Source organism: Mytilus californianus, unplaced genomic scaffold (assembly GCF_021869535.1).
Source record: "Mytilus californianus isolate M0D057914Y unplaced genomic scaffold, xbMytCali1.0.p SCAF_3, whole genome shotgun sequence".
NCBI lineage: Eukaryota > Metazoa > Mollusca > Bivalvia > Mytilida > Mytilidae > Mytilus > Mytilus californianus.
Window position 1 is genome coordinate 77468187 of NW_026262679.1, and position 72089 is coordinate 77540275.

Here is a 72089-nt window from a genome sequence, read left to right on the forward strand (position 1 = left end):
CAAAATGGATCTTTACTTTAAATTTGTGATCTTTAAATGCATACTGAGTAATTCTTTATACTTATTGGAATTTTTGCATCACATATTAAGAAATTTACAAGTGGCTGTGAATCTAGGCATGTCCCATGATAAACAAAACAACGTCAGCCAATCAGAAGACGCGTTACATCCAAAATTAAATTATTATTGTGAATCTAGGCATGTCCCATGCCGTCTTCAAAAGCGGTATACATGCAAGTCCAGCAAGAAATTTAGGGACAGCACGCCTATTTAAACGTGTCTAAGATCTCATTGATATGCACCATTGGTACTTTCAAATGAACAGAAAGGCCATTTTTTACTCAGAAAACTGTTATCCATACATGAAATCTGTGAACATCCTTCCCAGCAAACACACAACATTTTAAAAACATTTTTTAAATGTCATATGGACGTCTCTCACAAAATATTTCAATAAGATATCATTTAAACATAAAAAAAATGTTTATTTTATTGTTTTTGAAATGTTTTATTTCTAACATTTAAGTAAAATGTTTTTACAACATTAACAAAATATTATTTGCTAATATCTTTTATTCATGTTCTCAAACATTGTTCTAAAATATCCCGTAGATATTTTATAATATAAAAAAAATAATATTTTCTTCAATTGGTATTTTATATTATAACAACATTTAAAGTAAATATTTTCCAAATATCCAAAAAACATTCTGCAAAAAAATGTTTTACAGAAAATATAGTTTTGCTATTTGCATAAAATGTTTTACAACGTAAAATTAAAATGTTTTACATAAAACATCTGAAAAATATCAGCTAAATATTTCTATAAAATATTCTGACATACACATTACTTAATAGTCTTACTGATATTTTATTCAACATTTTACGGATATTAAAATAACATTTTATTTAAACTTTATTCAAAACCCCACAAACAACGTTTTGTGGAATTAGCTCGTTTTTTTTCAGGATAAGATATTTTACTACGTTTGATCAATATCATGACAAGCAAGATACTATGGTTGAAATCCTTACTGAATTGATATCTTGAAGATCCTTGAAGTAAGATTTTATTCCTTCTTATATTAAAATTCAAAAGAGTCAACATTAAATTAAGCAATAATGTATTAATAAAAAAATCACCTTTCTTTAATGTTTATTCATTTCGTTCGTGTATATTTTAGAAATTAAGAAATGAAAACTGTAACTATACTAAGTTCAATTTTCGTATCGTTTATATGCCTTACGGAAAACCGACCTTTTCCGGAATCGACTTTTGTTTTATCACCGGAAATGATTTTGAAATTTGAATTTCGAAACGAAGACAGGATATCAACAAAGAGAGCCAAGAAAATTGTTTGTTACGCGATATATACTCACTTGGTTACAATGGTAAGAATGATTAATCTGTTAAGATGAAACTTGTGCATTCATTGTGTGTGTTCAATCATAATCGGAACCAAATTACATCTGTTTCTGGAGGTGCGGATCAAGGTTTTGAAAAAAGGGGGCCCCTGCCCAAGGCAAGCAAACGTTTGGAGTGATACTTGTAAATAGTCTATACATTTATCTTATAAGTAGCTCCATAAGGGGGTCGGTGCCCCTAAATCCGCCACTGTTCAAGCATCTACGTACACCAATTATGAATTTGTTCATTGATATAAAAAAATTATAAGTATATGTGACTTGTGTGTTTGATTGCCAATACACCTTATCGCTATTTGTCCGCCATAACTGGCCATGGACATCACAAAAGTTCACGTAAAATGTTGACGTCATATTAGAAAATATTTGACACCACAATTGAAAGTAATACACCTTATTGCTTTTGTCCGCCATTACTGGACATCACACAACTGTCACAAGTTCCCTTAAAATTTTGACGCAATCATAAAAAATATCTGATGCCACAATGGAAAAGTGATTGTTGTTTGAAGTCAAAAGTTCAAGCAGGATAGATTCTCGGGTCAAGCTGGAATAGCGATAAGGTGTATTATTGTATGACGTATGCTGACGTAAAAAGTTCAAGCGGGACAGATTTCCAAATACTGAAATAGCTATAAGGTGTATGAGACAACTATCCACCAGAATTTAAATGACTTGGATAAAAGAAATTATAGGTCACTGTACGGCTTTCAAAACTGAGAAAACCAATGCCATATAGTCCACTTTGAAGCCTTGACAAACAAATGTTAAATTTTTCTCAACACAATTGAAACAAAACAACTAACTGCCTACATTAAATACACATTATGAAAAAGAAATTTGACAGACTTAATCCAACAACAACTATTGCAATAAGCATGACTCAATAACTTGTTTCCGAGGCACACAAACAAGTTACAATAACACTAATATAAGCACCATTTGAATATGGAGATTTTTTTTTCTGGTAAAATCAGTGTATGTATGTATTTGCAAAACAGTAAATTAAATTCCCTTAACAGCTTAATGAACATTACAAAGACTATGTAAGACTTCAGTACAAGCAAGATAATATAAACTGTTGCTTAAAATTATATTTATTGCTTCATACACACAATGTCCATACAATGTATCTTTTATTTTTTAACAGGAGCTAAAAGAAAAGTCACAAAGGACAAGTTCAATATGCAGGTTTACAATTTGGAAGTGGCGCAGGTTCTTTGGATTGTCTACAACCTTTCAGGAGAATTTTTTTTTATGTAAGATTTTCATACAGAATTACTGTTATTCCATATTTAAATCAAATATTTAGCATAAACAATGCATTACATTCAAGATTAAGGGCATACAATACAGAAAAGATATCTGGATATTAGAATAATTTATTTTTTTTGTGACAAAATAGAAACAAGTTGTTTATTTAAATCAATCTTTTAGTCCAACAGTGTGCTTTCATAAACAACATATTTGCTTTCCTTTGAAGTATTTCAAATACATATAAACAATTCATTTAATGACATCTGTGTGTTTCTTGGAAGTTAAGTTATATTATTATCATCATTGCGAAAACAATGCGCGTAACACTTTGATAAGTTATATATATTATGTGCCTATAGAATACTTCTAGGACTGTATCATATGCCCTTAGATACAAATGACAAGTTATAAACTATGTCACTCTACAGAGTTTAACACTTAAAAAGGACAATAAGATGTTTAATGACATTATGTAGCAGGGCTTTTAAAGGCCCCTACATGATACAATGCATTTAATGAAAACTAAAAAAAAACAAGAAAAACAACAGCCTGATTTATACAAAACAATAAAAGAAAAAAAATATGATAGACAACAATCAACGAGTATAATGAAATAAGAGTTTTGACTGGACACATATCTAGTCTTAAAGTTTTTTATGTGGTTTTCTTTTAATAACTTAATGAAGTTCAGCGTGGCATATTGCTCTCTCTTAACACAGTCAGCCATTTATCGTCCCCTTCCGACAGACTATCATCGTTATTTGTTTCAAAACTTTAAAGGGGAGGGGATGTATATCCTTCAGGCAACGTGAATCGTTCTATGATAAAGGAATGTGCAAGAAGTTTATATATGAATGTAAGATTATTTTTTTTTTCAGAAGCATGGCACAGCAAGAAAAAGATATAAGACACTACAAGACATTCCAAGTGATTTTGAATAAGACAATTGATTGACTTTTTCAATGTATTCTTAAATAAATCAAATAGTTGATGTAAAATGGTGCTTTGTTCTCATCTCTTCAGCCAATTATCAATGATTATTGACTTAAGATGTAACCCTATTAGAAGTGTAGCGTTTTAGTTTAGAAAGAGAAGTTGTATTGAAAAATCTGAATTTGGGACACAAGTTTTAGTCAATGTAACTTGAACTTAAATATGTGTATAATGTTTGTATAATGTCCAATGGCATATATGTCATGCATGTTCAGGTTGACATATGCATGATGTGTTTAAGATAGGTAAAAGTTGAGAGTGAAAAACTCAACATTATACCATTGTGGTTGGAATGTGGGCTTTTTGCACTGTCTGTCGTCTGTCCACCTATATTTGTCGGATTTTGTCCAACAAATATTTTCATCACTGTTTTTCCCAAAACTGCTGATAAAGATGAGTTCATATTTAATGAGCTGCTTGATAGTGATGAACTGTGATGTGTGAACATTTTTGTATCTGGCACCTGTTTCCTGTTTGCTTATACATTGTATTTCAAAATGTTGAATGTTCTCAAATTTTTCATTACTTTAATAAGTAATGCTGATGAACAGAATGACTTCATATTTGGTAAGTGGCTTGACCATGATGAGTTGTGTCTGCCATTTTGGATGTGTCAAAATTTGTAGATACTTCTTGTTTTTAAAGACTTTGAATTGTGAATTTCATATGCTTAGCAAAACAACTGATTTATTCTTGTTTGTATATAGAATTAATCACTGTGTATAAATTAATTTAACTAATGATTTGTTATTTAAAAAAGCAGGAAACTCAATCAAAAGTACAGAAATTTTTATATTGATATGATCTAGATATCAACCAAAAACATCATCTTGAAACATTTTGAAAACATTTTTTAGGCACAGTCTCACTTGCAAGAAAACATCCAAAAAACATTTTTATAACATTATTTGATGTTCATGATGTTTTTCAAACGTTCAGAAAATATTTCTAGAAAATATTTTTTAAAAGATTATCAAAATGTTTTATTCGCCATTGTTTTTCACATTATCATGATATTTCTTTACAACATTTTAATTATATTATGCAAATATTTTAGAAAATATATTAGAAAACGTTTTAGCGATATATATTCTACCATACATTTAATGTTTTTCTCACGTTTTTTTGTGATATTTTCATGACATTAGACACAACATTTTAAAAACATTTTAAAGATGTTTTTGTGTTTGCTGGGTTATAATGTTTTGGAATTTTATGAGAAAGACAATGCAAATATCCCATCAAAATTAGACTTGAAATAAGCTTTGCCAGTTTTTGGTCTATTTGACAAATGTAATGACGAGCGGGGGTAGGTTAAACAAAATGAAAAAGTTTGTATGACCCGGCTGCAACATTCTTCATAATTTTCATCAATAATTCTCAATTATTTGATGTGTAATTTACAAAACACTGACCCATATCACTTTAATTTGAAAAAGATTGGGACCAGCAACCTTTAAAACAATCTCAAGCTAATTTCTCTAGTGGCCAAAACATCATATCGAAATTTCATAAAGATTAGTCAACCCCAACTTGAGATGGAAATGAATCTGCAGACCTCTACAGGGCCCTCTATTCATCTGCATGTGAAAATATACAACAAGAAATACTATCCTGGGATCCTGACTTCGGACTGGTGCATTAGAAATGCACTGGCTCAACTGGTTTAAATGTATACTTGCCTTTTTTTGTGAACTGATAAAGCTTAGGCTTTTGCGTCCCCGCACTTCTGGCTACTAGATACGGTGAGAAATTCTTACAAGTAACCTCCCCCTTGTTACTGCCAAGTTTGGTTTCCATTGTGGGAAGTCTTCCTTTTAAACTTCTGCCATTAGGGAAATATAAACTGTGCATGGTGGTCAGGCATGTTTGGTAGTCCATGTTAGATTTGATTATCAAATCTTCTGTTGGCAAGCCAATACGTTGCCTGCTCCTAACCTGGGTGTACTGTTGTTTGGAGTGACTGGGTTCTTATCTCAACTACTGTAGGAGAAGTGCTTCCATCCCGGACTGATCCGTACAGTATCTGGGATCTGATATTTTGGTACAGGAGTTGATCCCTGTAAGTTACATGTTTATATTGGGTATACTAACCTTAATAAAATTATTATACAATATGACTATATAATTTAATTTTGGATGTAACGCGTCTTCTGATTGGCTGACGTTGTTTTGTTTATCAGCTCATAGACATAATTTTGTCATGTGACCGTGACGTCATCAACGTTTTTTCATGGTTTACTACGATTTTAAATGGAATTTAGAATTAAATTATAAGAAATCGGTCCAACGATTTACAGAAAAGAGCGACGATTTACAGAAAAGAACAGAAAAGGACCGAAAAGGACCAAAAAGAACAGAAAAGAACCGAAAAGGAACCAAAAAGAGCAAACATATATTTATTTCATATTTATATACACACGAAATTTTGATATTGTTAATAATTCCTCGTAATAAATGAACGCATAACTGTAACTTAGATTATACATTTTATAGGGATATGTGGACACAAAAAAAAAGAAGACAGTATTATAACTTGGTTTTCAGTAAAAAAAATTTTTTATATATGTACAAGTAATCATTTGCACACTGTACAATATAAATCACTCCTGTTATACACCATAAAACAAAATGTGCCTTTTGATGAACACATCACAGACTTTTATTCGCATAGTATCGAAATACAATAAGCATTTTAATGTTGTTGTTTTTAAATAAAACTAGCAATAAGTCTTTGAATTTAAAAAAAAATGAAGGAATTAACAACCTTTGACCAAGAGACTGTATTATTCATGTAAGTCCCAGATGCGACTAATTGTCATTAAATAAATAAACTGTAAACTTGATTTTTGACTATTAAATAAACTGTAAACTTGATTTTTGACTATTGAAAAGTATTATAGATTTGAAGAAAATGTTTGCGGAAATAGATCAGCCATATACGAACAACAAATATGTTAAGATAACTTAATTGGAAATCAACTCCTTAATATTAATTGTCCTTAAATATTGATTTTTCTCCCTTTCTGCGTTTTTCGTTTTATTTTAAAACTATAAAAGTGTGGACACAGATCAGTGTGGATAGTATATTTGGATGTTTGACAGTGTTTTCTGACAAAAATAGTTCTCTGTTTTTCCCATAGGATTCTATGTTAAACCATGGAAGTATAATATTGACATATAATACTTCCATGGTTAAACTGTGTTGTACAGTGATAGCAAACCTGTACCGAACACTAAAAATTAGCAGTGTCGTTTATTTAATATTTAGTTTTAATGTTCAAGACTCTCATGGAGGAGACACTTATTGCATGGATTACCAACGATTCTAATAAAATATGTTCCACAACTTTGATTTTGGATATTGCAGCAAAATTTATAATTAGGAGAGGAACACATTAGGTCATTTCTGCATGATGTGATTTTAATATACGAGATGGTATCTGACAACCTGCATGCATGTACTATGTGTATGGTTCTATTTATGTTCCTTTGTGGTGGTCATTTCTTACTTGGGTTTGACCACAAAAACTGTAAATTAGTTATGGATCTTCCCAGTATCATTAGTAAAAGATTTCGTTTAAATGTCGAAATTGTTTCTTAGAAGATATCTAATGGTTTTTTGATATCCAATGGTTCTAAGTAATGAAAATACTTGGCATGACGCTTAAGGCTAGATGAGCTAGAAAGTACACTTCTGTGTTATTTTAGTTCTTTCTTCGGAAATGTCTTCTCCAAGGCCTGGTCGAAGTTAAAAAATTAAAATTGGACCAGTATGATAAATTATCATTTATATTTTTAGTCAAGGATTTTAATCTTATTATTAAAATATTTGTTCATATGCATATTATATTTTTTAAATAGCAATAACTTGTGCATGGAGATTATTAACAAATAAAAAAACCTGTGCACAATTTAATGTAATTATATGTATATATATATGTAAATAGTTCGTCTGTATATTTATAAGTTAAATGAGAAAGGGTGCCAGAGAGATAGTAAGACGCATGAAGTAGAAAGAGAAATTAAACAAGAGATCTAAGGAGAATGAAAAAAGTGAGGAAATGCACATGGAGATAGAAAATTGATTAAGTCTATACAGATTGGAGAGGCAAAAAATCTACCAGATTGGGAAAGGGAAGACAAAGCGGATGAAAGATGCAGTCGATATTGTTAAATATTTAAATAGAAATAACATATAAATTAATGTATGAGCTTTTTCAAAATTCATTTGAATAGCCCCTATTTGTAATTTGTAGTATATAAGATAGGCATCCGACCCTACCTGTAATAGTAAGAGGGTAATTTTTCAATTGTAAGTTAGTCCTGTCGCAATATAAGGTTTCAAAACCTAATAAGAAAGCTTTTTTGGAAACTATCTTTTCATTTATAGACTTTAATGATTATTCAATTTGCTAGTCTCCTTCGATTGCAAAAAAAAAAATAGATTTCCTTTTCGGTTCTTTTCTATTCTTTTTGGTCCTTTTCGGTCCTTTCGGCTACGCGGGTTATTCAGTGTGCACCACATTTTTGATGTTATTTCTCCATAGACGAAGAAATATTACAGTAATTCGTTAAATAATAGAAAAATTCTGAACTATGCTAAAACAACATTCATACATTGATTTAGAAAACAGATTATGCCCCCAATGTAAATTTAAAGTTGAAGATGAATTACACTTCACCATTAAATGTGCCAAACGTAATGAATAATTTTTTTCCGATAGTTTACAATCTTTGAATAATCTTTCAGACATTGAAAAATTCCATGATCTCATATTTCGAAGTAATGATTACGATGTCAGTAAATGTTGCATACATGGTATTAGTGAGATGTACAAGTTCAGACGTTCACTAACTTAAGTTATTTTACGTTATATATTATACAAATTGAATAACTATTATGTAAAACTGTACCTCCTCAGTCAAAAAATTAAAGGGGGAAACATACAAAATTCTATATATATTTGTTTTGTATTGATATATACACTACCATTGTATGTACATATAATTGATTGTTATGATTAATGATTTGTTCTTTGTTTGTGTGTTGATGACAATCCAGATTTTGGAGTTGATATAAAAAAAATCTTTGACTTTGATTTTGTTGGATTGAAGAACTTAACATTGGGTTATCCAATATGGCATATTGAATTAGCTACTACAAATGTACCCTCCCCCTTTTCCCCCTTTTTGGAGAGTCTAATTACAGATTTAAACAAGAGGCTGTAATGAGAGAGCAAACAAGGTTTTCTGATTTTCTTAGCAATAAAAAAAAAGTCTGGGACAACAAAACTAAGTCCAATTTTTCGTCGTTTGAAGGGCTGTAACTCTGAAAAGACATAAGCGAAAACGCTGACTGTTGACTTGACCTGTTTCTCCTCTACAAGACATATATAGCCATACCCCGTGACACCCCTCATTATTTTTCTCTAGAAGCCAGGAAATAGGCCAACCCCCCGGTTTCTTTTCCACATTTTTCAAATTTCGAGCCCTAGTTTCAGATTTTTTAACATAGCACCACTCGAAACCTTGCGCAAACGATGTGCCTGTTTCTCTTCTACAAGATCTATATAGCCATACCACGTGACACCCCTCATTACTTTTCTATAGAAGCCATGGAATAGGCCAACACCCAGTTTTTTTCGAAATTTTTCAAATTTCGAGCTTTAGTTTCAGATTTTTTAACATAGCGCCACTCGAACCCTTGTGCAAACGATGCGCCTGTTTATCCTCTACAAGACCTATACCGGGTATGGCCATACCCCGTGACACCCTTCATTATTTTTCTCTAGAAGCCATGGAATAGGCCAACCCCCGGTTTTTTTCAAATTTTCCAAATTTCGAGCCCTAGTTTCAAATTCTTTAATATAGCACCAATCGAAACCTTGCGCAAACGATGTGCCTGTTTCTGCTCTACAAGATCTATATACATGTAGCCATACATCGTGACACCCCTCATAATTTTTCTGTAGAAGCCATGGAATAGGCCAACCCCCCGTTTTTTCCAAATTTTTCAAATTTCGAGCCCTTGTTTCAGATTTTTGAATAAAGCGCAACTCGGAACCTTGCGCAAACGATGCGCCTGTTTATCCTCTACAAGACCTATATAGCCATACCCCGTGACACCCCTCATTATTTTTCTGTAGAAGCCATGGACTAGGCCAACCCCCGGTTTTTTTTCGAATTTTTCAAATTTCGAGCCCTTGTTTAAGATTTTTGAACATAGCGCTACTCGAAACCTTGCGCAAATGATGCGCCTGTTTCACTTCTTCAAGACCTATATAGCCATACCCCGTGACACCCCTCATTATTTGTTCAAGAAGCCATGGAATATGCCAACCCCACGGTTTTTTTTTCCAAATATATCAATTTTCGAGCCCAAGTTTCAGATTTTTGAACATATCGCCACTCGAAACCTTGCGCAAACGATGCGCCTGTTTTTTTTCTCTACAAGACATATATAGCCATACTCCGTGACACCCCTCATTATTTTTCTCTAGAAGCCATGGAATATGCCAATCCCCCGGGTTTTTTCTCCACATTTTTCAAATTCGGAGCCCTAGTTTCAGATTTTTTTTAACATAGCGCCACTCGAAACCTTACGCAAACGATGCACATTTTCTCCTCTTCAAGGCCTATATAGCCATACCCCGTGACACCCCTCATTATTTTTCTCTAGAAATCATGGACTAGGCCAACCCCCCGGGTTTTATTTCCAAATTTTTCAAATTTCGAGCCCAAGTTTTAGATTTTTGAACATAGCACCACTCGAAACCTTGCGCAAACGATGCGCCTATTTCTCTTCTACAAGATCTATATAGCCATACCCCGTGACACCCCTCATTATTTTTCTCTAGAAGCCATTGAATAGGCCAACCCCCCGGTTTTTTCCAAATTTTCCAAATTTCGAGCCCTATAGTTTCAGATATTTGAACATATTGCACCACTCGAAACCTTGCGCAAACGATGCGCCTGTTTCTACTCTACAGGACATATATAGCCATATCCTATTTCATGATAGAGATGTAAATTGCAGTTTCTGGGTGGAAATTCTGTCTTTTAAATATTGTTTTTTTTAACGGCCTTTGCTGTCTTTTGAAATTTTTCGGTTTTTAGATATATCGCCTTATTGTGCGAACAATAACTAGCTCCAGCCTGGTGGTAGATACCTTGTTTTGTCCATAATAAAATTTAGTAAAACAAAACTATTAATTGACATTTCTGAAATACGGATAAAAATAAAATTATATTAATTTCATAGCTTTAGAAGAACTACCATACCGATCCTCTGTGCGTCTTGTGAAAAGCATCATAGCAATTATGAATCGTATTAAAAGCAAGAATATTTCAATAGATACGATGTTTTTGTCCAGAATAGATTTTGATAAAACAAAGTCTATATTGAAATATATTCATTGCTATCGACAACAAGATATTATATTCAAAGATACGGAATACACCTTATCGCTATTTGTCCGCCATTACTGGACATCACACAAGTTCCCGTAAAATGTTGACGTCATAATAGAAAATATCTGACGCCACAATGGAAAAGTGATTGTTGTATGACGTCAAAAGTTCGAGCGGGACAGATTCTCGGGTCAAGCGGTAATAGCAATAAGGTGTATTACTGCCACACCGACCGTCTCTTGTGAAACATTTCTCTCATAGCAATTATGATACATACAGTAGAATGATAGATAGATACTTTGTTTTTGTTTAGAATAAAATTTGAAAAAACAAAGTGACTACTGACATTTCATAAAAATTGGATCATGAAAATTCATGTCTAGCTTCCAGCACCACTATTCAAAGACACCCAGTTACTGCAATACCAGTTCAATTTTGCGTCTTGTGAAACATTTTCTTCAAAGAATATAAATTTGAAAAAAACATAGTTTTATTGCGTAATTGAAAAACAATCAAAACTAATATTATCATAGCAAAATATATGAGACTCTTGTTTAACGGCCAGTGACAAATATTTCAGACATATTCAGAACGATTTTAAATGTATGTATAATCTGACTCATTCTAGTTTGTATTTGACAATTTATTGATTGATTGGTGTTTCTTTTGCGTCCATTCTGGGACCAATACTTTTATATATTGGTCATAGGTCCAGTGGCAAATATTGCATGCATGTTTAGGACAAGTAATAGGTAAATTCGGTTACTGTCTGTGTACTCTTCTACAGTCAAACCTTACAAAAAGTTAGTAATTTTAAATAATAAATTGTAAATAATTTCACTGATCATGTTTTGTGGACTTGGACTAAAACCTATTTATATATTTAAAAATCCAAGAGTAGAGAAACTTCCTAAAAAATCATTAATAGCCATTACCTCCTAAAAATAAGTGATGGGTATATCGTGTAAAACATTACATGATCATATACCTGTTTATATAATAGTGCAATAACCGGAAATGTCAAGTCTTCCTGGTGTGGATTGCAGATTAAAACCCGAACAGTTTAATTCCGAGGCTCAATATACTGTTTTATTATATTAGTACCATTCTATTATATATTGAAACTTTTGTTTAAGAATTGTGTTTTTTAAGAGAAGAAAAAAAAAACAATAATTTAATTTAAACGTAAAATATAGTTATAAATTATTTGCCACTCAAATGAAAAAAAAAACACTATCTGTTTCAAAAGGAAAGTGAAAAAAAAATAATTTGCTTCTATTTAAATTAGGGAAAACAATGAAACACGTTATTGATTTAAAAATATTATGTGTCTTTATTTTATTAAAAAAAAATCTGTTTGAATTAAATTGTAAATCTTATTTCAACAAGGGTAAAAATCTCGGTAAAAAACAATGACCCAACACAATTTGGGTGGTTGAGGCGGGGTACGTCTAAACACTGCTCAGGACATCCCGAGTGCACTCAGGACATAAAAAGTGCACTCAAGACTCTTTAAAGTCATCGTACATGCACACAGGACGAATAAAATTGAGAATGGAAATGGGGAATATGTCAAAGAGACAACAACCCGACCAAAAAGCAGACAACAGCCGAAGGCCACCAATGGGTCTTCAATGCAGCGAGAAAATCCCGCACCCGGATCCGGAGGTGGTCATCAGCTGGCTCCTAAATAAAATTGTGTGCTAGTTCAGTGAAAATGAATGTATATATTTGTGCTAGTTCAGTGAAAATGAATGTATATATTTGTTGCACGCTGTTTATTTCAGTGGTAAATTTTGGTAGATTTTGAAAACGGACTTAGCTATTTGTTATTTTTATAAAATAAAGAGTGCACGTGTCACTGAATACACAACTACTCTGCCATAAATTATCCAATCAACAAAATTGAGTGGATTATCCATATTGCGGCGCAGGACGTTTGCGCTTTTTCATAGGACATTTGCGCTTTTTTTTATTGGACATTTGCGCTTCAATTCATAGGACAATTGCGCTTTTGAAATATGGACATTTGCGCTTTTTCTATAGGACATTTGCGCTTTTTACAATATTTTCTTTATGGTAAAAGTTAAATAGTCATTCCATAGCACATTCGTGTTTAAAAGTAATTTTATAGCACATTGATATAGTTATATATACCTAAAAGTAAACATTATGAAGACAACGAAGGCACACATAGTTATCACAGGTCCGTTTTCGCTTGATATCTGAAGTCCAATGAACGAACTTGTAATCTGTTTGACTGGTATTTCGCCCTCATTTCAAATACACATTCTAGTCTCTATTTCTCAATTCTTAATTGAGATGTTCATCAATATAACGATTTCTAATTTAATTAACCGACTGTTGTTCAATGATAAAAACCCATCGTGACATATACATTTTTTCCCTGTACTTGTCTCTATAACTTTATACTCTTATGTTTATAACTGTGTCAACGTGAACTAGCTAATAACAAATAAAGTTGAATTTATTTACGTAACTCATTTAAATTACAGGTAGACAAGTAAAGCTAAAAAGCGCAATTGTCCGGTTCTACAGGTGTATCAAAATTTAAAGCGCAAATGTCCATGGCGTTTGAAGCGCAAATGTCCTATCTTGTTATTAGAACAGTGTTTTCATTAAATTGAATTATCAGTCTATGGAAAGTGCGAAACGAGAAAACCGTTTCTTATGTGAAGTAGCGATATTTTCTTTTGTAAACGAGGTGCATTGTGAGGAATCTAAGACGAATGATGACATTTGTAGGAATAAAAGAAAATTCGTCGAAATGTAATTGTTTATTATTTTTAAAGCAAAGACGTATTTAACAGGACAAACTTATATACAACTTGCCATGTATTTTGAACGTTATATCTAAAAGTATGTTGTACTTAATACACGAGTAAATATGCATTTGCAATTTGCATGATCTATAACTTTGAGTTGTCCAAATACTTTGACAATGGTGTACCAAACACAATGAAATTGCCATTGAACTTATTCGATTGCTTTCTACGCCATTATCACTTGTAATAGGATAATAATGCTATATTTTCTTATATGAGTGCGACGTTTTTCTAATAGAATAGCGATATGCTTTTATTATGAAAAAAACCCAATGCGATATTTTTCTAATAGAAATGCGATATTTTTTTCATATGAAAAAAATACGATAATATGGCACAATACCGCCAAACAAAGTAGAAACATCGACAATTATTCATGATGCAGGCAAAATATCTCTAAAATTGCGTATAGATGATGTAAGTACATAATAAACCAATTATACGCTTATATAGAAGATTTTGAGTTTCCCAATCAATATTGCACAGTATTTATCATCATCCAACTTCCACAGAAAAAAATCTCTGGCCAGTGTCAGTCTAGAATAATAAAGTGTTGCCACACTGACAGATATATGTATTATCTGTCATGTATTTATGTGATTCTAATAGTTAAATGCAATTGTTGAAATTAAATGATAATAATTTATCATGAAGACTATGCACAACATTCAAAGTCAATGAAACACGAACGAAGTGCAGGGCCAAATATTCTCCCTGGAAATGAAAGGTGATAATGCTGTTATAACTGCATATCAAATATCTTTGACCTTTTGTTAATGGTTCTCCTTAAACTGACATCATCACAAACTTTAACTGTATGCGATGCAAAACCTTTGCATTCAATGAACCATCGTGCGGGGAGGGGGGCGAGGCCGTATATATTCCATAAAAATATGCCAATGCTAATACAAATACAAATATCTATTAACTTATTGTTAGCGGCTCCCTTTAAAAAAAAACTTTCCTCATCACATTTTTAAGAATAAATGGGTCATAACTCGAGAACGGTAAAAGTGACGCCACCAAAATTCGAACTGGATCTGTATTTTGTGGTAATAATTAAGCATTGTGTATAATTATGTTTAATAACATTTGGTCACGGCAAACTGAAGTTAGAGAATGGAAACCATTTTTTGGACGTACGTACATACAGACGGACAAAGGTAACACTTAATGTTCCGTCCGATGACGGCGGGGTATACTAATGCTGACACTGCCGACGCCACTGGAAACGGCACGCCTTCATTACTTCGAGTTGAGCGTTCCTGATGAAGGTTAATCCAGAAAAGCGCTTCGGACGCATGAAAAGTATAACTTGTTGTTTTCATTTTTTACGAAGAGGCGAGAAAAAACATATCTAAACTAACCTTTTTTCACCCTCTTATATCTGTAAAATCTATATTTTATGCTATGTTATTGCAATTTTATCGAATTAGCATGAAGATTCAAAGGTCAAGAACTGCATTCGATAGGTTTAGAGCAGTTCTCTGTAACCACCAACCATTTCAAAAAGGGGGTCGGCACGTATAGTCACCGATTTTCCTGAAACTTAGCCAAAACATGTAATCAGGTAAAAAAGTAAGAAAAATGCCCACTAAAATGTTGCTAGGCCACGATTGCCATGGCAACCAAGTAAATGAGTTTTCCTGTACATTTTGAAAAATTTAGCACGGAAAAAAACAACTACTTTGCAGTCAATCGGAATCAAAACCAGCTTTTATTTAATGATATTTGTTAATATTTTTCAGAAACATGATACTAAACAAATGAAACAGTAATGTCATATATAAAAAAATATTTTTGCTGAATATTGTTACAACCGCAGAAGCAGAGGTCATTTTTCATTGTATTTGAGTAGACAAATTATACACATATTGCATGAACAAAATATACATTTTTGCATTTACTTACATTTAAGCTGTGGTTATAAATAAAAAGTATCAATGTTTCAAGTCAATTAATTTTGACAAAATGTTTGGGATACTTGGTTCTAGGATGGTTGCTATGGAAACAAAAATGTGTAGTTTTTGCCTTTTTACCTCTGAAAATTGACCATGTTATTAAGGTTATCCACAAGTAATAATAACTATTGAGTGACTATGATATGCAAACTATTGGCAATTAAATTACCATTAATTTGACCCAAGGTCAAAGGTCTTTGGGGACCTTAACCTTTGATCTTGTGTATATTAATTGAATTTTTTAAGAAAAGATAATAGAAAGTAGCATACCATACACGGGGGAAATGTTCAGGACGTTGAAACCACTATTTTTTTAACATATAAACAAAAGAAGTCAAGGTCATGTAAAAAGTGCTTAGCAACAACCCTTATTTGTTAAAAAAAGTACCTAGTAACTATACATGATATATTCAGGACTATATTACACAGACCTTACCTAAAAGGTCAAGGGGGATGTCTTCACATAAGTTTAAAAAATCATTTATTTAAAGTGGAAAAGTGTCTAGCAACCATATATTTATTTTGGAAAAGTGCCTAGCAACCATTTATTTATATTAAAAAAAATGCATTATGTGTTCTGCAAAATTTATTTTGTTAGCTCCCCTGGGCCACAGGGCCAAGTGAGATTTTCTCATAACAGTGCGTTGGTTGTTGTTAACTTTTCAAAAAAATCTCCTCCTCTGAAACTTATAGGCAAGCAGAGTAGGCCCGGCAAGACCCCTTTTTAGTCCAAAAATATAGTGTTTTGTATAAAGTTGTTAAAAATGTAAACCTTAAGCTAAGTTAAATACTTTTGTTAGATAAATATGGGTTGCTTTTGACAATACAATGGAAACGCATCAGATACTAGCATCATTATGTAATGCAAGAATACTGAAATTTTAGCATTTGTGCTAATTTTAAGACGGTTTTTGTCTTAATTGGAAGTGGCCGCACTTGTGTTCAGTCTTAATATTTAAATATAATATTGTATTTAATGAAAATGCAAAACATATATTTATATCGAGACTGAACATGAATACGGCCACTTCCATTTCGACAAAAACCATCTGAAAAGTGATGTTTAATGGAATATTTGATAGATTTTTCATATTTAAACTTGTATTTGAGCGTTTGTAATGACCAAATCAGTTCAAATCTTGAACATTAACTGATTGAATTGAGTGAAGTACACACTTAAGTGTTTAAAAAATGAAATTTTTTTTTCATCAGATGAACTTTGAATTTTCTGCCGAAATTAGCTCTTATCGGACTTCTCCTTAAACCAGACTTGGACACAATCATCATTAGAGTATGTACTTTTAAAAATTTGTCCAATGATGGCTGACTTGGCTAAAATTAGAATATAGGGGTAAAATGCAAGTTTTGTCCATTTTCATGAAAACTGTTAAATAGAGAAAAATCTGACAGGAGCTTAAATATTCCAAATGATGGGATCTACCTATTGTCTATTTACATCAAAACTGTTCGACAACTTCTTACAAGAGTTTCTGCTCTTAAATGATGAATTTTAACATTCCCCTCGTCCTCCCCCCCCCCCCCCCCCCCCCCCCCCCCGTTTTTGTCTATTATCTTGAAAACAATAATAGATAGAGAGAAACATTTAACATAAAAAATGATCAGCAACACCAGATCTACAAAAAATGGACTTGGTTGAATCGTAAGCTTACTTTTTATTGGAGTTAATATTGCCCTTTAAAGACGATTTTTTTTTGCGTTTTTGTCTAATATTAAAAATATCATAATAGATAGAAGGAAACTTTGATTACAAAAATTATCAGCAAGACAAGATTACAAAAAAATCAACATAGTTGAATTCGTTTATCGACCCCTGATTAGAGTTGTTACCCTTTAATGACGATTTTGGGTTACAATCGTCATTTAGTATTAACATATAGATTAATAAAGAATTAGCTATGTATAGCTACAAGAGTAAATAAATAAGAAATATACAAGTAATTACATAATTTGGATAAGGAAACAAGAGCAGTGCTGTAATTTGAATCCGTCTCCCTTAGTAGTTTTTAAGGGCAAAACGCCTATATGGAGTCAAAGAAAATTTCAGCTATGTTGATTAATTAGTCTTGTTGTTAATTTTTGCTATTTAATTGTCCATTTATCCATTATATATAAAAAAAAAGAAGATGTGGTATGATTGCCAATGAGACAACTCTCCACAAGAGACCAAAATGACACAGAAATTAACAACTATAGGTCACAATACGGCCTTTAACAATGAGCAAAGCCCATACCGCACAGTCAGCTATAAAAGTTTATGCCCAGAAATGACAATGTAAAACAATTCAAACGAGAAAACTAACGGCCTAAATGTGTACAAAAAATGAACGAATAACAAATATGTAACACATAAACAAACGACAACCACTCAATTACAGGCTCCTGACTTGGGACAGGCATATACATACAGAATGTGGCGGGGTTAAAAATGTTAGCGGGATTCCAACCCTCCCCCTAACCTGGGACAGTGGTGTATCAGTACAATATAAGAACGAACTATAAAAATCAGTTGAAAGAGGCTTAACTCATCAGATGGATAAAAAACAAATACTACAAATACAAGTGGACGTGGCCGGGTAGTTGTACATCCAAACAACAAAAAGACACTAAGTAAAGATCTGAGAGTACTCGCAGTTACTGACAGCTAGTTCAAAGCCACTAACAACTAATAAAAAAAAAATCACGCATCTAAGACTAAATTATCAATCCATACACATCCAAAATCCAATGGATTTAGTGTAAAGACGTCATAAACAGTCAGAGAAACATGACCTTGTGCAATGCCAAGATACAGGTATCGACAGATATGTATATAACAATAATATTTAGTTTGCTTTTAATTTCCAGATAACAAAATCAATATTAATACCAATTAAAACAATATTTAATGATCTAATTACAGTGTTGATTTGGTAACCTTTAAGAATAAGTTTATTTAAAGGATCGATAAGTTTACCAGGATCGTTTCTAAATTTCCGGGCACGGTAAACCATATATCCATAAAAATGAGGACGTGCAATCCCGTTTGAAATAAGTTTTCTACAGGTACAACCAAACTTCAAAACCAAATCTTGTGGAAGAATTTAGTAAAGGTTTTAAGTAATTTGTGAAATGAAATCCCTGGCTTAATAATTTACCAGTAATACATAGCGATAGATTACGTTCATTTAGATTTCAATAGAAATAATTTTGATTTGCTATATTACTTTCTATCCATTTATTTAAGTTTCAAGATTAATACCAAAAAAGAAAAACATGAGGCCCAAGGAAGCTGCATTATGATTGAACTGGTATTTTTGCGTAAAATTGATAGACTAAAATAAGAATAATATTTGCAGCAAAAACGAAAAATCAAATTATTATTCTGACGTGTTCCTTTTTTATATTTCAGTGTATTTATGTCCCTTCAAATATCCTTTATCTCTTTATCATAGGGATGATATGTTTTCTAAACGAGTAAAATATGTGTCAGGTAGATGGTATAAGGATGAGAATGTAAGGGTAAAAAAATCCTTTTGGTCAACCTTAAGATCATTGAATGCACAACATGTTTCAATTTATTTTCATCCTTTATCTGTCACTGTTATTGGGCTGTTTTAATGACAAGGACAAAATAACAAAAATGACACTTTAATTGAGATTCCTATAGCAACCTATTTCCCAAACCTTTAGTTATAAATTATTCCTAGGCAGCAGTGATAGCTTACATTTATTACCTCAATATAACTGGTTGTGGATGCAAAAGTGTGAAATTCTGTCATGCAAAATGCCTATAATTTGCCTCATTAAATACAATGAAAACTCCTTTACTTCAATCAGTGCTGTCCCCTTCTTCCCTTTTTATCAGAATTTAATTTTCATCTTACATCTTACTCATTAAGTGTTATATTTTTATGAACAAATGTCAATATATTCATCAAAATTGAAATGTGTGCATGATAACTGCTTAAAAGGGGTCTTTTTTGTTTGTCAAAACATGCATTTTTGAGGGAAACTCCTTAGGGGAACCTGTTACCATAGCAACAGGGACATCAACAATTTTTTTGTCAACATATTTCTTGTTTGTTTATCGATAGCTACCAACAAACAAAATTTCAAGAAAATCTGAGACTATGCGTGCAGCAACGTGGTTGGTAGTTACAGAGAATTTTTATTAAAATGCGAAAAGAATGATATTGCAATGAACTGTCACAGAGGCTACCTTTTTTCCAATCTTTTGGATTATTTTTTTACCTTGTGTCCAGTCATTGCTATTATACCATCTTGATAGACAAAGATGGAAGGATTATATGCACATAAATCTGGTTTAACCCCACCACATTGTGCTCCTGTACAGTCAGGCAGGGATCTTGACCATGTGTTGTTAGTTGTCTCTGTTTGCTCACCCGTTCCCCATCTGGCAGATTGTCCCCAGCATGCTCAACATAAACATGAAACCTAATAAATAGGCTGTTATTTTTCTTGTTTCTTGTTTGAATTGTTTCACATTTTTCATGATGGAGCCTTTTTTAGCTGACTATACAGTGTGTATTTTTCACATTGTTGAAGGCTGTACAGTGGCTTATAATTGATTACATCCAATTCATTTGAAAGATGGTGGACAGTTGCCAGTGATTGAACAACAGTACATGTATATTGATATCCTCAAATTTGTAAATCATCCTCAAAATCATGATCAGCTTGAAAAGAATTAAAAGAGAAACTTAACAGCTTAATATGAATTCCAATTCAGACCATGGAAAGAAAAGAAAAATTCTCAATATCTAAAAGAAAAATTTAGAACCTGGTGTCATTCCGAAATAGACAGGATGTATATATATATACAGAAGCTGCTGTTAAAATTGTTTAGAATACATATATGATTATGTCCCATGTATCTATTTTAGAAGCATAAAAACAGACACAGTGATTGAACAACAGCTATATAATTATCCTAGCTGTTATACAGAAATTACTGCTGCTAAAATTGATGAAAAGTTACAACTCTATCTAGTCACTGAGAAGTGCTTCGATGTTTATATATAAGCAGCACATAAACAGTAACAAGAAAGGCTGTTAACCTGTCAAATTTTAGACAGCAGTAATTTCATTATTTAAAATTAACAAATTACTGAAGAAAACAGAAACTACATGAGACTAAACAGAAAACTGCACTTCCATTAGACCAGTACATCATGTCCTTACTATGAAATCACATTCTCTCACACCTTCTCTCCCTCTCTACATACCACTCTCAATCATATACCCTCACCCTCTCAATCATTCTCTTTTTCTCCCTCCTTTCCTCACCCTTTCATCCTCTCATGACAACCTTAGCCACCTATCACCTATTCCTCTTCTGCTTGGTGTTTAGTCCCTCCTGTACAGTCAGGCAGGGATCTTGACCATGTGTTGTTAGTTGTCTTTGTTTGTTCATCTTTATTTTCTCGGAGGAGATGGACCATTCCCCATCTGGCAGGTTGTCCCCAACATGCTCAACATAAACATGAAACTTAATAAATAGGCTGTTATTTTTCTTGTTTGAATTGTTTCACATTTTCATGATGGGGCCTTTTATAGCTGACTATACAGTGTATTTTTCACAATTTTGAAGACTGTACGGTGGCTTATAATTGCTTACATCCACTTCATTTGAAAGCTGATGGACAGTTGTCAGTGATTGAACAACAGTATATTAATATCCTCAAATTTGTAAATCATCCTCAAAATCATGATCAGCCTGAAAAGGATAAAAAGAAACCTAAAGGCTAAAAATGAATTCCAGTTCAGATTATTGAAAGAAAAGAAAATTTCTATATATACAGAAGCTGATGCTAAAATTGGTGAAAAGCTACAACTCTATCTAGTCACTGAGAAGTGCTACAATGTTTATATATAAGCAGCACATAAACGGTAACAAGAAAGGCTGTTAACCTGTCAAATTTTAGACAGCAGTAATTTCATGATTTAAAATTAACAGATTACTGAAGAAAACAGAAACTACATGAGACTAAACAGAAAACTGCACTTCCATTAGACCAGTACATCATGTCCTTACTATGAAATCACGTTCTCTCACACTTTCTCTCCCTCTCTACATACCACTCTCAATCATATACCCTCACCCTCTCAATCATTCTCTTTTTCTCCCTTCTTTTCTCACCCTTTCACCCTTTCATGACAACCTTAGCCACCTATCACCTATTTCCCTTCTGCTTGGTGTTAAGTCCCTATCAGAAAAGTTGGTTAGTAGATGAATACAATTTTTATAAGATGTACCAGAAATGGAAGATGATTTTAGAAATATGATCGAAATTTAAAAGTAACTGACATGAAATATATTAGATATATGATACTGAGCCACTTTTGAAAAATGTAGTTCTTTTATTTTCTACACATAATGGTCATCATAGCATTCGTACAAAAGATTAACAGCCAAGGTTACAGAAAGCCAAATTGTATAATGTAAATTTGAAAATAGAATGCTATTTTGATTGATAATCATTATGAATGCCAAAAGTGTATATTTAACTCTTAATTTTGAAGTGTTTTTGGTGTGTTGATGAAAAAATATGTTGCAAAAAATGAAAAAAATGTAATGAAAAATGCCAAATGATAACAAAATCCAAGTAGTTAATATTTATGGCAAAAAGCCAAATGAAAAAATGCCAAAGTTTAAAAATGCCAAATGGTATTTAAAAAAATACCTGTCTGCTTGTACTAGCCAGCCGGCCTGTGGGTTAGCTGGACTTTAAGGTGCTAGTTCACCAAGACAAATGCCTACAGTAAGACACCTTTCTTTTCCTTTTGGAGTACCAGTTTTTAAGTCTATGATTTGACTTGGGGGCTTAATTTTAACTGAAAAAAGATAAAAACAGTCTCTTGTACAATTTAAAAATTTTGTCATAGAAAGTAAATATTCCCTTTGCCCCCCCATTCCCAAATGGATAAAAAATTAAGTAAAATATCCTTCATTTCCCAACTAAATTATTCATAAAATGGTCTATCCACCACACTTGGTCAGACTGAGCCACCAGGCTAGGCTCAGTCTTAAAGATATTTTTGACCTACCCATTGAGCTTGGACAGATTGAGCCACCAGGCTAGGCTCATTGGGAAGACTGAGCCACCAGGCTAGGCTCAGTCTTAAAGATTTTTTTTACCTAGCCATCGAGCTTGGTCAGATTGAGCCACCAGGCTAGGCTCACTGAGGAATCGCACTCAGTTCGTACAAATAGTAGAAGATACTTGATATGTATGAAAGGGGACGTTGTTATACCTAAAAGAGAGGTATAACATCTGTGAACCCTAACCACAGAGACCGGCCTAACTTCGCCATACATATCATGAATAGTATCCAACTACTGCGTGTACTTACTCAAATTTCTTTTCAGTCCGTCAACATTATCAAGATTATCTTGTAGACAACTACAAAATATGCATATTATTTAACAGAGTTTAAACTTGTTGCCATTTTCTATTTTCTGTCTTTACAATAAAAGTAGATGGGCATAAACAAATAGAACACTTCTGCTTATATTCATTTACCACAGACAACCTTTGATATGGAAATCTTATTTCATGTGTCACAAAAACTATACTGATTATATAATATGAGGTCAAGGTCAGGTAAATCCTGTCACCTTAAAATGATCAATTGTAAAGGTCAAAGTGAGGTGAAAACTGTAAAACATGCATGTATTTCTTTCAAGCAATTAATATACCCAAATTATTCCTTAAATTAAAAAAGTAGTAGTCCTCACACCTTGATAATACATTTTGTTTATTTAGTCTTTAAATCAAGGTCAAGGACAACAGGACTACTTCAGATCATTAGGCATCTGAATACTGATAACTTATCCGTTGGATATTCTGAAAAAAAGCTTTATTCACTCTACCAACAGTTTAGAATTTACATATATGATTATGTCCCATGCATTTATTTTAGAAGCATAAAAACAGACACAGTGATTGAACAACAGCTATATAATTATCCTAGCTGTTATCAAATTTGTAAGTAATCATGCATGATCAGCCAGAAAATGATTAAAAGAGAAACATAACAGCTAAATATGCAATTCCAATTCAGATTCTGGAAAGAAAAGAACATTTCTCGATATTCATAGAAAAAACTTTAGAGTATCACAACCTGGTCATGCTGGTGTCATTCCGAGTAAGACAGAATACATATATTTAGCTGCTGATAACATTGATGAAAAGCTACAACTCTGTCTAGTCACTGAGAAGTGCTACAATGTTTATATATAAGCAACACATAAACAGTAACAAGAAAGGCTGTTAACCTGCGAAATTTAAGACAGCAGTAACTTATCACAAGTGGTTGCACTGTTAAATGACAAAAATAAAACATGTAAACTAAAAATTTTCGCAGAAAAGGTACATTTAGTAGTTTATTTGGCCCAAAAATAAAACTGGTCTCTAAGTAGCCGGATCGTCCTGAATTTGCATGAAATATTTGCTCTTGGAAATAAGGCAAACAACAATCAATTAATAAATGATTAATGTATAAGTTGTTAGCCAGTATTTTACTCATAATAGGTAATGGAAACATCTGGTTTCAGTCATTTTCATATATATGAACAAAAAATCCTTATCAAAGGCATATATTTTTGAAAATACAAAAAAGTATCATGGAAATGATATTACTGGATTAAGATGGATCTTGTATTGTGTTGAGAGTAAATACATTTGTACATTTCTATTGTAATCTAGCTAGCTCCTACCTGTATGTTTTGGATTGGTTTTTTTCAGCAGTATTAGCTCTTCTCAGACTAAAATTTCCAAACTGCTTCTCCATTCAAGTCCGACATCTGCTGTCATCTGTCATTTCCAAGTGTTTTACTTTGTCTCCTGTGCACTTAACATGAGTAACCATTTTATACTTTCTGCAAAGATAAAAAAAAATCTTGTTATAATCATGTGAAAATATAATAGATATAAAATTATAACCAAAATTATAATTAAAAGCCAAATTTTAATAATGATATTGCAATGAACTGTCACAGAGGCTACCTATTTTCCAATCTTTTGTATTATTTTTTCACCTTGTGTCCATTCATTGCAATTATACCATCTTGATAGACAAAGATGGAAGGATTATATGCACATAAATCTGGTTTAAGCACGACACATTGTGCTCCTGTACAGTCAGGCAGGGATCTTGACCATGTGTTGTTAGTTGTCTTTGTTTGCTCATCTTTATTTTCTCAGAGGAGATGGACCATTCTCCATCTGGCAGGTTGTCCCCAACATGCTCAACATAAACATGAAACTTAATAAATAGGCTGTTATTTTTCTTGTTTGAATTGTTTCACATTTTTCATGATGGGGCCTTTTATAGCTGACTATACAGTGTATTTTTCACAATTTTGAAGACTGTACAGTGGCTTATAATTGCTTACATCCACTTCATTTGAAAGCTGGTGGACAGTTGTCAGTGATTGAACAACAGTATATTAATATTCTCAAATTTGTAAATCATCCTCAAAATCATGATCAGCCTGAAAAGGATAAAAAGAAACCTAACAGCTAAAAATGAATTCCAGTTCAGATTATTGAAAGAAAAGAAAATTTCTATATATACAGAAACTGATGCTAAAATTGATGAAAAGCTACAACTCTATCTAGTCACTGAGAAGTGCTACAATGTTAATATATCAGCAGCACATAAACAGTAACAAGAAAGGCTGTTAACCTGTGAAATTTTAGACAGCAGTAATTTCATGATTTAAAATTAACAGATTACTGAAGAAAACAGAAACTACATGACACTAAACAGAAAACTGCACTTCCATTAGACCAGTACATCATGTCCTTACTATGAAATCACGTTCTCTCACACTTTCTCTCCCTCTCTACATACCACTCTCAATCATATACCCTCACCCTCTCAATTATTCTCTTTTTCTCCCTCCTTTTCTCACCCTTTCACCTTTCATGACAACCTTAGCCACCTATCACCTATTCACCTTCTGCTTGGTGTTAAGTCCCTATCAGAAAAGTTGGTTAGTAGATGAATACAATTTTTATAAGATGTACCAGAAATGGAAGATGATTTTAGAAATATGATCGAAATTTAGAAGTAACTGACATGAAATATATTAGATATATGATACTGAGCCACTTTTGAAAAATGTAGTTCTTTTATTTTCTACACATAATGGTCATCATAGCATTCGAACAAAAGATTAACAGCCAAGGTTACAGAAAGCCAACTTGTGTAATGTAAATTTGAAAATAGAATGCTATTTTGATTGATAATCATTATGAATGCCAAAAGTGTATATTTAACTCTTAATTTTGAAGTGTTTTTGGTGTGTTGATGAAAAAATATCAAAAAATGAAAAAAATGTAAATGAAAAATGCCAAATGGTAATACAATCCAAGTAGTTAATATTTAAAGCAAAAAGCCAAATGAAAAAATGCCAAAGTTTAAAAATGCCAAATGGTATTTAAAAAAAATACCTGTCTGCTTGTACTAGCCAGCCGGCCTGTGGGTTAGCTGGACTTTAAGGTGCTAGTTCACCAAGACAAATGCCCACAGTAAGACACCTTTCTTTTCCTTTTGGAGTACCAGTTTTTAAGTCTATAATTTGACTTGGGGGCTTAATTTTAACTGAAAAAAGATAAAAACAGTCTCCTGTACAATTTAAAAATTTTGTCATAGAAAGTAAATATTCCCTTTGCCCCCCATTCCCAAATGGATAAAAAATTAAGTAAAATATCCTTCATTTCCCAACTAAAATATTCATAAAATGGCCTATCCACCACACCTGGTCAGACTGAGCCACCAGGCTAGGCTCAGTCTTAAAGATTTTTTTGACCTAGCCATCGAGCTTGGTCAGATTGAGCCACCAGGCTAGGCTCATTGGGAAGACTGAGCCACCAGGCTAGGCTCAGTCTTAAAGATTTTTTTCACCTAGCTATCGAGCTTGGTCAGATTGAGCCACCAGGCTAGGCTCACTGAGGAATCGCACTCAGTTCGTACAAATAGTAGAAGATACTTGATATGTATGAAAGGGGACGTTACTATACCTAAAAGGGAGGTATAGCATCTGTGAACCCTAAACACAGAGACCGGCTTAACTTCGCCATACGTATCATTAATAGTATCCAACTACTGCGTGTACTTACTCAAATTTATTTTCAGTCCGTCAACATTATCAAGATTATCTTGTAGACAACTATAAAATATGCATATTATTTAACAGAGTTTAAACTTGTTGCCATTTTTTTCTATTTTCTCTCTTTACAATAAAAGTAGATGGGCATAAACAAATAGAACACTTCTGTTTATTCATTTACCACAGACAACCTTTGATATGGAAATCTTATTTCATGTGTCACAAAAACTATACTGATTATATAATATGAGGTCAAGGTCAGGTAAATCCTGTCACCTTAATATGATCAATTGTAAAGGTCAAAGTGAGGTGAAAACTGTAAAACATGCATGTATTTCTTTCAAGCAATTAATATACCCAAATTATACCTTAAATTAAAAAAGTAGTAGTCCTCACACCTTGATAATACATTTTGTTTATTTAGTCTTTAAATCAAGGTCAAGGACAACAGGACTACTTCAGATCATTAGGCATCTGAATACTGATAACTTATCCGTTGGATGTTCTGAAAAAAAGCTTTATGAAATTTTGTTCACCCTACCAACAGTTTAGAATTTACATATATGATTATGTCCCATGCATTTGTTTTAGAAGCATAAAAACAGACACAGTGATTGAACAACAGCTATAAAATTATCCTAGCTTCAAATTTGTACATAATCATGCATGATCAGCCAGAAAATGATTAAAAGAGAAACATAATGTTCAGCTAAATATGCAATTCCAATTATGATTCTGGAAAGAAAAGAACATTTCTCGATATTCATAGAAAAAACATTGGAGTATCACAACCTGGTCATGCTGGTGTCATTCCGAGTAAGACAGAATACATATATTTAGCTGCTGCTAAAATTGATGAAAAGCTACAACTCTATCTAGTCACTGAGAAGTGCTACAATGTTTATATATAAGCAGCACATAAACAGTAACAAGAAAGGCTGTTAACCTGTGAAATTTAAGACAGCAGTAACTTATCACAAGTGGTTGCACTGTTAAATGACAAAAATAAAACAAAACAAACATGTAAACTAAATATTTTCACAGGAAAAGGTACATTTTATGGTTTATTTGGCCCAAAAATAAAACTGGTCTCTAAGTAGCCGGATCGTCCTGAATTTGCATGAAATATTTGCTACTGGAAATAAGGCAAACAACAATCAATTAATAAATGATTAATATATAAGTTGTTAGCCAGTATTTTACTCATAATAGGTAATGGAAACATCTGGTTTCAGTCATTTTCATATATATGAACAAAAAATCCTTATCAAAAGCATATATTTTTGAAAATACAAAAAAGTATCATGGAAATGATATTACTGGATTAAGATGGATCTTGTATTGTGTTGAGAGTAAATACATTTGTACATTTCTATTGTAATCTAGCTAGCTCCTACCTGTATGTTTTGGATTGGTTTTTTTCAGCAGTATTAGCTCTTCTCAGACTAAAATTTCCAAACTGCTTCTCCATTCAAGTCCGACATCTGCTGTCATCTGTCATTTCCAAGTGTTTTACTTTGTCTCCTGTGCACTTAACATGAGTAACCATTTTATACTTTCTGCAAAGATAAAAAAAATCTTGTTATAATCATGTGAAAATATAATAGATATAAAATTATAACCAAAATTATAATTAAAAGCCAAATTTTAATAATGATATTGCAATGAACTGTCACAGAGGCTACCTATTTTCCAATCTTTTGTATTATTTTTTCACCTTGTGTCCATTCATTGCAATTATACCATCTTGATAGACAAAGATGGAAGGATTATATGCACATAAATCTGGTTTAAGCACGACACATTGTGCTCCTGTACAGTCAGGCAGGGATCTTGACCATGTGTTGTTAGTTGTCTTTGTTTGCTCATCTTTATTTTCTCAGAGGAGATGGACCATTCTCCATCTGGCAGGTTGTTCCCAACATGCTCAACATAAACATGAAAAATAGATATAAAATTATAACCAAAATTATAATTAAAAGCCAAATTTTAATAATGATATTGCAATGAACTGTCACAGAGGCTACCTATTTTCCAATCTATTGTATTATTTTTTCACCTTGTGTCCATTCATTGCAATTATACCATCTTGATAGACAAAGATGGAAGGATTATATGCACATAAATCTGGTTTAAGCACGACACATTGTGCTCCTGTACAGTCAGGCAGGGATCTTGACCATGTGTTGTTAGTTGTCTTTGTTTGCTCATCTTTATTTTCTCAGAGGAGATGGACCATTCTCCATCTGGCAGGTTGTCCCCAACATGCTCAACATAAACATGAAACTTAATAAATAGGCTGTTATTTTTCTTGTTTGAATTGTTTCACATTTTTCATGATGGGGCCTTTTATAGCTGACTATACAGTGTATTTTTCACAATTTTGAAGACTGTACAGTGGCTTATAATTCCTTACATCCACTTCATTTGAAAGCTGGTGGACAGTTGTCAGTGATTGAACAACAGTATATTAATATCCTCAAATTTGTAAATCATCCTCAAAATCATGATCAGCCTGAAAAGGATAAAAAGAAACCTAACAGCTAAAAATGAATTCCAGTTCAGATTATTGAAAGAAAAGAAAATTTCTATATATACAGAAACTGATGCTAAAATTGATGAAAAGCTACAACTCTATCTAGTCACTGAGAAGTGCTACAATGTTTATATATAAGCAGCACATAAACAGTAACAAGAAAGGCTGTTAACCTGTGAAATTTTAGACAGCAGTAATTTCATGATTTAAAATTAACAGATTACTGAAGAAAACAGAAACTACATGAGACTAAACAGAAAACTGCACTTCCATTAGACCAGTACATCATATCCTTACTATGAAATCACGTTCTCTCACACTTTCTCTCCCTCTCTACATACCACTCTCAATCATATACCCTCACCCTCTCAATCATTCTCTTTTTCTCCCTCCTTTTCTCACCCTTTCACCCTTTCATGACAACCTTAGCCATCTATCACCTATTCCCCTTCTGCTTGGTGTTAAGTCCCTATCAGAAAAGTTGGTTAGTAGATGAATACAATTTTTATAAGATGTACCAGAAATGGAAGATGATTTTACAAAAATGATCGAAATTTAAAAGTAACTGACATGAAATATATTAGATATATGATACTGAGCCACTTTTGAAAAATGTAGTTCTTTTATTTTCTACACATAATGGTCATCATAGCATTCGTACAAAAGATTAACAGCCAAGGTTACAGAAAGCCAAATTGTGTAATGTAAATTTGAAAATAGAATGCTATTTTGATTGATAATCATTATGAATGCCAAAAGTGTATATTTAACTCTTAATTTTAAAGTGTTTTTGGTGTGTTGATGAAAAAATATGTTGCAAAAAATGAAAAAAATGTAAATGAAAAATGCCAAATGGTAATAAAATCCAAGTAGTTAATATTTAAAGCAAAAAGCCAAATGAAAAACTGCCAAAGTTTAAAAATGCCAAATGGTATTTAAAAAAAATACCTGTCTGCTTGTACTAGCCAGCCGGCCTGTGGGTTAGCTGGACTTTAAGGTGCTAGTTCACCAAGACAAATGCCCACAGTAAGACACCTTTCTTTTCCTTTTGGAGTACCAGTTTTTAAGTCTATGATTTGACTTGGGGGCTTAATTTTAACTGAAAAAAGATAAAAACAGTCTCCTGTACAATTTAAAAATTTTGTCATAGAAAGTAAATATTCCCTTTGCCCCCCATTCCCAAATGGATAAAAAATTAAGTAAAATATGCTTCATTTCCCAACTAAAATGTTCATAAAATGGCCTATCCACCACACTTGGTCAGATTGAGCCACCAAGCTAGGCTCATTGGGAAGACTGAGCCACCAGGCTAGGCTCAGTCTTAAAGATTTTTTTGACCTAGCCATCGAGCTTGGTCAGATTGAGCAACCAAGCTAGGCTCATTGGGAAGACTGAGCCACCAGGCTAGGCTCAGTCTTAAAGATTTTTTTGACCTAGCCATCGAGCTTGGTCAGATTGAGCCACCAGGCTAGGCTCACTGAGGAATCGCACTCAGTTCGTACAAATAGTAGAAGATACTTGATATGTATGAAAGGGGACGTTACTATACCTAAAAGGGAGGTATAGCATCTGTGAACCCTAAACACAGAGACCGGCTTTACTTCGCCATACGTATCATAAATAGTATCCAACTACTGCGTGTACTTACTCAAATTTATTTTCAGTCCGTCAACATTATCAAGATTATCTTGTAGACAACTATAAAATATGCATATTATTTAACAGAGTTTAAACTTGTTGCCATTTTTTCTATTTTCTCTCTTTACAATAAAAGTAGATGGGCATAAACAAATAGAACACTTCTGTTTATTCATTTACCACAGACAACCTTTGATATGGAAATCTTATTTCATGTGTCACAAAAACTATACTGATTATATAATATGAGGTCAAGGTCAGGTAAATCCTGTCACCTTAAAATGATCAATTGTAAAGGTCAGAGTGAGGTGAAAACTGTAAAACATGCATGTATTTCTTTCAAGCAATTAATATACCCAAATTATTCCTTAAATTAAAAAAGTAGTAGTCCTCACACCTTGATAATACATTTTGTTTATTTAGTCTTTAAATCAAGGTCAAGGACAACAGGACTACTTCAGATCATTAGGCATCTTAATACTGATAACTTATCCGTTGGATGTTCTGAAAAAAAGCTTTATGAAATTTTGTTCACTCTACCAACAGTTTAGAATTTACATATATGATTATGTCCCATGCATTTGTTTTAGAAGCATAAAAACAGACACAGTGATTGAACAACAGCTATATAATTATCCTAGCTGTTTTCAAATTTGTACATAATCATGCATGATCAGCCAGAAAATGATTAAAAGAGAAACATAATGTTCAGCTAAATATGCAATTCCAATTCAGATTCTGGAAAGAAAAGAACATTTCTCGATATTCATAGAAAAAACATTGGAGTATCACAACCTGGTCATGCTGGTGTCATTCCGAGTAAGACAGAATACATATATTTAGCTGCTGCTAAAATTGATGAAAAGCTACAACTCTATCTAGTCACTGAGAAGTGCTACAATGTTTATATATAAGCAGCACATAAACAGTAACAAGAAAGGCTGTTAACCTGTGAAATTTAAGACAGCAGTAACTTATCACAAGTGGTTGCACTGTTAAATGACAAAAATAAAACAAAACAAACATGTAAACTAAATATTTTCACAGGAAAAGGTACATTTTATGGTTTATTTGGCCCAAAAATAAAACTGGTCTCTAAGTAGCCGGATCGTCCTGAATTTGCATGAAATATTTGCTACTGGAAATAAAGCAAACAACAATCAATTAATAAATGATTAATATATAAGTTGTTAGCCAGTATTTTACTCATAATAGGTAATGGAAACATCTGGTTTCAGTCATTTTCATATATATGAACAAAAAATCCTTATCAAAAGCATATATTTTTGAAAATACAAAAAAGTATCATGGAAATGATATTACTGGATTAAGATGGATCTTGTATTGTGTTGAGAGTAAATACATTTGTACATTTCTATTGTAATCTAGCTAGCTCCTACCTGTATGTTTTGGATTGGTTTTTTTCAGCAGTATTAGCTCTTCTCAGACTAAAATTTCCAAACTGCTTCTCCATTCAAGTCCGACATCTGCTGTCATCTGTCATTTCCAAGTGTTTTACTTTGTCTCCTGTGCACTTAACATGAGTAACCATTTTATACTTTCTGCAAAGATAAAAAAAATCTTGTTATAATCATGTGAAAATATAATAGATATAAAATTATAACCAAAATTATAATTAAAAGCCAAATTTTAATAATGATATTGCAATGAACTGTCACAGAGGCTACCTATTTTCCAATCTTTTGTATTATTTTTTCACCTTGTGTCCATTCATTGCAATTATACCATCTTGATAGACAAAGATGGAAGGATTATATGCACATAAATCTGGTTTAAGCACGACACATTGTGCTCCTGTACAGTCAGGCAGGGATCTTGACCATGTGTTGTTAGTTGTCTTTGTTTGCTCATCTTTATTTTCTCAGAGGAGATGGACCATTCTCCATCTGGCAGGTTGTTCCCAACATGCTCAACATAAACATGAAAAATAGATATAAAATTATAACCAAAATTATAATTAAAAGCCAAATTTTAATAATGATATTGCAATGAACTGTCACAGAGGCTACCTATTTTCCAATCTTTTGTATTATTTTTTCACCTTGTGTCCATTCATTGCAATTATACCATCTTGATAGACAAAGATGGAAGGATTATATGCACATAAATCTGGTTTAAGCACGACACATTGTGCTCCTGTACAGTCAGGCAGGGATCTTGACCATGTGTTGTTAGTTGTCTTTGTTTGCTCATCTTTATTTTCTCAGAGGAGATGGACCATTCTCCATCTGGCAGGTTGTCCCCAACATGCTCAACATAAACATGAAACTTAATAAATAGGCTGTTATTTTTCTTGTTTGAATTGTTTCACATTTTTCATGATGGGGCCTTTTATAGCTGACTATACAGTGTATTTTTCACAATTTTGAAGACTGTACAGTGGCTTATAATTCCTTACATCCACTTCATTTGAAAGCTGGTGGACAGTTGTCAGTGATTGAACAACAGTATATTAATATCCTCAAATTTGTAAATCATCCTCAAAATCATGATCAGCCTGAAAAGGATAAAAAGAAACCTAACAGCTAAAAATGAATTCCAGTTCAGATTATTGAAAGAAAAGAAAATTTCTATATATACAGAAACTGATGCTAAAATTGATGAAAAGCTACAACTCTATCTAGTCACTGAGAAGTGCTACAATGTTTATATATAAGCAGCACATAAACAGTAACAAGAAAGGCTGTTAACCTGTGAAATTTTAGACAGCAGTAATTTCATGATTTAAAATTAACAGATTACTGAAGAAAACAGAAACTACATGAGACTAAACAGAAAACTGCACTTCCATTAGACCAGTACATCATGTCCTTACTATGAAATCACGTTCTCTCACACTTTCTCTCCCTCTCTACATACCACTCTCAATCATATACCCTCACCCTCTCAATCATTCTCTTTTTCTCCCTCCTTTTCTCACCCTTTCACCCTTTCATGACAACCTTAGCCATCTATCACCTATTCCCCTTCTGCTTGGTGTTAAGTCCCTATCAGAAAAGTTGGTTAGTAGATGAATACAATTTTTATAAGATGTACCAGAAATGGAAGATAATTTTACAAAAATGATCGAAATTTAAAAGTAACTGACATGAAATATATTAGATATATGATACTGAGCCACTTTTGAAAAATGTAGTTCTTTTATTTTCTACACATAATGGTCATCATAGCATTCGTACAAAAGATTAACAGCCAAGGTTACAGAAAGCCAAATTGTGTAATGTAAATTTGAAAATAGAATGCTATTTTGATTGATAATCATTATGAATGCCAAAAGTGTATATTTAACTCTTAATTTTAAAGTGTTTTTGGTGTGTTGATGAAAAAATATGTTGCAAAAAATGAAAAAAATGTAAATGAAAAATGCCAAATGGTAATAAAATCCAAGTAGTTAATATTTAAAGCAAAAAGCCAAATGAAAAACTGCCAAAGTTTAAAAATGCCAAATGGTATTTAAAAAAAATACCTGTCTGCTTGTACTAGCCAGCCGGCCTGTGGGTTAGCTGGACTTTAAGGTGCTAGTTCACCAAGACAAATGCCCACAGTAAGACACCTTTCTTTTCCTTTTGGAGTACCAGTTTTTAAGTCTATGATTTGACTTGGGGGCTTAATTTTAACTGAAAAAAGATAAAAACAGTCTCCTGTACAATTTAAAAATTTTGTCATAGAAAGTAAATATTCCCTTTGCCCCCCATTCCCAAATGGATAAAAAATTAAGTAAAATATGCTTCATTTCCCAACTAAAATGTTCATAAAATGGCCTATCCACCACACTTGGTCAGATTGAGCCACCAAGCTAGGCTCATTGGGAAGACTGAGCCACCAGGCTAGGCTCAGTCTTAAAGATTTTTTTGACCTAGCCATCGAGCTTGGTCAGATTGAGCAACCAAGCTAGGCTCATTGGGAAGACTGAGCCACCAGGCTAGGCTCAGTCTTAAAGATTTTTTTGACCTAGCCATCGAGCTTGGTCAGATTGAGCCACCAGGCTAGGCTCACTGAGGAATCGCACTCAGTTCGTACAAATAGTAGAAGATACTTGATATGTATGAAAGGGGACGTTACTATACCTAAAAGGGAGGTATAGCATCTGTGAACCCTAAACACAGAGACCGGCTTAACTTCGCCATACGTATCATAAATAGTATCCAACTACTGCGTGTACTTACTCAAATTTATTTTCAGTCCGTCAACATTATCAAGATTATCTTGTAGACAACTATAAAATATGCATATTATTTAACAGAGTTTAAACTTGTTGCCATTTTTTCTATTTTCTCTCTTTACAATAAAAGTAGATGGGCATAAACAAATAGAACACTTCTGTTTATTCATTTACCACAGACAACCTTTGATATGGAAATCTTATTTCATGTGTCACAAAAACTATACTGATTATATAATATGAGGTCAAGGTCAGGTAAATCCTGTCACCTTAAAATGATCAATTGTAAAGGTCAAAATGAGGTGAAAACTGTAAAACATGCATGTATTTCTTTCAAGCAATTAATATACCCAAATTATTCCTTAAATTAAAAAAGTAGTAGTCCTCACACCTTGATAATACATTTTGTTTATTTAGTCTTTAAATCAAGGTCAAGGACAACAGGACTACTTCAGATCATTAGGCATCTTAATACTGATAACTTATCCGTTGGATGTTCTGAAAAAAAGCTTTATGAAATTTTGTTCACTCTACCAACAGTTTAGAATTTACATATATGATTATGTCCCATGCATTTGTTTTAGAAGCATAAAAACAGACACAGTGATTGAACAACAGCTATATAATTATCCTAGCTGTTTTCAAATTTGTACATAATCATGCATGATCAGCCAGAAAATGATTAAAAGAGAAACATAATGTTCAGCTAAATATGCAATTCCAATTCAGATTCTGGAAAGAAAAGAACATTTCTCGATATTCATAGAAAAAACATTGGAGTATCACAACCTGGTCATGCTGGTGTCATTCCGAGTAAGACAGAATACATATATTTAGCTGCTGCTAAAATTGATGAAAAGCTACAACTCTATCTAGTCACTGAGAAGTGCTACAATGTTTATATATAAGCAGCACATAAACAGTAACAAGAAAGGCTGTTAACCTGTGAAATTTAAGACAGCAGTAACTTATCACAAGTGGTTGCACTGTTTAATGACAAAAATAAAACAAAACAAACATGTAAACTAAATATTTTCACAGGAAAAGGTACATTTTATGGTTTATTTGGCCCAAAAATAAAACTGGTCTCTAAGTAGCCGGATCGTCCTGAATTTGCATGAAATATTTGCTACTGGAAATAAGGCAAACAACAATCAATTAATAAATGATTAATATATAAGTTGTTAGCCAGTATTTTACTCATAATAGGTAATGGAAACATCTGGTTTCAGTCATTTTCATATATATGAACAAAAAATCCTTATCAAAAGCATATATTTTTGAAAATACAAAAAAGTATCATGGAAATGATATTACTGGATTAAGATGGATCTTGTATTGTGTTGAGAGTAAATACATTTGTACATTTCTATTGTAATCTAGCTAGCTCCTACCTGTATGTTTTGGATTGGTTTTTTTCAGCAGTATTAGCTCTTCTCAGACTAAAATTTCCAAACTGCTTCTCCATTCAAGTCCGACATCTGCTGTCATCTGTCATTTCCAAGTGTTTTACTTTGTCTCCTGTGCACTTAACATGAGTAACCATTTTATACTTTCTGCAAAGATAAAAAAAATCTTGTTATAATCATGTGAAAATATAATAGATATAAAATTATAACCAAAATTATAATTAAAAGCCAAATTTTAATAATGATATTGCAATGAACTGTCACAGAGGCTACCTATTTTCCAATCTTTTGTATTATTTTTTCACCTTGTGTCCATTCATTGCAATTATACCATCTTGATAGACAAAGATGGAAGGATCATATGCACATAAATCTGGTTTAAGCACGACACATTGTGCTCCTGTACAGTCAGGCAGGGATCTTGACCATGTGTTGTTAGTTGTCTTTGTTTGCTCATCTTTATTTTCTCAGAGGAGATGGACCATTCTCCATCTGGCAGGTTGTTCCTAACATGCTCAACATAAACATGAAAAATAGATATAAAATTATAACCAAAATTATAATTAAAAGCCAAATTTTAATAATGATATTGCAATGAACTGTCACAGAGGCTACCTATTTTCCAATCTATTGTATTATTTTTTCACCTTGTGTCCATTCATTGCAATTATACCATCTTGATAGACAAAGATGGAAGGATTATATGCACATAAATCTGGTTTAAGCACGACACATTGTGCTCCTGTACAGTCAGGCAGGGATCTTGACCATGTGTTGTTAGTTGTCTTTGTTTGCTCATCTTTATTTTCTCAGAGGAGATGGACCATTCTCCATCTGGCAGGTTGTCCCCAACATGCTCAACATAAACATGAAACTTAATAAATAGGCTGTTATTTTTCTTGTTTGAATTGTTTCACATTTTTCATGATGGGGCCTTTTATAGCTGACTATACAGTGTATTTTTCACAATTTTGAAGACTGTACAGTGGCTTATAATTTCTTACATCCACTTCATTTGAAAGCTGGTGGACAGTTGTCAGTGATTGAACAACAGTATATTAATATCCTCAAATTTGTAAATCATCCTCAAAATCATGATCAGCCTGAAAAGGATAAAAAGAAACCTAACAGCTAAAAATGAATTCCAGTTCAGATTATTGAAAGAAAAGAAAATTTCTATATATACAGAAACTGATGCTAAAATTGATGAAAATCTACAACTCTATCTAGTCACTGAGAAGTGCTACAATGTTTATATATAAGCAGCACATAAACAGTAACAAGAAAGGCTGTTAACCTGTGAAATTTTAGACAGCAGTAATTTCATGATTTAAAATTAACAGATTACTGAAGAAAACAGAAACTACATGAGACTAAACAGAAAACTGCACTTCCATTAGACCAGTACATCATGTCCTTACTATGAAATCACGTTCTCTCACACTTTCTCTCCCTCTCTACATACCACTCTCAATCATATACCCTCACCCTCTCAATCATTCTCTTTTTCTCCCTCCTTTTCTCACCCTTTCACCCTTTCATGACAACCTTAGCCACCTATCACCTATTTCCCTTCTGCTTGGTGTTAAGTCCCTATCAGAAAAGTTGGTTAGTAGATGAATACAATTTTTATAAGATGTACCAGAAATGGAAGATGATTTTAGAAATATGATCGAAATTTAAAAGTAACTGACATGAAATATATTAGATATATGATACTGAGCCACTTTTGAAAAATGTAGTTCTTTTATTTTCTACACATAATGGTCATCATAGCATTCGTACAAAAGATTAACAGCCAAGGTTACAGAAAGCCAAATTGTGTAATGTAAATTTGAAAATAGAATGCTATTTTGATTGATAATCATTATGAATGCCAAAAGTGTATATTTAACTCTTAATTTTGAAGTGTTTTTGGTGTGTTGATGAAAAAATATGTTGCAAAAAATGAAAAAAATGTAAATGAAAAATGCCAAATGGTAATAAAATCCAAGTAGTTAATATTAAAGCAAAAAGCCAAATGAAAAAATGCCAAAGTTTAAAAATGCCAAATGGTATTTAAAAAAAATACCTGTCTGCTTGTACTAGCCAGCCGGCCTGAGGGTTAGCTGGACTTTAAGGTGCTAGTTCACCAAGAAATATGCCCACAGTAAGACACCTTTCTTTTCCTTTTGGAGTACCAGTTTTTAAGTCTATGATTTGACTTGGGGGCTTAATTTTAACTGAAAAAAGATAAAAACAGTCTCCTGTACAATTTAAAAATTTTGTCATAGAAAGTAAATATTCCCTTTGCCCCCCATTCCCAAATGGATAAAAAATTAAGTAAAATATCCTTCATTTCCCAACTAAAATGTTCATAAAATGGCCTATCCACCACACTTGGTCAGACTGAGCCACCAGGCTAGGCTCAGTTTTAAAGATTTTTTTGACCTAACCATCGAGCTTGGTCAGATTGAGCCACCAAGCTAGGCTCATTGGGAAGACTGAGCCACCAGGCTAGGCTCAGTCTTAAAGATTTTTTTGACCTAGCCATCGAGCTTGGTCAGATTGAGCCACCAGGCTAGGCTCACTGAGGAATCGCACTCAGTTCGTACAAATAGTAGAAAATACTTGATATGTATGAAAGGGGACGTTACTATACCTAAAAGGGAGGTATAGCATCTGTGAACCCTAAACACAGAGACCGGCTTAACTTCGCCATACGTATCATGAATAGTATCCAACTACTGCGTGTACTTACTCAAATTTCTTTTCAGTCCGTCAACATTATCAAGATTATCTTGTAGACAACTATAAAATATGCATATTATTTAACAGAGTTTAAACTTGTTGCCATTTTTTTCTATTTTCTCTCTTTACAATAAAAGTAGATGGGCATAAACAAATAGAACACTTCTGTTTATTCATTTACCACAGACAACCTTTGATATGGAAATCTTATTTCATGTGTCACAAAAACTATACTGATTATATAATATGAGGTCAAGGTCAGGTAAATCCTGTCACCTTAAAATGATCAATTGTAAAGGTCAAAGTGAGGTGAAAACTGTAAAACATGCATGTATTTCTTTCAAGCAATTAATATACCCAAATTATTCCTTAAATTAAAAAAGTAGTAGTCCTCACACCTTGATAATACATTTTGTTTATTTAGTCTTTAAATCAAGGTCAAGGACAACAGGACTACTTCAGATCATAAGGCATCTTAATACTGATAACTTATCCGTTGGATGTTCTGAAAAAAAGCTTTATGAAATTTTGTTCACTCTACCAGCAGTTTAGAATTTACATATATGATTATGTCCCATGCATTTATTTTAGAAGCATAAAAACAGACACAGTGATTGAACAACAGCTATATAATTATCCTAGCTGTTTTCAAATTTGTACATAATCATGCATGATCAGCCAGAAAATGATTAAAAGAGAAACATAATGTTCAGCTAAATATGCAATTCCAATTCAGATTCTGGAAAGAAAAGAACATTTCTCGATATTCATAGAAAAAACATTGGAGTATCACAACCTGGTCATGCTGGTGTCATTCCGAGTAAGACAGAATACATATATTTAGCTGCTGCTAAAATTGATGAAAAGCTACAACTCTATCTAGTCACTGAGAAGTGCTACAATGTTTATATATAAGCAGCACATAAACAGTAACAAGAAAGGCTGTTAACCTGTGAAATTTAAGACAGCAGTAACTTATCACAAGTGGTTGCACTGTTACCTTAAATGACAAAAATAAAACAAAACAAACATGTAAGCTAAATATTTTCACAGGAAAAGGTACATTTTATGGTTTATTTGGCCCAAAAATAAAACTGGTCTCTAAGTAGCCGGATCGTCCTGAATTTGCATGAAATATTTGCTACTGGAAATAAGGCAAACAACAATCAATTAATAAATGATTAATATATAAGTTGTTAGCCAGTATTTTACTCATAATAGGTAATGGAAACATCTGGTTTCAGTCTTTTTCATATATATGAACAATAAATCCTTATCAAAAGCATATATTTTTGAAAATACAAAAAAGTATCATGGGTATGATATTACTGGATTAAGATGGATCTTGTATTGTGTTGAGAGTAAATACATTTGTACATTTCTATTGTAATCTAGCTAGCTCCTACCTGTATGTTTTGGATTGGTTTTTTTCAGCAGTATTAGCTCTTCTCAGACTAAAATTTCCAAACTGCTTCTCCATTCAAGTCTGACATCTGCTGTCATCTGTCATTTCCAAGTGTTTTACTTTGTCTCCTGTGCACTTAACATGAGTAACCATTTTATACTTTCTGCAAAGATAAAAAAGATCTTGTTATAATCATGTGAAAATATAATAGATATAAAATTATAACCAAAATTATAATTAAAAGCCAAATTTTAATAATGATATTGCAATGAACTGTCACAGAGGCTACCTATTTTCCAATCTTTTGTATTATTTTTTCACCTTGTGTCCATTCATTGCAATTATACCATCTTGATAGACAAAGATGGAAGGATTATATGCACATAAATCTGGTTTAAGCACGACACATTGTGCTCCTGTACAGTCAGGCAGGGATCTTGACCATGTGTTGTTAGTTGTCTTTGTTTGCTCATCTTTATTTTCTCAGAGGAGATGGACCATTCTCCATCTGGCAGGTTGTCCCCAACATGCTCAACATAAACATGAAACTTAATAAATAGGCTGTTATTTTTCTTGTTTGAATTGTTTCACATTTTTCATGATGGGGCCTTTTATAGCTGACTATACAGTGTATTTTTCACAATTTTGAAGACTGTACAGTGGCTTATAATTTCTTACATCCACTTCATTTGAAAGCTGGTGGACAGTTGTCAGTGATTGAACAACAGTATATTAATATCCTCAAATTTGTAAATCATCCTCAAAATCATGATCAGCCTGAAAAGGATAAAAAGAAACCTAACAGCTAAAAATGAATTCCAGTTCAGATTATTGAAAGAAAAGAAAATTTCTATATATACAGAAACTGATGCTAAAATTGATGAAAAGCTACAACTCTATCTAGTCACTGAGAAGTGCTACAATGTTTATATATAAGCAGCACATAAACAGTAACAAGAAAGGCTGTTAACCTGTGAAATTTTAGACAGCAGTAATTTCATGATTTAAAATTAACAGATTACTGAAGAAAACAGAAACTACATGAGACTAAACAGAAAACTGCACTTCCATTAGACCAGTACATCATGTCCTTACTATGAAATCACGTTCTCTCACACTTTCTCTCCCTCTCTACATACCACTCTCAATCATATACCCTCACCCTCTCAATCATTCTCTTTTTCTCCCTCCTTTTCTCACCCTTTCACCCTTTCATGACAACCTTAGCCACCTATCACCTATTTCCCTTCTGCTTGGTGTTAAGTCCCTATCAGAAAAGTTGGTTAGTAGATGAATACAATTTTTATAAGATGTACCAGAAATGGAAGATGATTTTAGAAATATGATCGAAATTTAAAAGTAACTGACATGAAATATATTAGATATATGATACTGAGCCACTTTTGAAAAATGTAGTTCTTTTATTTTCTACACATAATGGTCATCATAGCATTCGTACAAAAGATTAACAGCCAAGGTTACAGAAAGCCAAATTGTGTAATGTAAATTTGAAAATAGAATGCTATTTTGATTGATAATCATTATGAATGCCAAAAGTGTATATTTAACTCTTAATTTTGAAGTGTTTTTGGTGTGTTGATGAAAAAATATGTTGCAAAAAATGAAAAAAATGTAAATGAAAAATGCCAAATGGTAATAAAATCCAAGTAGTTAATATTAAAGCAAAAAGCCAAATGAAAAAATGCCAAAGTTTAAAAATGCCAAATGGTATTTAAAAAAATACCTGTCTGCTTGTACTAGCCAGCCGGCCTGAGGGTTAGCTGGACTTTAAGGTGCTAGTTCACCAAGAAATATGCCCACAGTAAGACACCTTTCTTTTCCTTTTGGAGTACCAGTTTTTAAGTCTATGATTTGACTTGGGGGCTTAATTTTAACTGAAAAAAGATAAAAACAGTCTCCTGTACAATTTAAAAATTTTGTCATAGAAAGTAAATATTCCCTTTGCCCCCCATTCCCAAATGGATAAAAAATTAAGTAAAATATCCTTCATTTCCCAACTAAAATGTTCATAAAATGGCCTATCCACCACACTTGGTCAGACTGAGCCACCAGGCTAGGCTCAGTCTTATAGATTTTTTTGACCTAACCATCGAGCTTGGTCAGATTGAGCCACCAAGCTAGGCTCATTGGGAAGACTGAGCCACCAGGCTAGGCTCAGTCTTAAAGATTTTTTTGACCTAGCCATCGAGCTTGGTCAGATTGAGCCACCAGGCTAGGCTCACTGAGGAATCGCACTCAGTTCGTACAAATAGTAGAAGATACTTGATATGTATGAAAGGGGACGTTACTATACCTAAAAGGGAGGTATAGCATCTGTGAACCCTAAACACAGAGACCGGCTTAACTTCGCCATACGTATCATGAATAGTATCCAACTACTGCGTGTACTTACTCAAATTTCTTTTCAGTCCGTCAACATTATCAAGATTATCTTGTAGACAACTATAAAATATGCATATTATTTAACAGAGTTTAAACTTGTTGCCATTTTTTTCTATTTTCTCTCTTTACAATAAAAGTAGATGGGCATAAACAAATAGAACACTTCTGTTTATTCATTTACCACAGACAACCTTTGATATGGAAATCTTATTTCATGTGTCACAAAAACTATACTGATTATATAATATGAGGTCAAGGTCAGGTAAATCCTGTCACCTTAAAATGATCAATTGTAAAGGTCAAAGTGAGGTGAAAACTGTAAAACATGCATGTATTTCTTTCAAGCAATTAATATACCCAAATTATTCCTTAAATTAAAAAAGTAGTAGTCCTCACACCTTGATAATACATTTTGTTTATTTAGTCTTTAAATCAAGGTCAAGGACAACAGGACTACTTCAGATCATTAGGCATCTTAATACTGATAACTTATCCGTTGGATGTTCTGAAAAAAAGCTTTATGAAATTTTGTTCACTCTACCAGCAGTTTAGAATTTACATATATGATTATGTCCCATGCATTTATTTTAGAAGCATAAAAACAGACACAGTGATTGAACAACAGCTATATAATTATCCTAGCTGTTTTCAAATTTGTACATAATCATGCATGATCAGCCAGAAAATGATTAAAAGAGAAACATAATGTTCAGCTAAATATGCAATTCCAATTCAGATTCTGGAAAGAAAAGAACATTTCTTGATATTCATAGAAAAAACATTGGAGTATCACAACCTGGTCATGCTGGTGTCATTCCGAGTAAGACAGAATACATATATTTAGCTGCTGCTAAAATTGATGAAAAGCTACAACTCTTATCTAGTCACTGAGAAGTGCTACAATGTTTATATATAAGCAGCACATAAACAGTAACAAGAAAGGCTGTTAACCTGTGAAATTTAAGACAGCAGTAACTTATCACAAGTGGTTGCACTGTTACCTTAAATGACAAAAATAAAACAAAACAAACATGTAAGCTAAATATTTTCACAGGAAAAGGTACATTTTATGGTTTATTTGGCCCAAAAATAAAACTGGTCTCTAAGTAGCCGGATCGTCCTGAATTTGCATGAAATATTTGCTACTGGAAATAAAGCAAACAACAATCAATTAATAAATGATTAATATATAAGTTGTTAGCCAGTATTTTACTCATAATAGGTAATGGAAACATCTGGTTTCAGTCTTTTTCATATATATGAACAATAAATCCTTATCAAAAGCATATATTTTTGAAAATACAAAAAAGTATCATGGGTATGATATTACTGGATTAAGATGGATCTTGTATTGTGTTGAGAGTAAATACATTTGTACATTTCTATTGTAATCTAGCTAGCTCCTACCTGTATGTTTTGGATTGGTTTTTTTCAGCAGTATTAGCTCTTCTCAGACTAAAATTTCCAAACTGCTTCTCCATTCAAGTCTGACATCTGCTGTCATCTGTCATTTCCAAGTGTTTTACTTTGTCTCCTGTGCACTTAACATGAGTAACCATTTTATACTTTCTGCAAAGATAAAAAAGATCTTGTTATAATCATGTGAAAATATAATAGATATAAAATTATAACCAAAATTATAATTAAAAGCCAAATTTTAATAATGATATTGCAATGAACTGTCACAGAGGCTACCTATTTTCCAATCTTTTGTATTATTTTTTCACCTTGTGTCCATTCATTGCAATTATACCATCTTGATAGACAAAGATGGAAGGATTATATGCACATAAATCTGGTTTAAGCACGACACATTGTGCTCCTGTACAGTCAGGCAGGGATCTTGACCATGTGTTGTTAGTTGTCTTTGTTTGCTCATCTTTATTTTCTCAGAGGAGATGGACCATTCTCCATCTGGCAGGTTGTCCCCAACATGCTCAACATAAACATGAAACTTAATAAATAGGCTGTTATTTTTCTTGTTTGAATTGTTTCACATTTTTCATGATGGGGCCTTTTATAGCTGACTATACAGTGTATTTTTCACAATTTTGAAGACTGTACAGTGGCTTATAATTTCTTACATCCACTTCATTTGAAAGCTGGTGGACAGTTGTCAGTGATTGAACAACAGTATATTAATATCCTCAAATTTGTAAATCATCCTCAAAATCATGATCAGCCTGAAAAGGATAAAAAGAAACCTAACAGCTAAAAATGAATTCCAGTTCAGATTATTGAAAGAAAAGAAAATTTCTATATATACAGAAACTGATGCTAAAATTGATGAAAAGCTACAACTCTATCTAGTCACTGAGAAGTGCTACAATGTTTATATATAAGCAGCACATAAACAGTAACAAGAAAGGCTGTTAACCTGTGAAATTTTAGACAGCAGTAATTTCATGATTTAAAATTAACAGATTACTGAAGAAAACAGAAACTACATGAGACTAAACAGAAAACTGCACTTCCATTAGACCAGTACATCATGTCCTTACTATGAAATCACGTTCTCTCACACTTTCTCTCCCTCTCTACATACCACTCTCAATCATATACCCTCACCCTCTCAATCATTCTCTTTTTCTCCCTCCTTTTCTCACCCTTTCACCCTTTCATGACAACCTTAGCCACCTATCACCTATTTCCCTTCTGCTTGGTGTTAAGTCCCTATCAGAAAAGTTGGTTAGTAGATGAATACAATTTTTATAAGATGTACCAGAAATGGAAGATGATTTTAGAAATATGATCGAAATTTAAAAGTAACTGACATGAAATATATTAGATATATGATACTGAGCCACTTTTGAAAAATGTAGTTCTTTTATTTTCTACACATAATGGTCATCATAGCATTCGTACAAAAGATTAACAGCCAAGGTTACAGAAAGCCAAATTGTGTAATGTAAATTTGAAAATAGAATGCTATTTTGATTGATAATCATTATGAATGCCAAAAGTGTATATTTAACTCTTAATTTTGAAGTGTTTTTGGTGTGTTGATGAAAAAATATGTTGCAAAAAATGAAAAAAATGTAAATGAAAAATGCCAAATGGTAATAAAATCCAAGTAGTTAATATTAAAGCAAAAAGCCAAATGAAAAAATGCCAAAGTTTAAAAATGCCAAATGGTATTTAAAAAAATACCTGTCTGCTTGTACTAGCCAGCCGGCCTGAGGGTTAGCTGGACTTTAAGGTGCTAGTTCACCAAGAAATATGCCCACAGTAAGACACCTTTCTTTTCCTTTTGGAGTACCAGTTTTTAAGTCTATGATTTGACTTGGGGGCTTAATTTTAACTGAAAAAAGATAAAAACAGTCTCCTGTACAATTTAAAAATTTTGTCATAGAAAGTAAATATTCCCTTTGCCCCCCATTCCCAAATGGATAAAAAATTAAGTAAAATATCCTTCATTTCCCAACTAAAATGTTCATAAAATGGCCTATCCACCACACTTGGTCAGACTGAGCCACCAGGCTAGGCTCAGTCTTAAAGATTTTTTTGACCTAACCATCGAGCTTGGTCAGATTGAGCCACCAAGCTAGGCTCATTGGGAAGACTGAGCCACCAGGCTAGGCTCAGTCTTAAAGATTTTTTTGACCTAGCCATCGAGCTTGGTCAGATTGAGCCACCAGGCTAGGCTCACTGAGGAATCGCACTCAGTTCGTACAAATAGTAGAAGATACTTGATATGTATGAAAGGGGACGTTACTATACCTAAAAGGGAGGTATAGCATCTGTGAACCCTAAACACAGAGACCGGCTTAACTTCGCCATACGTATCATGAATAGTATCCAACTACTGCGTGTACTTACTCAAATTTCTTTTCAGTCCGTCAACATTATCAAGATTATCTTGTAGACAACTATAAAATATGCATATTATTTAACAGAGTTTAAACTTGTTGCCATTTTTTTCTATTTTCTCTCTTTACAATAAAAGTAGATGGGCATAAACAAATAGAACACTTCTGTTTATTCATTTACCACAGACAACCTTTGATATGGAAATCTTATTTCATGTGTCACAAAAACTATACTGATTATATAATATGAGGTCAAGGTCAGGTAAATCCTGTCACCTTAAAATGATCAATTGTAAAGGTCAAAGTGAGGTGAAAACTGTAAAACATGCATGTATTTCTTTCAAGCAATTAATATACCCAAATTATTCCTTAAATTAAAAAAGTAGTAGTCCTCACACCTTGATAATACATTTTGTTTATTTAGTCTTTAAATCAAGGTCAAGGACAACAGGACTACTTCAGATCATTAGGCATCTTAATACTGATAACTTATCCGTTGGATGTTCTGAAAAAAAGCTTTATGAAATTTTGTTCACTCTACCAGCAGTTTAGAATTTACATATATGATTATGTCCCATGCATTTATTTTAGAAGCATAAAAACAGACACAGTGATTGAACAACAGCTATATAATTATCCTAGCTGTTTTCAAATTTGTACATAATCATGCATGATCAGCCAGAAAATGATTAAAAGAGAAACATAATGTTCAGCTAAATATGCAATTCCAATTCAGATTCTGGAAAGAAAAGAACATTTCTCGATATTCATAGAAAAAACATTGGAGTATCACAACCTGGTCATGCTGGTGTCATTCCGAGTAAGACAGAATACATATATTTAGCTGCTGCTAAAATTGATGAAAAGCTACAACTCTATCTAGTCACTGAGAAGTGCTACAATGTTTATATATAAGCAGCACATAAACAGTAACAAGAAAGGCTGTTAACCTGTGAAATTTATGACAGCAGTAACTTATCACAAGTGGTTGCACTGTTACCTTAAATGACAAAAATAAAACAAAACAAACATGTAAGCTAAATATTTTCACAGGAAAAGGTACATTTTATGGTTTATTTGGCCCAAAAATAAAACTGGTCTCTAAGTAGCCGGATCGTCCTGAATTTGCATGAAATATTTGCTACTGGAAATAAGGCAAACAACAATCAATTAATAAATGATTAATATATAAGTTGTTAGCCAGTATTTTACTCATAATAGGTAATGGAAACATCTGGTTTCAGTCTTTTTCATATATATGAACAATAAATCCTTATCAAAAGCATATATTTTTGAAAATACAAAAAAGTATCATGGGTATGATATTACTGGATTAAGATGGATCTTGTATTGTGTTGAGAGTAAATACATTTGTACATTTCTATTGTAATCTAGCTAGCTCCTACCTGTATGTTTTGGATTGGTTTTTTTCAGCAGTATTAGCTCTTCTCAGACTAAAATTTCCAAACTGCTTCTCCATTCAAGTCTGACATCTGCTGTCATCTGTCATTTCCAAGTGTTTTACTTTGTCTCCTGTGCACTTAACATGAGTAACCATTTTATACTTTCTGCAAAGATAAAAAAGATCTTGTTATAATCATGTGAAAATATAATAGATATAAAATTATAACCAAAATTATAATTAAAAGCCAAATTTTAATAATGATATTGCAATGAACTGTCACAGAGGCTACCTATTTTCCAATCTTTTGTATTATTTTTTCACCTTGTGTCCATTCATTGCAATTATACCATCTTGATAGACAAAGATGGAAGGATTATATGCACATAAATCTGGTTTAAGCACGACACATTGTGCTCCTGTACAGTCAGGCAGGGATCTTGACCATGTGTTGTTAGTTGTCTTTGTTTGCTCATCTTTATTTTCTCAGAGGAGATGGACCATTCTCCATCTGGCAGGTTGTCCCCAACATGCTCAACATAAACATGAAACTTAATAAATAGGCTGTTATTTTTCTTGTTTGAATTGTTTCACATTTTTCATGATGGGGCCTTTTATAGCTGACTATACAGTGTATTTTTCACAATTTTGAAGACTGTACAGTGGCTTATAATTTCTTACATCCACTTCATTTGAAAGCTGGTGGACAGTTGTCAGTGATTGAACAACAGTATATTAATATCCTCAAATTTGTAAATCATCCTCAAAATCATGATCAGCCTGAAAAGGATAAAAAGAAACCTAACAGCTAAAAATGAATTCCAGTTCAGATTATTGAAAGAAAAGAAAATTTCTATATATACAGAAACTGATGCTAAAATTGATGAAAAGCTACAACTCTATCTAGTCACTGAGAAGTGCTACAATGTTTATATATAAGCAGCACATAAACAGTAACAAGAAAGGCTGTTAACCTGTGAAATTTTAGACAGCAGTAATTTTATGATTTAAAATTAACAGATTACTGAAGAAAACAGAAACTACATGAGACTAAACAGAAAACTGCACTTCCATTAGACCAGTACATCATGTCCTTACTATGAAATCACGTTCTCTCACACTTTCTCTCCCTCTCTACATACCACTCTCAATCATATACCCTCACCCTCTCAATCATTCTCTTTTTCTCCCTCCTTTTCTCACCCTTTCACCCTTTCATGACAACCTTAGCCACCTATCACCTATTTCCCTTCTGCTTGGTGTTAAGTCCCTATCAGAAAAGTTGGTTAGTAGATGAATACAATTTTTATAAGATGTACCAGAAATGGAAGATGATTTTAGAAATATGATCGAAATTTAAAAGTAACTGACATGAAATATATTAGATATATGATACTGAGCCACTTTTGAAAAATGTAGTTCTTTTATTTTCTACACATAATGGTCATCATAGCATTCGTACAAAAGATTAACAGCCAAGGTTACAGAAAGCCAAATTGTGTAATGTAAATTTGAAAATAGAATGCTATTTTGATTGATAATCATTATGAATGCCAAAAGTGTATATTTAACTCTTAATTTTGAAGTGTTTTTGGTGTGTTGATGAAAAAATATGTTGCAAAAAATGAAAAAAATGTAAATGAAAAATGCCAAATGGTAATAAAATCCAAGTAGTTAATATTAAAGCAAAAAGCCAAATGAAAAAATGCCAAAGTTTAAAAATGCCAAATGGTATTTAAAAAAATACCTGTCTGCTTGTACTAGCCAGCCGGCCTGAGGGTTAGCTGGACTTTAAGGTGCTAGTTCACCAAGAAATATGCCCACAGTAAGACACCTTTCTTTTCCTTTTGGAGTACCAGTTTTTAAGTCTATGATTTGACTTGGGGGCTTAATTTTAACTGAAAAAAGATAAAAACAGTCTCCTGTACAATTTAAAAATTTTGTCATAGAAAGTAAATATTCCCTTTGCCCCCCATTCCCAAATGGATAAAAAATTAAGTAAAATATCCTTCATTTCCCAACTAAAATGTTCATAAAATGGCCTATCCACCACACTTGGTCAGACTGAGCCACCAGGCTAGGCTCAGTCTTAAAGATTTTTTTGACCTAACCATCGAGCTTGGTCAGATTGAGCCACCAAGCTAGGCTCATTGGGAAGACTGAGCCACCAGGCTAGGCTCAGTCTTAAAGATTTTTTTGACCTAGCCATCGAGCTTGGTCAGATTGAGCCACCAGGCTAGGCTCACTGAGGAATCGCACTCAGTTCGTACAAATAGTAGAAGATACTTGATATGTATGAAAGGGGACGTTACTATACCTAAAAGGGAGGTATAGCATCTGTGAACCCTAAACACAGAGACCGGCTTAACTTCGCCATACGTATCATGAATAGTATCCAACTACTGCGTGTACTTACTCAAATTTCTTTTCAGTCCGTCAACATTATCAAGATTATCTTGTAGACAACTATAAAATATGCATATTATTTAACAGAGTTTAAACTTGTTGCCATTTTTTTCTATTTTCTCTCTTTACAATAAAAGTAGATGGGCATAAACAAATAGAACACTTCTGTTTATTCATTTACCACAGACAACCTTTGATATGGAAATCTTATTTCATGTGTCACAAAAACTATACTGATTATATAATATGAGGTCAAGGTCAGGTAAATCCTGTCACCTTAAAATGATCAATTGTAAAGGTCAAAGTGAGGTGAAAACTGTAAAACATGCATGTATTTCTTTCAAGCAATTAATATACCCAAATTATTCCTTAAATTAAAAAAGTAGTAGTCCTCACACCTTGATAATACATTTTGTTTATTTAGTCTTTAAATCAAGGTCAAGGACAACAGGACTACTTCAGATCATTAGGCATCTTAATACTGATAACTTATCCGTTGGATGTTCTGAAAAAAAGCTTTATGAAATTTTGTTCACTCTACCAGCAGTTTAGAATTTACATATATGATTATGTCCCATGCATTTATTTTAGAAGCATAAAAACAGACACAGTGATTGAACAACAGCTATATAATTATCCTAGCTGTTTTCAAATTTGTACATAATCATGCATGATCAGCCAGAAAATGATTAAAAGAGAAACATAATGTTCAGCTAAATATGCAATTCCAATTCAGATTCTGGAAAGAAAAGAACATTTCTCGATATTCATAGAAAAAACATTGGAGTATCACAACCTGGTCATGCTGGTGTCATTCCGAGTAAGACAGAATACATATATTTAGCTGCTGCTAAAATTGATGAAAAGCTACAACTCTATCTAGTCACTGAGAAGTGCTACAATGTTTATATATAAGCAGCACATAAACAGTAACAAGAAAGGCTGTTAACCTGTGAAATTTAAGACAGCAGTAACTTATCACAAGTGGTTGCACTGTTACCTTAAATGACAAAAATAAAACAAAACAAACATGTAAGCTAAATATTTTCACAGGAAAAGGTACATTTTATGGTTTATTTGGCCCAAAAATAAAACTGGTCTCTAAGTAGCCGGATCGTCCTGAATTTGCATGAAATATTTGCTACTGGAAATAAGGCAAACAACAATCAATTAATAAATGATTAATATATAAGTTGTTAGCCAGTATTTTACTCATAATAGGTAATGGAAACATCTGGTTTCAGTCTTTTTCATATATATGAACAATAAATCCTTATCAAAAGCATATATTTTTGAAAATACAAAAAAGTATCATGGGTATGATATTACTGGATTAAGATGGATCTTGTATTGTGTTGAGAGTAAATACATTTGTACATTTCTATTGTAATCTAGCTAGCTCCTACCTGTATGTTTTGGATTGGTTTTTTTCAGCAGTATTAGCTCTTCTCAGACTAAAATTTCCAAACTGCTTCTCCATTCAAGTCCGACATCTGCTGTCATCTGTCATTTCCAAGTGTTTTACTTTGTCTCCTATGCACTTAACATGAGTAACCATTTTATACTTTCTGCAAAGATAAAAAAAATCTTGTTATAATCATGTGAAAATATAATAGATATAAAATTATAACCAAATTTAAATAATACCGATATTGCAATGAACTGTCTTTTTGATTATTTTTTCAACTTGTGTCCATTCATTGCAATTATACCATCTTGATAGACAAAGATGGAAGGATTATATGCACATAAATCTGGTTTAAGCACGACACATTGTGCTCCTGTACAGTCAGGCAGGGATCTTGACCATGTGTTGTTAGTTGTCTTTGTTTGCTCATCTTTATTTTCTCGGAGGGGATAAATCTGGTTTAAGCACGACACATTGTGCTCCTGTACAGTCAGGCAGGGATCTTGACCATGTGTTGTTAGTTGTCTTTGTTTGCTCATCTTTATTTTCTCGGATATCGATATTGCAATGAACTGTCTTTTTGATTATTTTTTCAACTTGTGTCCATTCATTGCAATTATACCATCTTGATAGACAAAGATGGAAGGATTATATGCACATAAATCTGGTTTAAGCACGACACATTGTGCTCCTGTACAGTCAGGCAGGGATCTTGACCATGTGTTGTTAGTTGTCTTTGTTTGCTCATCTTTATTTTCTCGGAGGAGATGGACCATTCCCCATCTGGCAGGTTGTCCCCAACTAGCTCAACATAAACATGAAACTTAATAAATAGGTCGCTATTTTTCTTGTTTGATTTGTTTCACATTTTTCCTGATAGGGCCTTTTACAGCCGACTATGGTATGGGTTTTTCACATTGTTGAATGCTGTACAGTGGCCTATAATTGCTTACATCCACATCATTTGAAAGCTGGTGGGCAGTTGTCTCATTGGTAATCATGCCACATCTTATTTTTAAAAAAGTCAGATAAAGACCAATATATGTTAACTTATATGAATAAATGCAAGCAGGGCATACACACACAGTTATCACAATCATATTTTTAACACATATCAATATTGGGGGGAGATAAAAGTTATGCAGGAATATGACAGTTGTTTTCCATACATTTGATGTGTTTAATCTTTTGATATTGCCATTTGATAAGGGACTTTCCGATTTGAATTTTCCTTAGAGTTCGATATTTTTGTTATTTTACTTTTTATGCCAAAAAAAAAAAAGAAGAGGAACAGGAATTACCAACAAAATATTGGATACTGACTGAAGGTGTTGGAAAACAGAAGTATATCAAAGATCATTCAAATGTAACAAACATCTCCAAATTAAGGTACTTACTTAGTTGAAACTGGCTGCCACAAAATTTCAAAATGGACCATCTCTCTTCAGAATGAAATATCAATTAAACTTGTCTACCTATTTACAAGATATATAAATCTAGATCAATCTGGACTTGAGTGAGAACAACTCAGTAGTCTTTATTATAAAACTTGTAAACCATAACCATATTTGGTAATTCATGAATATTTATAAAGGCTAAAATATGTACATATATATACAAAACTTGCCAACTCTTACCATATTTGGTAATTCATGAATAGTAATAACATAAATATATGTTCATGTAATTTTGAATTGTAGTTTTAAGTAAAAACTGTTCACACTGAATGTTAAGTGATTTCTACAGTTTAAGAAAATTATATAAATAAATTTTAGATTTGTACGACTTTGCCCCAAAATAGAAAAACAGTAAATTAAGTATGTAAGAGAATAATAATCCCTTTCTTCATGATAAAGTACGAGCATTAGCGAATATTTTATCATGAAGAAAGGGATAATCATTCTCCTACACAGACACTTTTTATGAATAGAGTCACTTGTGTATTCAGTGAGTTCATAGGCACTTTATCGTACACATTGTGACATAATTACCTGTGAGATTTATAAATATAATTCATATGAAAAGTGTTCATAAATATCATATTTATAAAAAAGCTAACTATGTCCCAAAATGCTGAAATTAAATCAAGAGTCACTGCAACCATAAAATGTTTCCATGTACAAACTTTTCAAGGGTTTGCTTTGCAGTTAAGCTGACGAATCTTATTGTAAATTGAACTATACGGAGGATTTCCCCTTTTCTCTTCGTGTTCAAGGAATTTGTTTAAGTCGAATTCTGATAGCGCAAAATCAGTCTTGAACGTCAAATAAACAACCACTCATTTTGGCTAAAGGGGTGGAAAATTAAAAAAAAATATTGTGTCACATGATCAATACTTGGGCCAAAATTAAAATTAAGTTTGTTTCCCCTTACCCGACCGACCCTCTAAAAATCCGCCGACTGAAATAATTTTTTTCGAAAATCACGTTGTTGTTTTTTTTCTTTTTTCGTTTCGCTCAAAAGTTAAGTTTTTTTAATTTCCTTTCCTTGAATGGTCCGTATTTTCCACACGTCTTTGGATAAAATAGTAGTTGATTTTTTTCGAGCTCAGTATCATATTGTGTTGTGAAAAGTCGAGATGACTATACCAGCTAATGCTTTGATAAAAGTTCTTGTAAGCTCTTATGTCTTTTATAAGCTATAATGGGCTGATGATTAAATATGGTCACACATTCAGGGTTTTGTGAAATAAGATGCCAGTGTTTCATTATTATATTTTTAGTTTCAGTATAGATGGGTTGATTTTTGTTAACATTACTAGCGGTTGCACCCGTTTTGCTGGGCAATGTGTTAGCAAGTTTTCCCTTTCTGTATTTTGTGTTTGATAAAAAAAATCGTTGATTTCAGATATTTGATATCCTCGTTTGAGCTTCTTACTGTTTTTTTAAGATCAGTTTTGCTGCTTGTGTTTCTGAGATACCTCAATACTTCATCCTTGATAAATCCTTTCAATGAAAACACTTTTTGGGTGTGAGCAGTGTCTGTGCAGATATTGATATGTTTCAGTTGGTTTGATATTGGTTTTAATGTCTTGTATCATACTATGCCTTCGTTAAAGAATCTTTCTCCTTTGTTTAATTATGACAGTGTCTAAGAATATAATTTGTTTCATTACAGGAAAATTCGTAGGTGAACTTCAACTATCATTATCATTTTGTTTCCCTGTGTTGAAAGCGTTGTAAAATGTGTTCAAGAATTAACAAACATTGTAAGGTCTGCTAACTCAGCGAATGCTGATCCACACATAGGCACGCCCAAGGTTTCATGGTAAAGTTTATTGTTAAAAATAAATTCATAGTTTTCTAGAATAAGCCTTAAAAGGCGTAGTCATACTCGCTTGGATCACGGTTTGTGGCTTCTAGTATTTCCTTAAATGAAAAACAAGTGTACATATTTTTTGCATCGAATGTTACTAGGTAGCAGTCTCGTTGGGGTTTTATGTTTTCAATTGAATTAATAAAACTATAAGAAAAATATAGAACCGTGTCTCAATTTATATGTGGTCTACTCTAAGTCACAAAGACATTGATATTTACAAACATTTTCTAGTCTGAAATTGTAAGGTCTTATAGTCATGCATAATACGTTATACAGTATGTTGTTTTAGTATCAATAAAGTTCAATTTGTTGTTTTTCTGTGTTTTCCTGTGTGTTAGATATATTTCCGGGATTTTCTCTAAAAAAAAAAAAAAAAAAAAAAGCCTACCTACCTACCCACTTCCAAAATGGTGGGTAGGGTAAGGGGAAACAAAGATATTTTTAATTGCGGCCTTGGGTCTACTCGAATATCCCATTACTGTAATGAGCATAAAACTAAACCAAAAAAATTGATTTCCAAAATAAGTGGATAAAAAAAAGTTAAAACGAAAGAAAATCAATTATATTTCATTCCATATTTTTCCCCATAAAAGAAAAGAAACCATATCCAACTAAGTCAGACATCACGTGACTTTTGTGACGTATACTAGCCGCCATTTTGTATTGTATTGCCCCATATAAAATGCATAGGTGCTTCAATAAAGTTTAGTTTTCTCATGAACCTGACCAGTTTTCTAACTTTTGCAAATCAATCCTTGATATTCAAACATATTTCTATCAAACGATGTTGGTCCCAACAGTTTAATTTTTGATTAAATTCTGTCACTGGAGAATCGTAAAAACATGTACTTTTTCTCGTTATTTCTCCGTTGACTCAATGCTAAATGTACCGATACCCATGTCTACTTGTATAACAAATAAAGAAATTCTGTTAATAAAAATAAAACTTTGCAAATCGATTAAGTATATTCAAACATATATCTGGCGAAAAATACTATTTAAAACAGTTAAATTTCTGGGCAATTTCGGTCAAAAATCGATTTAAAAAAGTGAATATTTCAGGATTTTTCAAAATGGCGGATGATGTATATGGAAATGTTGCATCAAATCGAGGATTTGTATAGTAAGACTTTCCTGATTTAATTTAATTTTCATGTAGAATCTCTGATGTTTCTGTTATTTTCTTTGGTGATATTTCGATATGATTGTTTCAAAATTTATTGATTAACAAAATATTATTTTAAGTGTGACATGGGAACATTTAATTTTGACAGATATCCAGGATATACTGTTACCAGAAAATAGTTAACAATAAAATTTATAATAACATTTTTTCTCTTCTTTTTTTAAAAGGTTTTTTTCCTGTTTTCTGTATAATTTATCTTTCTTTAGAAATATATTTATACATTCCTTTTAGAACAAAAAAAAATTTACGTCCCAAGAGAGAAAAAAATCCCAACAATTATTATAGATAAATATTCCATACCTTCAAAATCCCATCACTTGACGAACAGGTGAACTCTGACTTTGGATGTAATGTTACATAACAATATATTGTCAGGTAGACGTGCAAACCAAAAGCAACCAGGTGACATTAAACATCCTGTGTATACATGTATTACCAGAGTTTAAATTTTGTGATATACAAAAGTTTTCATAACTGTACAAATAAATATCTTCTCTTCCCGGTGTCAAACAAGAAGAAGTATGTATCATAATAAACTTTAAGAAAATATGAATATTATAAAAAAAAATCTTTAAAAAAATAATTTTTGCTTTAAAAGATAATCAAACTAATATTTATGTTTCTATAATTATTTTAAAGAAATATTTTGATTCAAATTTTAATTTAAATGGATTTTGTATTATTTCGTAAAAAATTAAACGAGATTTCATTGAATATGATTTTATTATTTATTTTTTTAATTCAATATTTTAAGCAAAATCCAGGCATTCAATAAATCGATATAAAGTTAAACTTGTGTAAAAAAATTTGTTATTGTATACATTTCAACAGAGACATATAATACAACTGCTCTATTTTTAAACAACATTGTATACCCGACAATATTTATCGACAGAGTTATCGGTCCTGAATAGGACTGAAATAGTTGGGTATGATTTATTTTACATTCATATATTTTGTTAATTATTTTATTGATTTTATACTTGTACATGTTCTATTGCAACGTAAACGGGTTTTCGTGTGTAAACCGATTTCCCTTTCATAATTTTGTCTCATGACGTTATACCCCGCTAGCTCAGCCGTTTAGAGAGGGTTCGGCCTGTGCTTTCGCTCCAGGACTTCTGACAGCATATTGACAATAAAAGGAAACAATAAATTCAATAAATGACAGGCATAAAAAACCTAGGAATGACCAGATGTGACAATTTTGCCAAGCAATGTATTTGCTCATATAACAAATAACCACGAATCATAAAACAGTTTCATATTTAATAGACAAAGACAATATAAATACATAAATATCGCGGTATCTCCATGTGAAAGTTTAAATTCTTTAGTGTTTCAATACATTTTCGAACTTCCCCTTTTTGGATAAAACGATGCGGTGAAAAATACCCATAAAAATTTAACCAATTCAAGGAAGGGTTTGGCCTTAATGCTATCAAATTGAATAAAATGATAGATACTAGAATTTTAGAGGTGTCCGTTTAATTAAAATATTAAGAGTTGTACACTAGTCGGCTTTAACTAAAAAAAAATGTTTATAGCAATACATTTACCATGACACAAAAAAAACCTTGTCAGAATCTCACTTTATTTAGAAACAATGAAAAAAATATATTTATAGCTATACACTTACCAAAACTCGTTTACAAATTATGAAACACAAAACCAATAAAAATTGGGCGCGAACGTGTAGGGTGCGAACGGACTTTGGGTGCGAACGTGTAGGGTGCGAAAGTGAAAGGGGGCGAACGTGAATGGGGGCGAACGTGATTGGGCGCGAACGGACCCGGATTCGTAATTCCATGACTAGGGAACAAAGTCAGTCCAGTAAAAAAAACACATCGCATTAATTATATTCCCGTTTAATTTTCGGTCCAAACAGAGCAATGTCTGAAACACAATTTTCAATATCATTGACCAGTTCAAGACCTTAATTAAAACCTGCGATAATACAAAATTCTATTTCCGAGTAAGGCACGAACAATTCCGAAGATTGACGACCGTTACTCTAAAATATCCCTCAGATTAACCTTCTTCCTAAATATCGCTATCAAAATGAACCCCATCTCTTTATAAACCCGAAATCATAAAACATCTAGCTAGTGTACAACTCCTTTTATTTATTTTGGAACGGAAACGTAATATAATTTAGAAATGTTTGACTCTAAAACCGAAAAGAAATATATCAAATGTAAAGAAATAAATATTTAAGTCAAACATCGAAATACGAATAAAATGAAATTTAAAGTACAACTTACCAGTACGAAAGTTATCCCCAATCTAAAGAAATATTGTCCAGACGAGGTTTAAATATCCAAGTCTGGACATTGAGTCTCAAGCACGAGAAAAACGATCCCCGCGAAAAAGTGAACGGACAAACAAGTTATATAAAAATAGAAAAAGGGGAATTTAAGATGACCCATAAACGTTACACTATTTACGTTTGTCTGATTACTCTTTCTTATTTCATTTTCATACGTCGTTGAATTTCTAAATATCTTAAATCTGTTATTCATATAATTATTCTTGTTGAATAATTTGGTTTTTGTTTTTTTTGTTTTTTTTTTGTTTTTTTTAGGGGGGATATGAACCAGGGAAGGGCCACATTTCAAAATAGGGGAGGGCAGAGGCAAAGCAAATTTCTTTGTTTGGTTTTGATTGTTTGTACGTATGTATGTATTTTTCTGTGGAGGGGTATACATCTACATAAATGAAGGGGCGTAGGAGCTGGGAAAGGGAACCATAACCTCATTTCACACTTGCAAAAATGAGGAACAAAACTATAAGCACCACCCCCTCAATTTTGGCAATTTATTAGCTATTAAAATATAAAATGACTACAAAAGAGGACATTAACTTATTTCTAGACAATTAGACTATTATGAAAGAAAATATCAAATAAAGGTCTTTTTTTTAAGAATTCCCCCCCCCCCCCCCCAACTTTTCAATCCACTCCTACTTCACTGATATGAATCAAAGAAGTAAGCAATAATTTTACTCACACACAGTTTATAAAATTGAGAAGAGCTAGTGTTAACGCAAAATGCAAAATTTATCAAAGACTAAATATCTCCAAGCATCGTAGTACATAAACAAACCGGTGTGCACATTTTTTGTGTTCAATCTTTTTAAGTGTGTAATCGTCATTTAATGCAGATGTGTAACTTTCTAATTAAAACATCGTACAAGTCGGATACAAAACAAAAGTAACAAAAGAAACGGAATGGGAACAACCAGCCTATAGTTTTTTCTGCATTTGTAGTCAGGTGTAATACGTACCACCATTGTTTTTCCCCTGTTGGTCATTGTTAAATTTGAACTTTTCAAAAAATTGTGCAGAATTTATCCTTGTTTCAAATAAAGATATACTTGGCATGAGTAAAGTTTTATCCTGTCCAGTACTATATATATAAATATAGACAAAATTCACATAACATTTCATTGCATATAAGAAAATAACCATCACTGGAAGTTAACCAATCAAATTTTCACCCTTTTTTTTCCTGTGTACAAGCTTTAGTCACCATGTAATCTCAAGTTTCCAAAATATTCTATAGAAACACCAAATATAAAAATAATGGTGCTCTGAAACACCCAAGATATATGTTTATGACTCGGAATTTTTTTACTGCAATGAAATGTATGATTAATTTCCTACAGCTGTCAAATTCAAGGGAATATTATTTTTTTAAACTTTTTTGTATGCAACAGGATGTGATGTACTATGACTTGGTGGTATTACACCTAAAGAAGACAAATATAAAAAAGAAGATGTGGTATGATAGCCAATGAGACAACTCTCCACAAGAGACCAAATGACACAGAGATTAACAACTATAGGTCACCGTAAGGCCTTCAACAATGAGCAAAGCCCATACTGCACAGTCAGCTATAAAAGGCCCCGAAATGACAATGAAAAACAATTCAAACGAGAAAACTAACGGCCTAATTTATGTACAAAAAATGAACGAAAAACTAATATGTAACACATAAACAAATGACAACCACTCAATTACAGGCTCCTGACTTGGGACAGGCACATACATACAGAATGTGGCGGGGTTAAACATGTTAGCGGGATCCCAACCCTCCCCATAACCTGGGACAGTGGTGTAACACTGTGCAACATAAGAACGAACTATAAAAATCAGTTGAAAGAGGCTTAACTCATCAGATAGATAAAAAAAAACAAAAACTACAATTACAAGTGGACGTGGCCGGGTACTTGTACATCCAAACAACAAAAAGACACTAAGTACAGATCTGAGAGTACTCGCAGTTACTGACAGCTAGTTCACTAACAACTAACAAAAAAATCATGACTAAATTATCAATCTGTACACATCCAACATCCAATGGATTTAGTGTAAAGACGTCATAAACAGTCAGAGAAAAACATGACCTTGTGCAATGCCAAGATACAGGTATCGACAGATTGTAGATCCATGAATGTGTATATGTATTATATCAATAATATTTAGTTTGCTTTTGATTTACTGATAACAAAATCAATATCAGTGAACCTATAAAAACAATATTTAATGATCTAAATACAGTGTTGATTTGGTAACCTTTTAGAATAAGTTTATTTAAAGGATCGATAAGTTTACCAGGATCGTTTCTAAATTTCCGGGCACGGTAAACAATATTGCCGTAAAAATGAGGATGTGCAATCCCGTTTGAAATAAGTTTTCTACAGGTACAACCAAACTTCAAAACCAGATCTTTATATCTGTGGAAAAATTTAGTAAAGGTTTTAAGTAATTTGTGGTAACGAAATCCCTGGCTTAATAATTTACCAGTAATGCATAGATTACGTTCGTTAAAATCAAAAACGTCACAAGAGACACAGGCATAGCGAACGAGTTGTGAAATATTAACACCATAAGATGGTGCCAAAGGAACATCACCATCCAACAAGAGGCTCTCAAGAGCCTGAATCGCTCACCTGTATTTCTGAGGAGAAGATTTTTAAATGTTAGCAAACTTGATGAACAAATTGTGTAAAATTGTCTTTAAAGGGCAGTAACTCCTTAAAGGGTCAATTGACAATTTTGGTCATAATAACTTTTTTGTAGATCTTGCTTTTGCTGAACATTATTGCTGCTTACAGTTTATATATATCTATAATAATATTCAAAATAATAACAAAAAACTGCAAAATTTTGCTAAAACTACCAATTCGGTGGCAGCAACCCAACAATGGGTTGTTCGATTCGTCTGATGATTTCAGGGCCGATAGATCTTGACCAATTAAACAATTTTACTCCTGTCACATTTGCTCTAAAAGATTTATTTTTTGAGATATAAGCCAAAAACTGCATTTGACCCCTATGTTCTATTTTTAGCCATGGCGGCCATGTTTGTCGATGGATCAAAACTTCTGATACAATTTATAAACTAGATACCCTAAGGAACATTTAGTTAAAGTTTGAAGGTAATTTGCCCAGTAGTTTCAGAGGAGAAGATTTTTAAATGTTAGCAAACTTGATGAACAAATTGTGTAAAATTGTCTTTAAAGGGCAATTACTCCTTAAGGGGTCAATTGACAATTATGGTCATATTAACTTTTTTGTAGATCATACTTTGCTGAACATTATTGCTGCTTACAGTTTATATATATCTATAATAATATTCAAAATAATAACAAAAAACTGCAAAATTTTGTTAAAACTACCAATTCGGTGGCAGCAACCCAACAATGGGATGTTCGATTCGTCTGAAAATTTCAGAGCTGATAGATCTTGACCAATTGAACAAATTTACTCCATGTCAGATTTGCTCTAAAAGCTTTAGTTTTTGAGATATAAGCCAAAAACTGCATTTGACCCCTATGTTCTATTTTTAGGCATGGCGGCCATGTTTCTTGATGGATCAAAACTTCGGATACAATTTATAAACTAGATACCCTAAGGAACATTTAGTTAAAGTTTGAAGGAATTTGGCCATGTAGTTTCAGAGGAGAAGATTTTTAAATGTTAGCAAACTTGATGAACAAATTGTGTAAAATTGTCTTTAAAGGGCAATAACTCCTTAAGGGGTCAATTGACAATTATGATCATAATAACTTTTTTGTAGATCTTACTTTGCTGAACATTATTGCTGCTTACAGTTTATATATATCTATAATAATATTCAAAATAATAACAAAAAACTGCAAAATTTTGTTAAAACTACCAATTCGGTGGCAGCAACCCAACAATGGGTTGTTCGATTCGTCTGATAATTTCAGGGCCGATAGATCTTGACCAAATGAACAATTTTACCCCATGTCACATTTGCTCTAAAAGCTTTAGTTTTTGAGATATAAGCCAAAAACTGCATTTGACCCCTATGTTCTATTTTTAGGCATGGCGGCCATGTTTCTTGATGGATCAAAACTTCGGATACAATTTATAAACTAGATACCCTAAGGAACATTTATTTAAAGTTTGAAGGTATTTGGCCATGTAGTTTCAGAGGAGAAGATTTTTTAAATAGTTTACGACGACGACAGACGACGACGACAGACGACGGACGACGATGGACGCCAAGTGATGGCATAAGCTCACCCGGTGAGCTAAAAAGGGAAAATTAACAATAGGAACGAAAAATCTTCCCTTTTGTCGTAAATTTTAGTGTGGAGTTTTCCGTGTAAAACCGAAATATCTAAATCTAGGAAAGAACAGTTGTTACCATTTAAATTTGATTTATTTAAAGTAAGTTCCTTTGGGTAAATTTCGGCAGTATATTGAGAAAATTCTTGATTATTTAACGAAAAAATATCATCAAGATAACGGTACTGAGTTTGGTCACAAGCTGTGATTCATAACAGAACAAAAACAAGTCTGCTATTATTTAAGGGGCGCAATTAGTGTCCATGGGAATACATGTACCTACAACCTGTCGATAAAATGTTTGTTGAATAAACTGAATGTGATATTTTTCCTTTGAAATACTGGTTATTTTAAGTATTACTATCAAGTTTTGTCACAATTAGTTCAATAGTTTGAGAAAAATCTAGTACATGTATAATGTAAGACCTGTTGGTGACCTTCTGCTGTTGTCTGTTCTGTGGTCGGGTTGTTGTCTCTTTGACACATTCCCCATTTCCATTCTCAATTTTATCTACAGTGATTCGAGCAAACTTTTTTTTCGAAAAATCCAAATCAAGCCGCATCATGATAGAATATAGTGTGAACCAATAAATGAACAAATATTTATCTCTTCTGCCTACAAACAGTTTAATATGATACAAAAGATGGTTCTTGGATGATTAATATCACCAATGGACCTCTTTGTCTTCATTATAAGTTCCCTTTTGCTCCATTTATACCTCTCATTTCCTCAAAATTTCAATTTTTTAGGCCAATAACTATAAATTTTGGGGTAACTTCATTCATTTATGAAAGAAATGTGATAATAAATGAATAATTGAAGTATTCAAGCTGTATGAACTATCCATATAAAAGTTTACTGACTCCATGGAGGTTTCAATAAGTCCTAATATGTAAAACTTAAATTTACGCCGTGTTCCAGAGAGGGACATAAAAAGCTGCTCTTTCAGTGAATAATTTATTGTTACTGCTTCAAACATAATTTCATTTACTTATAACAATATATTTATTAAAGTATCACTTAGGAACACGTTTTCAATTATAGCAAAAAATAAGAAATAAGGAGATAAAGTCAGAAAAAGCTCTCCAAAACATGACTTGCTCTGTCTACTAATATACATGGTAGAGTCCTATTTCAAGGCAATTTTCTCATAAACTGTGTTTTTGAGACTCAATCCACTCAGAATATTTCATTTTTGTAATATTTCACTTAAATAGCATGACATTATAACAAATAAGAGTACACACAAGGTCAAAGGTGCATGTGCAACTTCCCATAATAGGTGTAATACCCCCATTGTTTTCCCTTATTAGTCTTTGTTAAATTTGCACTTTTCAAAATATTGTGCAGAATTTATCCTTGTTTCAAATAAAGAAATACTTGGCATGAGTAAAGTTTTATCCTGAGTGAGTGTCCAGTACTATAGACAAAATTTCACATAACATTTCATTGCATATAAGAAAATAACCATTACTGGAAGTTAACCAATCAAATGTTCACCCTTTTTTTCCTGTGTTCAAGCTTTAGTAACCAGTTAACATCAAGTTTCCAAAACAATCTATAGACCACCCATATAAAACAATAATGGTGCTCTGAAACACCCAAGATATATGATAGACTCAGAATTTTTTACTGCAATGAAATGTATGATTAATTTCCTACAGCTGTCATACTCAAGGGAATATTTTTTTCCGACCCTATTTCAAAATCAAATGGATGTGACGTGATTTGGTGGTATTACACCTAGTCATGTACAGGTCCTCGGCTATGGCCTCGTACTTGACCTGACTACTTGTGCAGAAAACTATACGGCAATGGTTGTTACCGGCCAGCTTTTTTTGTTACCTTTGTTCTGTGTCTAATACAGAACTGGATTATAAATTTCCTCTGACAATATATTGCAATTTGATATAGTTCATACTTTCATTATGAAATAATTAAATATTATGTATTTAGAATTATACTGTTTCATCAAACCATCTCAACTACTTTATTTTAAATGTCCAAAAGAAGATTTTTAATGTATATTTCATGTATTTTGAGAAAATTTAGGGTATCATCTCACCATTTGCAGATTGAAATAGAACAATACCAGGGTACTCCTCCACATCTTAGACTATGTCAGCAGTGTAACTCTGGTAATATTGAAGATGAAGTTCATTTTCTCTTTTATTGCACAAAATATAACGAAGACAGACACCATTTGTATCACATTATTTCGGAATCATGTCCCAATTTCATTAACTTAAATTCCCAAGAGAAATTGCTATGGCTGCTGTCTTGTGAGAACTTAACTGTATTAAAAGAGTTGTGTATATTCCTGGTTAAACACTGCAAAAAGCAGATTTATATGACATATTTCGCATAATTGGCAATTGTTATTTAATAAAAAAAAAAAAAAATATTTATTAATTGACCGGATTCAGTTTCTCTATTTATTTTGTTCATCTGCTTCTGACACGGGAAGAATTGTTACTGCCTATCGCAATCAACAGTATATCCTAGAGCACTGTCCCTTGGTGTCGTCTGCAGATGAACAAATTTCCATCTTTATTGATAATAACTTAAGTTTGTTCAAACTTTATTAATAATATTTTTTTTTTTTTTTTTTTTTTTATTTTTGCACTGCTTGACATAGAAATAACAATGGTAATAAGGAAGGAAAGAAAAAAAAATACTCAAGAGTACTTTTAATGTATTTTTGTTAATAATGCTATTTTTCATTTGTCTATTATAATATCTGTCACTTTATATACTGCATGTACAATGTCTCATGTTTGTTGCTTATACTATCATAATTGTTAATTGTAAATGCCCCCTGTGGGACCCTGATTGGAATAATAAAATATTTTGATTTTATAGGGTTAAATTTTGCTGATTATTTTTGTCTTTTTACAGTTTCTCTCTTTTTACTATAATCCTCTAAAAAAACAATAAAACCTGCAAGACAATGAGCAAACGGTTGTCAATAATTAAGGACAATTAAAGGAGTACACTGATTACTTAAGCCCCTTTGACTTATTTGCAGATCTTGTTTTTTTTTTAATTTTTTTATCATATTCGCTGTTCAATAACTATAAGTTATAGTTTTCAAGATTATAGCAAAAAAAAAACAAAACAAAGAAGAGGTAAAAAATGTCATTCAAGGGCAATTACTCCTATAAGGAGTCAACTTACGATTTCCCCCATAACGACTTACATATAAATCTTATCAACTGATCATTTCTGCCGTTTAGATATAATCTAACCTTTTACTAATTTCAACAAAAGTACAAAAAAATCATAAAAATCGTCATTCAGGGGCAATAACTTATACAAGGAGTTAACAGTTTTGGCCTTTAATTTCTTTGTAGATCTTATTGTACTGAATATTTTTTTCTATTTTGTCTGTAAACAAAGCGCCCGCATATAAATCAATTGAACCACAATTCTCTTTCTATAAACAGTTAATCTATGGGAAATAAAAAAAGATGTAAAAAACTTATCCCGAAAATGAAGCAACTTAAGAAGCAAAAACGACACGCAAAAATTGTCTATGATAAACTTCTAGTGTACCTGGTGAAGTTCACTACTCTAAAACCTGTCGTGAACTCCTGTCTACAAATCCTGGTCAACCTTTACCTAACAATGGTATACATTAAATAAAGACAACACATCAGACATTGGTTCAGGTCATTTGAATGACAAGGATAATAAACTGTATCATTTTTAAATGGTATTCAATCTAGACGTCTAAATCAAGATATTGCTGTTACCCTGTATTTTAGTTAACAAGAGTGTATACATGCTGAAATGTCTTACCTCCTTTAATAGTACTTATCATGAATTTATGATGAAAGTGTGAAATATGAAAGTTTTACTGCCAGACAGACATGTACATCTTACAAACATACCTTACACCAAATATAGTTAGCCTATTGTTTATAGTATACAGAAACAGACCTAATCACAAAAATAGAACATGACCAATGAACCATAAAAATAAAATCAATGTCAGATGAACCCTGTCAGACAGCATAAACAAAATGCAATTTTTCCTTACACCAAATATCTGATAATCAGACAAAACCATTGAAACTTAACATTGACCAATGAACCATAAAAAATGAGGTCAAGGTCAGATGAACCCTGCAAGACAGACATGTACACCATGCAACCATTCTATACACCAAATATAGTTGACTTATTAATTATAGTACATGTATCTGAGAAACAAATGTAACCATGAAAACTTAAATTGAATAATGGACCATGAAAATGAGGTCAAGGTCAGATGAATCTTGCAGACAGACATCTACACCTTACTATCATTCTATAAATCAAATATAGTTAACCTGTTGCATGTAGTATTTGATAAACAGACAAATTAAACCATGAAAACTTAACATTGACCAATGAACTATGAAAATGAGATCAAGTTCAGATGAAACCTTCTAGAGAGACAGACCTACACCTATTACTCATAATAAGTGAGTATTTCACATGCTTCTTTCGTCACAGGCGAGACAAAGATATTCTTGTATTTGTTAACGCTAAAACTGATCGAGTTTGATGATTCTAAGTTACCAGATGGTTACACTTATTTTGCAAAAAAATAGAAAAGGGTTGTAAAAAAAACTGGGGGTATAGTTGTGGTATCTTTTAAAAAATTCAACTGACATTATGAATGAAATACATCTTTTATAATTTATTTCATTCAAAAAGGGTATCTATCCCCATAGATAAGTATAGTGAGAACAATATCTTCTTCTCCAAGTTTCTAGAGATCCTTCATTTATTGAAGATTATTTGCGGGGAATATCCATATGCATATCCATGTAAAAAGTTTTGGTATAATATTTATAATAGAGTTATGTACCTTCTGCTGTACCTTATGTATTGCAAATGGTAGATTGCATCAGGATAAATTTATTGGAAAACACACTTGTAAAGATGCAAGCCTAGCTGATGAGGGTCTGGAAAGGGTATACATAATATAGTAAAAATGGCATACAATAAAGTATAGAAAAAATGGGGTTCTGAAATATAAAGAATAAAGAATAATGGTCTAAAAAATTTAACACAATAAAGACATAAAGGACCCCCATCCAGACCCTCCTTGATTACCTGATTTTGTCGCTTTACATTTTTGAATTTGTTTGTTGTTGTGAATTCTAAATACTTTTATCTTATTTTATAATATCAGATGAACATTTTGTCATTTTTCATTAACAATTAGGGACCGTTCAATATTTACCAGATGGATGGGCTGGTGCATACTTAATATTATTTCATTAAAAAAGTTAATGCCCATCCTTTTAAATTCTGCAAAAAAGTCCTTGCCCATCTAAGAAAAACTACCCTTATGGAAAAATAAGGCTTCTTGCAAATATTTGCGGCAATGTTGCTGCAAATATTTGCGGCAATATTGCTGCAAATATTCATTTTTCGTATGCAAATTAGTTTTCTTGCAAACAGTTGCTGCAATATTGCCGCAACAATTTGCGGCAATATTGCAGCAAATGTTTTTCGGGAAAATCAGTAGCTATGATTGTTGCAGCAATATTGCGGCAAATTCATTAGCTGCAATGTTGCAGCAATATTGCAGGAAAATTAATTTCTTGCAATATTGCAGCAATATTGCAGCAAATCTTTCAACAATTTCAGTTGAAAAATTAGGAATTAAAAACTAAGCATTTAAAAAAGTATGATTTAATAATAAAACAAAATTTTTTCTGTCCTCTATAGGTTGTTGTGTTACATATCTGTGTATCCTTTAGTTCTGTTTCTCTGTACTCACTGTCCTTAAAGTTGAATTTTCTGATTTCAAATACTGCAAAATAAAAGTTGAAGAATTTAGCATACATTAAAAGAATAACTAAACATTATAAAGATATAAAGATATAAGTTACTACTATATATTGTAAATTCTGGACTTGTAAAATGAAAATAACTCTTTATAAAGAGATGATTACAGACCAATTTTTCCAGCATTTGTTTCACTTAAAGGGTCAATGTCTAAAAGTTATCAAGTCCTTCTAGAAATTGCATATTACTATACATTTAACCTTATGCCAGTACTAGGTTGTCATTGCTTTTTTGAATATTTGTTTTTCATTTAACTATAACATAATTGGTCTTGTCTATTCTTTAAAATTTTTGTGATTAGTTGTGTATATATAAAAGCTAAATATTGTTGCCATTTGTTGAAAGACCTCTTATTGGCAGTCAAATCACAGATCTCTAATTTAATACCAAACTGCTTTTATTAGAAGATTTCTTGTTTCAATTTAAGTAATGTACTTTCTAAAACATATAGTCTTACATAGATTTAAAAAAATATCTCCTGTCTTACACAATTTTAATAATATTCATGTGCATAAATCTATTGTCTTATACTTTTGTCAACTCTATCAAGTTAAGAAAACTCTTTGAATATCACTATTTTGAACTGTAAGAGCAAGCACTTATTCAAAATGGTGGACATTCAACTCCATTGTACTTACCAAAAGATGTTATCCAAATTATGTGTAAACACCAATCTTCCTAAATCCAAGAGTCATGTCAACTGAAGGCTATCATATGCACTATCCAGTGTCAATAGAATTAATTGGAACTTTTGGATCTAAATCCATTGTAAAATTCATATTACTTTGTTCATGATAGAAGACATCTTTGTTTGTTGTATGCATGTTCATGTCCAGTTCAAATTTTGAATATGTTGATCAAGGTTGCTTAGGGTATTGTGACAGTGTGATCCCTTTGAAATTTGCCCCTAATTATAAATATCAATTGCCTAAATCTTGAATATTTGTTATATATTATAATAAAAAAATAATTATATATATATTTTTTTTTTATCTTTGATGTTATAAGTTATAATGGAAATATATACAAAGAAGAAATGCTCTACCCTTAATTTGGCCTCAAACTCTGTGTACATTAATTTATGGTACTTCCTGTCTTTACCACTACACAGAGATAAATTGAAACCAGATGGCACATTACATTTCTATCACCAGCTCATATTACTAATTGAGATGAGAAAGATAATTTGTGTATACATAGTTTTAAAAAAATGATACTAGAAATTAAACAAAATGCAACCTGCAGGTGAGGCTAAATTCATTTGATGGAAAATATTAGAATTAAAAATATTGTTCATAGAAAAATGTCACAAAAAAGTGACAAAAAAGGCATAATAATACATGTAGAACAAAAATTATTATGACTCAATTATTTAGATTAAACTTGTTGAAATAAATACCAAAGTATTCTTGAAATTCTTTCCTTACAAAATATCATATAAATGTGATGTACAGTTTAGGAATTCTAAAAATATAAGTATGTTATTTGAAGATTTATTTAAAATAAATTATTCAAATATCCAGATATTTCTGAGTAAAATAAAGTATGACGACAACAAATTTAGATAGTTAGAAGTATCCATAACCAAATGTTCAAAGAAACAATATGTTGTGTATTATTTGAACCTTAAATCTTAAAACAAATAATAATATGTAATATTTTAAAATGCTTGAAATATTGGTGCAAACTATCTGATTGTCTGACATTATTAAAGAAACTTTTCTTGCAAAGTTGTTGCAAAAAGTCATTCCTTAAATAATAAAAGAAAAGGTTCCTGCAACTTTCTAGCAAACAAATTCTTTCTTGCAACATTGCAGCAAACTTGCTGCAATTTTCTTGCAAACAAATTTTGTTGCAGTAACATTGCGAGAATGTTGCAGGTAGCTGCGACAACCTGCAACTTTCTTGCAAACACTTCTTGCAAACAAATTTGTTTGCTGCAATATTGCCGCTATATTGTTGCAATATTGCAGCAAACTTTTCATTTCTGTAAGGGTATAAAAAGAATCCTTGCCCTCTAAAACTTAAAGACAATCAAAAATGATTTTAGGTTCTTTTTCTATTTTAATATTTGCATGTTTATGTCTGGAAATATAAATACAAAATTCAAAATGTGCTAGTAAATTCCACATATATATATTTATATGTGTATCAGAAACATACATTTTATTAATTTTAAAACCAGTATGAATATACATGTATGGATTTGATTTTATATGTGCAGCCTCAGATACAATATCACAATTAAATCTCAAGACATAAGTAATATCATACTATATCACCCAGCCTTTCATAGAGGTTTAAGAAGTGCTAACAATATAATCATGCAAGTCATAAAACATATGAAGAAATATTAACCATACTATTAAATGTACTTATATATTTTTCTGCAATCTGAGGTCATCTTAAATTTGAAACAGTTTAATGTATCTCTTCTTATGTCTTTGTTCTATTAAATAATTGAGGGTCACCACTTTTTTCCTGTTTTGTGACCATAGGACATAAAGATTTATTCAAACTATTGTTAACAATCAAAAAAATATTAACTAACTATCCAATTTGTATACAATTTTCAAAATACCATATTAATTTAAAATAAAGGGAATAATTTAAATTAAGGGACAATAACTCATAGACTAGTAAACATATTACCATATATGCTAAATTACCAATTATTGTCTTAATAGAGCATGCTTATATTTCAAATATACATGTACAATGTCCCTTTATCTATTCTACTTTTCAAGAAAGAAATTATTGTCTTTTTAAAG

The 72089-nt window shown here is 32.3% G+C and overlaps 1 long non-coding RNA gene across 1 annotated transcript; it reads right to left on the reverse strand.

The window, feature by feature from the left end:
• Positions 1-22550: 22550 nt before the first annotated feature.
• LOC127735111 (uncharacterized) lies at positions 22551-39197 on the reverse strand. The gene is made up of 3 exons (XR_007998066.1): positions 38960-39197; positions 26377-26463; positions 22551-22599 (listed from the first exon to the last, which is right to left on the reverse strand). It is a non-coding gene; the product is annotated as an uncharacterized LOC127735111 (long non-coding RNA).
• Between the last annotated feature and the right edge of the window lie 32892 nt (positions 39198-72089).